General features: G+C 37.8%; 4 protein-coding genes and 1 non-coding gene across 16 annotated transcripts; 3 read left to right on the forward strand and 2 right to left on the reverse strand.

Annotated features, from left to right (window-relative positions):
* Positions 1-3,493: 3,493 nt before the first annotated feature.
* Positions 3,494-8,815, reverse strand: LOC149401809 (uncharacterized). The gene is made up of 4 exons (XM_089610895.1): positions 7,982-8,815; positions 5,597-7,891; positions 4,602-5,497; positions 3,494-4,466 (listed from the first exon to the last, which is right to left on the reverse strand). The coding sequence occupies exons 1-4, from the start codon at positions 8,813-8,815 to the stop codon at positions 3,494-3,496; spliced, it is 4,998 nt and encodes a 1,665-aa protein (XP_089467021.1).
* LOC149401810 (small nucleolar RNA R71) lies at positions 8,211-8,314 on the forward strand. The gene has a single exon (XR_016296863.1). It is a non-coding gene; the product is annotated as a small nucleolar RNA R71 (small nucleolar RNA).
* Positions 8,816-16,067: 7,252 nt separating the features above from the next.
* LOC149401811 (MADS-box protein SOC1-like) lies at positions 16,068-26,938 on the forward strand. Of its 5 annotated transcripts, none has more exons than XM_089612114.1 (8): positions 16,068-16,123; positions 16,826-17,016; positions 18,337-18,427; positions 23,410-23,471; positions 23,606-23,705; positions 25,543-25,584; positions 25,937-25,979; positions 26,603-26,938. In XM_089612114.1, the coding sequence occupies exons 1-8, from the start codon at positions 16,121-16,123 to the stop codon at positions 26,611-26,613; spliced, it is 543 nt and encodes a 180-aa protein (XP_089468240.1). In that variant the 5' UTR covers positions 16,068-16,120; the 3' UTR covers positions 26,614-26,938. The 5 variants fall into 5 exon arrangements, with proteins under 5 accessions (XP_089468240.1, XP_089468237.1, XP_089468241.1 ...); XM_089612111.1 differs by having other exon boundaries at positions 26,643-26,938; XM_089612112.1 differs by lacking the exon at positions 16,068-16,123 and adding an exon at positions 16,446-16,586 and having other exon boundaries at positions 26,643-26,938.
* A 598-nt stretch (positions 26,939-27,536) lies between these two features.
* On the reverse strand, positions 27,537-54,929 carry LOC149401812 (uncharacterized). Its single transcript, XM_089610896.1, has 10 exons — positions 54,645-54,929; positions 54,482-54,574; positions 54,310-54,411; positions 54,037-54,235; positions 52,043-52,098; positions 51,856-51,969; positions 51,611-51,665; positions 28,079-28,130; positions 27,873-27,979; positions 27,537-27,703 (listed from the first exon to the last, which is right to left on the reverse strand). The coding sequence occupies exons 1-10, from the start codon at positions 54,927-54,929 to the stop codon at positions 27,537-27,539; spliced, it is 1,230 nt and encodes a 409-aa protein (XP_089467022.1).
* A 6,488-nt stretch (positions 54,930-61,417) lies between these two features.
* Positions 61,418-69,594, forward strand: LOC149401813 (MADS-box protein SOC1-like). Of its 8 annotated transcripts, none has more exons than XM_089611749.1 (9): positions 61,418-61,522; positions 61,964-62,062; positions 62,844-63,033; positions 67,930-68,017; positions 68,116-68,177; positions 68,295-68,394; positions 68,849-68,890; positions 69,111-69,152; positions 69,238-69,594. In XM_089611749.1, the coding sequence occupies exons 3-9, from the start codon at positions 62,849-62,851 to the stop codon at positions 69,343-69,345; spliced, it is 627 nt and encodes a 208-aa protein (XP_089467875.1). In that variant the 5' UTR covers positions 61,418-61,522; positions 61,964-62,062; positions 62,844-62,848; the 3' UTR covers positions 69,346-69,594. The 8 variants fall into 8 exon arrangements, with proteins under 8 accessions (XP_089467875.1, XP_089467879.1, XP_089467877.1 ...); XM_089611751.1 differs by lacking the exon at positions 61,418-61,522 and adding an exon at positions 61,745-61,765; XM_089611748.1 differs by lacking the exon at positions 61,418-61,522 and adding an exon at positions 61,765-61,852.
* The last annotated feature ends 2,495 nt before the right edge of the window (positions 69,595-72,089 follow it).

Here is a 72,089-nt window from a genome sequence, read left to right on the forward strand (position 1 = left end):
GGGTGGGAAAACAGATTTTTAGTGGTTTTGACATTATCCTTAGCGACTCCATTCTCACCAAAACTCCCCCCTTTGTCTTCACTCACTCACTTTTCCCAATGTTCTTGGCTTTGAAAATGCCTATCTAGAACATCATACCTCTTTAGCATTTCTTCCCCAAGTTCCACCCAAACTTTGACTCGACCACAACCACACTCTTCCAGATACCATAGACCACCACGCCGTAACTACCAATACTCACATAGGCACGTTGTTTTATTATTATTATTTTTTTTTCTTCTCTTTTTTTTTTTTTTTTTTTTTTTTTTTTTTTTCTTTTCGAGACATAGCCTAATAAATCACCGGCGTGGTGTCTAGAACGGCAACCTAACAAACACAAGGAGTGGGGTCGTAGCATATATCACACAAGGATCACAGAAAATTCACTCAAAGATATCACTCAGGAGTCGCTAAAGTTAATGTGGGTTCTTTGTGGGATTTCAAACTTATTGGCTCGGTTTTTTTTTTTCTGACTAAGTATCGAGAGAGGATAAGATGTTCGGCTTTTTGTGAGTGGGTTCTACTTGATACTTGTTTCCGGGTCGGCTTTTTGGCTCGAAGGGTTATTCCTAATGCCTATATCACTCTCACCAGATCAGCATGCGCTCAATTTCGCCTCGACTAGGGGTCCGAAAAGGTTCTTAGTGTGTTCGGTGGTCATTTCTTAGGACTAGTTAGGCGACTACTCAAGTTCAGCAAAGCATTGAGACAAACATTATTCGGGTTTAGGCCATACACAGACTCAATCAAATTCTTTTTCACTTGGTAATTCACAGATCTATTCTAATGCCTAAAGCTCAAGACTATCCATATCCTCGGCAAACATTTAACGAGTCAATCAAAGCAGTCAAAACACCAATTTCTACCAATTATCCTAAAAAAAAAAATGAAAACCAAAAATTTATCTACTAGTATACAGAGAAAAGCACCCCCGCAAAACAAACAAACCCCCCCAAACTCAAAACCTACATTGTCCTCAATGTATCGATGCAAAAACAGGGGTGGAGGGACGTACCTTTGCGGGGGTGGTCGAGCGCCCCTACTCGTCGCGGCCATGGTCATCGTCCCCGTCGGGGTCGCGGGGGGCGTAGAGGTTGGGCTCCCACGGAGGATATGCCGGGTATGGTGCCATGAGGTGCTGTGGGTATGCCGGGTAGATCGGGGCGTCATGGTGTGCTCCGGCTTGAGAGACGGAGAAGCTTTGCTGCGACGTCCACGTGTTGTAGACGTTTTGGTGGAACTCGTCTATGTCGCGCTGCCGTTGGCCGAAGTCGGTGAGGAAGCTCCCCATGGCATTATAGCGCTGGCCCAGTGTGTCGATGCTCCGGTCGATTCGACCCAAGTGGTGGTCGAACCGGTTCATCATGGCTAACACCTCGTTATAGCCGGAGGTGGGTGCGTCGTTGAAACCGGTGGCAGGCGCGTCGTTGGTCTCAACCGGGGGTGGAACGTCGTCGGGGGCGTCTAAGATGGGGGCTCCCGGGATACCTTGGTACTGCTCAGGAATGTCGATGAACCCGCGCCCGTCCGGATGTGCGGCCCCGTGCTTCCACTGCTTTAGGCTCATGATCTTTCGGTCGTCGATAGGGTCCCCCAATTTTTCTCGCGTCTCGGAGGCCGGGATTCGCAGTCCCTCGTTGAGGTAGAGCTGTGTGATGAGCCCCCCATTGCCAAGCGTGACATCGGTGTCACGATTTGCACAGAAAACGAATCTCTCTTTCAAGATTTTCCCGATGTTGACGCCTCTCCCGGTGATGATGCACACCAATAAAGCCAGGCGTTGGAGATCCACTGTGTGCTCCCGCAAGTTAGGAAGGATCGTGGCGCAGATGAAGTGCTGCCACGCCTTCGCGTAACGGTTCAAGCTCGATATCGGGAGGTGGCTCGGAACGGCCTGGCCATGCACCACTTTCGTCTTGTAGGTGGCTCCGGGGTGGGCGAGAATGCGAATCCACTCCTCCCATTGAGGATACAGGCACATGTCGGCGTAGTCATCATTCTCGGGTTCTGGAATCCCGAGATAGTCGTTGAGCGCCGGTGCGGAGATGTTGACGACCACATTGCGCACCTTGACAAAGTTTCCCTCCGTGACGGAGAGATTGGCGTAGAACTCGCGCACCAACTTCGGTGATGCCGGCGTCTCGATGTTGCATAGGATCTCCCAGTGTAAACCCCGGATTTGTGCCAACATATTCCCGCACAGTTGATTTGGTGCAAGTACCCGCTCAGCGATGAGTCCCTTCTTTGATATGGCGTCCCAAACCTCGCCGGCACCCTCCAATAGCGTCGATGGCCGAGGCAACGACGCTCCCGATCGTCGGATACGTTTGGGGTTGACTCTCGATGTCGAAGCTCGTTGCATCTGCAAAACACGACGGAAAATGAGTCGATGATATTATGATGAACGCCTATTACCCATTTTTTACCCCCCAAACACATTCACAATTGGCCCCCATACGTATTGACCCGTAATCGTACGTAAATTTTTCAATTTTTTCACTTGTACGTTCATTCGGGCATTTCATCGAACACCTAGAGTGCAAACCAATTTTGTGATGAACACTTTAGTATATAAACCGTACCTATGGCCACATTCTCACCCTAACAGCACGAAATCATCATGTATTCCCTAACAACAAGAAATCATCACCGTATCACACAAAGATTCGAGTTAGAGGTTCATACCTTAGGTTGTGGGGATGGAGAGATGAAGAACACCAAGAAAAACGAAATAAACGCACACGAATTGAAGTAGTGAATTGAAGACAAGAGTTATGATGGATGAATTTCGTGTTTATATGATGATTAGGGGCGGATTTTTATGAAAATAGGGTTAGGGTTCGAAGGAATTGGGTTTGAGAGAAAGTTTTGAAAATAAAAACTGCCAAAATTCCCTTTTTAAAATAACTTACGCGGGTCCGCGCGCCGCGCGCATGGTTCTGCGCGCCGCGCGGACCTGGGGCTCGACATACGCGCGGAGCGCGCATATTACTCTGTGACTTTGGCGAAAAAAATTCTCGTTTCGCGCGCCGCGCGTACTGGATCTCGCGGCGCGCGCTTGCATGTATTGGGGTCGCGCCGCGCAAGCCCGCGGCGCGCGCCTTCGTGTTTTTCCCGCGCCGCGCGTATGATTCCTCGCGGCGCGCAGATCGTCATTCGGCCCTCGCGCGGAGTGCGCATAAGACTCTGTGATTGCCAAAGCCGAAAGTTTCCGTCTGCGTGCCGCGCAGTGTGTGTCCCGCGGCGGGCGCCTCCCCTTTTTTTTTTTGTTTTTTTTGTTTTTTTTGTTTTTTTTTTACTGGAAAACGAAACACACAAATAAAAATTTAAAACAAAACTGGGTTTAATCAAATAAGTGAAAAAAAAAAATGAAAATGCGACGAAAGGAAGTCGGGTTGCCTCCCGATTAGCGCTTTAGTTAACGTCAATAACATGACGGGGTACCGTGTTTTCTTCATGGAATTGCGGTGATGTGAGTGACCGCCTTTTCGCTTTCGAATACGCCTCCAAAATAGGGCTTAACCCTCTGTCCATTAACCTTGAATTTTTCGCCTCTTTGGTTCGTTAATTCAACCCAACCATGAGGGTAGACTTGATCGATCTCGAATGGCCCGGACCACCTCGACTTCAACTTTCCGGGAAAGAGCTTCAACCTGGAATTAAAGAGTAGTACCTTTTGGCCCGGCTTGAGGTCCTTCCTGACGATGTGCTTGTCATGCCATGCATTGGTCTTCTCCTTGTAGATTCTGGCATTCTCGTACGCTTCTCGTCGGAGTTCATCGAGGGCGTTCAGTTGAAGGAGTCTCTGTTGGCCCGAAGCTTTGTAGTCGAAGTTCAGCTTCTTCATCGCCCAGAGTGCCCTGTGCTCTAGCTCGACTGGCAAATGGCATGCTTTTCCGTAAATGAGGTGGTACGGGGACATACCAATTGGCGTCTTGTAGGCTGTGCGGTAAGCCCATAGTGCGTCGTCGAGCTTGGCGGCCCAGTCTTTTAGAGAACTTCCCACCGTCTTTTCCAGGATTTGCTTAATTTCCCGGTTAGAGACCTCCGCTTGTCCGTTGGCTTGAGGGTGGTACGCCAATGTTTTCCGGTGTGTGACGCTGTATTTGGCGAGGAGTGCGTCGAACTGCCGGTTACAAAAATGTGCTCCCCCGTCGCTGATGATGGCTCGTGGTGTGCCGAATCGGGTGAAAATAGTCTTTAAGAACTTTAAGACCACCTTCCCGTCGCTTGTCGGAGTAGCTTTGGCCTCGACCCACTTGGATACGTAATCCACCGCCAAGAGAATGTACTTGTTTCCGTAGGAAGACGGAAATGGGCCCATAAAATCTATTCCCCAAACGTCGAACGGTTCTATTTCCAAAATGTTAGTGAGTGGCATCTCATTTCGGTTAGAAATATTACCCGTTCGTTGGCACCGGTCACAAGCAATGATGAAGTCTCGGCTGTCTTTGAAGAGCGTTGGCCAATAGAAGCCGCTTTGAAGGACTTTCGCTGCCGTGCGGTTCGGACCGAAGTGACCTCCGCATTCGAGGCCATGGCAATGTCGCAGGACCGACTCCATCTCGTCCTCGGGAACACACCTCCTCACAATTAGGTCTGCACACTGCCGATAGAGGATCAGCTCCTCCCAGTAATATCTCCGGACCTCCGAAAGAAATTTCCGCTTCTGGTACGTCTTGAGGTCGGTAGGCACCACCTTGCCTACGAGGTAATTCACGATGTCGACATACCATGGGAGGACGGCCTGATGGACGGCCAATAGCTTTTCATCGGGGAAGTCATCGTTGATGAGTGCCGTCTTGTCTGGAACGTGCTCGAGAGTCTCCAATCTCGATAAGTGGTCAGCTACGAGGTTCTCTGTGCCCTTCTTGTCTTTGACCTCGATGTCGAACTCTTGGAGGAGAAGGACCCAACGGATTAGGCGAGGTTTAGCGTCCTTCTTGTCCATGAGATATCGAATCGCGGCGTGGTCGGTGTAGACGATCACTTTATTGCCGATGACGTATGGCCGGAATTTGTCGAAGGCGAAGACCACGGCCAATAACTCTTTTTCCGTCGTTGTGTAGTTCAGTTGGGCAGCGTTAAGAGTTCGGCTTGCATAATAGATTGCACGGAAAGCCTTATCTTTACGTTGCCCAAGAACCGCACCCACCGCGTGATCGCTCGCGTCACTCATGATCTCGAATGGGATACTCCAATCCGGCGCGGTGATGATCGGCGCTGTGCTCAACTTGTGCTTGAGGGTTGTGAAGGCTTCTAGGCATTCGTTGGTGAAGGAGAATTTGACATCTTTCTCGAGCAACCCACACAACGGCTTCGTGATTTTGGAGAAGTCTTTGATGAAGCGCCTATAGAAGCCGGCATGCCCCAGGAAGCTTCTCACTCCCTTGACCGAAGTTGGCGGTGGTAGCTTCTCGATTGTGGAAATTTTCGCCCGGTCCACCTCTAACCCGTCCTTCGAAACTCTGTGGCCTAGCACGATGCCTTCTTGTACCATGAAATGGCACTTCTCCCAGTTAAGCACGAGGTTAGTTTCTTCACACCTGTTAAGCACCTGAGACAAATTCTCCAAACATTGATCAAATGTAGGGCCAAATACGGAAAAATCGTCCATAAAAACCTTAATTGTTTTCTCCACCATGTCGGAGAAGATGGCCATCATGCATCTTTGGAACGTGGCTGGTGCGTTACATAGCCCAAACAGCATTCGCTTGAAGGCGAAAGTGCCATAAGGGCATGTAAAGGTGGTCTTCTCCTGATCCTCTGGTGCGATCGTGATCTGGTTATAACCTGAATATCCATCGAGAAAACAATAATACCTGTGCCCTGCGAGACGGTCGAGCATCTGATCGATGAAGGGAAGTGGGAAGTGGTCTTTGCGCGTGGCGTTGTTGAGCTTGCGGTAGTCCATGCAGATTCTGTATCCGGTCACCGTCCGAGTGGAAATGAGCTCATTGTTGTCGTTTCTCACCACCGTCATTCCGCCTTTCTTCGGAACGCATTGCACCGGACTCACCCATGCGCTATCGGAGATTGGGTAAATGACCCCGACGTCGAGCCATTTCAGGATCTCTTTCCTGACGACCTCCTTCATTGCCGGATTGAGGCGTCTTTGGTGCTCCACCGAGGGACGATGCCCGTCCTCCAAGAGTATGCGATGAACGCAATAGGAGGGGCTGATCCCTTTGATGTCCGAGAGTGTCCACCCGATCGCTCCCTTGTGCTTGCGTAGCGCCACGAGCAACCTTTCTTCCTCTCCCTTGGTGAGGTGATTCGAAATGATCACCGGAAGGGTCGATTCTACGCCTAGGTATGCGTAGCGGAGGTATGCCGACAATTCTTTTAACTCGAGCTTCGGGGGCTGTTGAATGGACGGAGGCACTCGAGGTTGGCTCTCCCCCAAACTCTCGATCGAGTTGCGTCGATATGGCATGGCTGCGTTCATGTACTCCACGTGCTCTAAAGCTTCACATTCATCAAACTCGTTAGTGAAATCAATGGAGTTTAGCAAACTTACCTCGAGAGGGTCCTCGGATCGGTGAGAGAAGTCGGTGATGATGGAATTACATACGTCGATCCGGAAGACATCATCGCTAGCCCTCGGGTATTTTATGGCGTTGAACACGTTGAACACCACCTCTTCGTCTTGCACCCTCAATTTTAGCTCTCCTTTCTGAACGTCGATGAGAGCTCCTCCAGTGGCGAGGAATGGCCGCCCTAGGATGATTGGGACGTCGCGGTCTTCTTCCATGTCAAGCACAACGAAATCGGCGGGGAAGATGAACTTGTCGAATTTGACCAAGAGATCCTCGATCACTCCTCGCGGGTATACGATGGACCTGTCCGCCATTTGGAGCGTGATTCGGGTCGGTCTCACCTCTCCGATGCCGAGCTTCTTGAATATAGAGTACGGCATCAAGTTGATGCTCGCTCCCAGGTCGCATAGAGCTCGCTCGAAGAAGGTGTTCCCGATGGCACACGGGACAGTGAAACTCCCTGGATCCTTCATCTTCACCGGCAACTTCCTCTGAATGATGGCGGAGCACTCTTCGGTGAGAGTGATCGTGCTGCAATCCTCTATTTTCCTCTTTTTCGAGAGGATGTCCTTCAAGAACTTGGCGTACGTCGGCATCTGCTCAAGAGCGTCAGCAAACGGGATGTTTATCTGAAGTTGCTTGAATACCTCGAGGAACTTGCTGAATTGGTGGTCGAGTTTCCCTTCTTTCTGCCTCTGAGGAAACGGCAGCTTTGGCGTGCTTGTTGGAGCTGGAACGCTCGCCGGCGGTGGCGTGGCTTGGGGCAGCGGCATGGGGGACTCGTCTTTCTCCACATTCTCTTTCTTCTTGCCGGAGTTGTCAATCACTTGCCCGCTTCTGAGTGTGATGGCATTGACCTGTGACCTGGGGTTGATGTCGGTGTTGCTCGGGAGCGTTCCCTGAGGTCGTGAGTTCACCGCGGTCGACAGTTGCCCCATTTGCGTCTCAAGGTTTCGGATCTGCGCCGATTGGTTCGAGAGAGACGTCTTCGTTTCGTGCATAAACTCGGTGGTGGAGTTTATGAAGGCGGTCGTTGACGTGGCCAAGTTGGCGATGAGCTCCTCTAAGTTGGTCTCGCCCTTGTATGCCCGAAATGGAGGAGGCTGGTACGGCGGTGGTCGGGGCTGATTCTGTTGTGGACGAGGCTGAGCTTGAGGCGCGGGCTGCATAGGCATGTTGTTTTGGGGGCCTCTCCATCCCCCGTTCTGGTAGTTGTTCCTTGGGCCTTGATTGTAGTTGTTCTGGGGCGGCCTGTTGTTGATGAAGTTGGCCTGTTGGCCGTTGTCCCCATACACGCACTCGTCGCTATTGTGCTGCCCGTTGCACCAGAAACAGACTTCAGAGGTGTGCACGGCTTGAACGGAGGCCTTCTGTCCCTAAACTGACTTTGTAAGATCCGCCACCTGTGCTGCCAGTGCCTTCATCAGCTCCATCTCGGGAGTGACTGGCATATTCTTCACGATGCGCCGCTCGGACGGGCATTGATCGTTGTTGTAGGCCAGCTCCTCGAGAATGCTGTGAGCTTCCTCCTCTGTCTTCTGAAAGAACGACCCTCCAGCGGCCGTGTTGACTAGGGTGCGGGACGATGGTGAGAGACCGCCATAGAAAATCTGCACCATCATCCACCCTTGGATGCCATGATTAGGACACCTCCTCTCTAACTCCTTGAAGCGCCCCCATGCTTCAAACAAAGACTCCCCGTCGTATTGGGCAAACGAATGGATCTCGTTGCGTCTCTTGTGCATCTTCTCGAACGGGAAGAACTTTGAGATGAATTTGATGCGCAGGTCGGCCCACGAGGTGATGGAACCCGGTGCGAGGGAGTTTAGCCACATCTTGGCTCGGTCCCGTAGTGAAAACGGGAAGAGGCGGAGGCAGATGGCTTCGTCGGACACGTTGTGGAGCTTGAACGTGTTTGCAATCTCGACGAAGTTCGTCAGGTGGTCTTGCGGGTCTTCGGCAGGTGATCCAGCGAATTGATTCGCTTGGACCATGTGAATTATGCCGGTCTTGATCTCGAAATTCTGGTTACCCGCAAGAGCCGGGAGAGCGATTGCCGATTGCGCGGCGTCGGCTGGTGGTAACCCATATTGAAATAAGGTCTTTGGCCCTTCATTCGCCGCGTTGTTCGCTCTATCTTCCATTGCTCGTTCCTTTGTTTGCTTTCTGTTCGTCTTGCAAAACTTTTCGATTTCAAGATTTAATGGAACGAGGTTTGATGTTCCCTCACTCCGCATGCACCTTCAAAACAGAGAAAATGACACGCAAAGTTAGGAAACGCGTAACGAAATCAAATGGCAGATAAGATTGTTTTTCGACGCTATTGTAAAAAGTCCCCGGCAACGGCGCCAAAAACTTGTTGCGATAATTTTATAACTAGCACGCAAGTGGACGTATCGAACAAGTAATAGTGTTACGTAAGTAACGGATATCGATCCCACAGAGACTAGTTACTCTAGCGACGTACAATCTAAAGAAAATTGATTTCACTATATTAAGGTGGGAGGTGCAAGAATTAACTATAATAAAAATAACTGAAAACAACAGAAATTTAACACGAAACTTCAAATAAGAGAAAATGGGGGTCACGACTTCCCCGCGAAACCCCCTAACCCAATTTAATCCGGCTACATCGCAACCCCGCTAAAAATCTAGCCTCTAACGGAGTCCATAGTTAACAACATAGTGATCAAAACAATAATCAACATAATCATCAATAAGCAAAACTCTATGAAATTCATGATGGGAATAATGAAACTATCAATTAATTCAGAAATAAACGTAATAGAGAGTAAGGGAAAGAAAGTAAAAACTATTAAAAACGGGAGTTCACGGTTGCTCGTTCGTCGGATCGTCGACTCAACTTCGCTCCCAAACAAAAGCTCTCAAACAAAGGTGCAGCCAAAAGTAGAAAAAAACTAAAAACTAAACTAGCATGAGTTAATTAGGTTACAAAAGGTGTTTTTAGCCCTGAGTGTGTGTTTTTCGGAGTGATCTGAGCCTTCCAATTCGATCCAAGGGTCAAGAATCCTAAAAAATCGCTAATTTCCTATTCCAGGAATCCGCGGGCGCGCGGCGCGCGGTAGTCAATGCGCGGCGCGCGGCCTCAGCTTCAGGTTATGCGCGCTCCGCGCATAAGACTCTGTGCGATTTCGTTGTTTGAGTCTCAGTATGCGCGGCGCGCCACTCGAGGCCCGCGGCGCGCGGTCTCGGATCCTATCTTCACGCGGCGCGCGGTGGTGGGCGCGCGGCGCGCGTCTTCGCCAAATTTCTTGCCCTTCTCAATTTTGACTCCATCTTGACCATTTTCACTCCGAATCTCATCATCTTTTCACGAAATTGTTTGTAGATGCTCTAATGGTCCTCTGAACCTGAAATTACTCGAAAACCTACTAAAACCATTAAAATACTTGAGGACTCGTCGGTTTTCGGTTCGGGAAATAGGAGTTTTACGCGTGATAAACGCACCTATCAAATCCCCGGCAACGGCGCCAAAAACTTGTTGCGATAATTTTATAACTAGCACGCAAGTGGACGTATCGAACAAGTAATAGTGTTACGTAAGTAACGGATATCGATCCCACAGAGACTAGTTACTCTATTGACGTTAAACAATCTAAAGCAAATTGATTTCACTATATTAAGGTGGGAGGTGCAAGAATTAACTATAATAAAAATAACTGAAAACAACGGAAATTTAACACGAAACTTCAAATAAGAGAAAATGGGGGTCACGACTTCACCGGAAAATTAAGATTCGGGGGTTTTGGGTTCCAACAACTAGACCTACTCTACTCACGCTAATCTCATTCTCCCTAACATATTACTAGCCTCTCTCGAGTGATCTAGCAACCTACGCAATTGACGGATTATGTATCCTCTCGGCCTCTAATCCTATTAAAACAATCACGAGCAATAAATACGAGAAGTCAAACGATTACATTAAGCTTAAGCCGTCTAGCAACCTAAGAACAAAACGAAACATGGATTATGAGCATGAGTTTTCGCCCTCTCTCGAGTGACAGAAACTCCTAAAAACAATCCTAAAGGTGGCCAACCCAAAGAACGCATTAAGAACACATCCACACAAGCATGAATAATTGAGTACATCAAAGCATAATTTCACCCTAGCGAAACCCCCTAACCCAATTTAATCCGGCTACATCGCAACCCCGCTAAAAATCTAGCCTCTAACGGAGTCCATAGTTAACAACATAGTGATCAAAACAATAATCAACATAATCATCAATAAGCAAAACTCTATGAAATTCATGATGGGAATAATGAAACTATCAATTAATTCAGAAATAAACGTAATAGAGAGTAAGGGAAAGAAAGTAAAAACTATTAAAAACGGGAGTTCACGGTTGCTCGTTCGTCGGATCGTCGACTCAACTTCGCTCCCAAACAAAAGCTCTCAAACAAAGGTGCAGCCAAAAGTAGAAAAAACTAAAAACTAAACTAGTATGAGTTAATTAGGTTACAAAAGGTGTTTTTAGCCCTGAGTGTGTGTTTTTCGGAGTGATCTGAGCCTTCCAATTCGATCCAAGGGTCAAGAATCCTAAAAAATCGCTAATTTCCTATTCCAGGAATCCGCGGGCGCGCGGCGCGCGGTAGTCAATGCGCGGCGCGCGGCCTCAGCTTCAGGTTATGCGCGCTCCGCGCATAAGACTCTGTGCGATTTTGTTGTTTGAGTCTCAGTATGCGCGGCGCGCCACTCGAGGCCCGCGGCGCGCGGTCTCGGATCTTATCTTCACGCGGCGCGCGGTGGTGGGCGCGCGGCGCGCGTCTTCGCCAAATTTCTTGCCCTTATCAATTTTGACTCCATCTTGACCATTTTCACTCCGAATCTCATCATCTTTTCACGAAATTGTTTGTAGATGCTCTAATGCTCCTCTGAACCTGAAATTACTCGAAAACCTACTAAAACCATTAAAATACTTGAGGACTCGTCGGTTTTCGGTTCGGGAAATAGGTGTTTTACGCGTGATAAACGCACCTATCAGCGACAACATTACCTATACCCTCCAATAGCATAGAGGTGCCATTAGCGGTCATAATGAGAATATATGAATGGCGAGACAATAAAACAAAATATGAAAAGTGATGGGACATATGATGGGAGGTACCCAAATCAAGTATCCACAAGGATGATGATATACCTGAGACTAACGACATGGAAAAACTTTTTGAGGAAGAGGTGGACATGATATGAGGCTACGAGGCAAGGAAATGTTGAAACTGATCAAACATTTACGGATTCACACATGGGGAAACAACATCGTTGGTGAATTAAGGTGGGCGAGGTATCCACGGAGCTGTTGGACGGGGTGCCCACGGAGCCGTCGGGCGCTGCTGAGGCTGGGGTGGACTATTGCTGGTGTGGTCATTGTTGCTACTGCGCTTTGCCTCAGCTCAAAAAGATTGGACACTGAGCCTTCCAGTGTCCTTTCTTCTTACACAAGACACACTTATCTAGATGGACTATCATCGATGGATTGAGCGCACTACCATCAGACGACCGATATGCGACAGCAATGACATCAGGCGTTGCAGGTGGTGGAGTTTCCTTGTCAATCTTAGACTTGAGACAAACCTCTTCGGCGAGTAGTCGTTGACCACAAAATCAACAGAAGGTAGATAATTGCGGTGTAGTATCGCACCATGCAATCTCTCAAAGTCGTCGCGAAGCGCCATCATAAACTGAATCAATCGCTGCTCTTCATGCTGAGAGATGTAAGCCGCCACTGCCCTTAACTCAGCCGACATAGTCAATGCCAACTGATCCTGCAATGAGGACATGGAAGGATAAAATTCATGAATACTCATACCTTTCTGCCGAAGCGCACGAATATCCATTTCCAATTGATACTGCTTGGCATAGTTAGGCTGAGTATAGAGTCTCTCCAGATTTCCCCTGACCCCATTCTCAGTCTCGTACTTCGCCAAATGAGCACTGATCAAGTGGGTAAACATAATTGGTAATCAATGTGATAATCTTAGCATTATCATCCTCCAAGCATCCACCGAAGTCGCAAAATCAACGACCTTCTCATCAGAGGGTTTAGGCCGCATACTAGTTATGTAACTCCGCATAGACTTTTCATGCAGAAAAATTTCTCATAACATAACTCCAATATGAGTAATTTTTGCCATCCAATTGAACACCAATCGCCCGAAGAGAATCATCTCTACGACCCGCCATATTGAAAACACCAATCCAAACACTCCAAACATGAAATCCAAACAAACAGAGAGAAACCCCCAAATCGAAATCCAAAATCGCAATTACCAACGCATCCAAACAACACCAAATCGAAGGACAAAAATACCTAAACAATTACAACATCCACAAATCAAGAGAAAAGAGACGAAAATACCCAAATGTATAGATGAAAAACATAGCTTGACTCACTAAAAAATCATAGAGTTCGATCTGCGTGAAACGTGCTTGGTATATTAACTTTTTTGTGTAGAGATGGTGACTCTGATATCATGAAACTTTATGTATTAAGAGAAAAGAGAAATATAATACTCTGAATAAATAACCATAATACAAATAAATAAATAAAAGACTAAAATAATTTTACATAAATATAATAATCACAAATATACTAAACTACCATATAAAAAGGTTGCATTTCAACACGCGAGGCCAAATAAATAAGGCAAGTTTTCTCCTGGGGAGGTGATGCGGTGCATGATAAGCTAAGTTCGTCCTTTTTTTACATTAAATATTCGTATGTTTTTTTTACTTTTTGCCGAACTAAAAATCAAATGTATACGAGTTAAAATTGGCGTAGATAGTAAATAAAACTACTATTTTGGAGGTCAAAATATTACCAGATTGATTTAAGTGATACTTTATCTATGACACAATCGAAATATTTTAAGATAACTGCTTTTTATTATGATTTCGCTATAAATAGAACAATCTTGTCATCTCTACTTCTTGCATTGAATTTTTCTCCAATATTTATGGACCTGAAATGAGATCACGCGGAAGAGAATAGAAAAGGTGTGTCTGTACATTAATTTATCGGTTTGTGCTTCTAATTTAGAAGTTCTAAACATCTTCATAGATACATATAGATAATTAAGATATTATATCAAACATAATATATAACTAAGAAATTTTATTAAAGCATGATGATAATATATACATATATATATATATATATATATATATTCGCTGTATTTTGACTAAAAATATATCACTTAAATCGTCTAATTTAATAAATATATTATTATTTTTTCGTTGATATAGTAATAGTACCTCAAAAGAAATCCGTCTATAACGTGTTCCACAGGTCACAGACTATGGATGATGAATTAGCAGCCATGGAGGAGAACAAAACTTGGTCAATTGTTCCTCTTCCACATGGCAAGAAGTCTATTGGTTGCCGATGGGTATATACTAATAAGTTCAACTCAGATGGAACACTAGCTCGTCACAAGGCGCGTCTAGTAGCTAAAGGTTATAACCAGAGAGAAGGAGTTGATTTTATTGACACTTTCTCTCCGGTTGCAAAACTAGTTACTGTCAAAGCTCTTTTAGCCTTATCAGCTTCCCAAAATTGGTTTCTTGCTCAGTTAGACATAAATAATGCTTTTTTAAATGGTGAATTGTTTGAGGAAGTTTACATGGATCTACCTTTGGGTTATGATAAACAGGGGGAGCAAAAGGATGATGGACATAAGCGTGTTTGTAAGCTTCACAAGTCGATTTACGGGCTTAAGCAAGCCTCTTGACAATGGAATATTACTTTTACACAGGCTGTCCTTTCCTTTGGGTTTTCTCAGTCTAAATCTGACTACTCTCTTTTTACACGTGGTGTAGGGACTAAATTTGTTGCCATTCTTTTTTATGTTGATGACATTATATTGGCAGGTCCAAATTTAGATGAAATTGCCTTGGTCAAACAATTTCTTCATTCCAAGTTCAAACTGAGGGACTTAGGTCCTCAATTACTTCCTTGGTATTGAAGTAGCCAGGTCCACCTCAGACATTGTCATCAGTCAAAGACAATATGCCTTGCAGCTTTTGGAGGACTATGGTTTTCTTGACTCTAAACCTGTTGCAACCCCCATGAATCCCAGAGTTACTTTGAATTCTACAGATGGGATTTTATTGACTGATATTACTCATTATAGGAGTCTTATTGGGCGTTTGTTATATTTGACTATTTCTAGGCCTGACATTACATATTCAGTTAATACTTTGAGTCAATTCTTACAGGCTCCCCGTGACACACACTTGCAGGCAGCTCATCACCTGCTAAGGTATATCAAGGGGGCACCTGGACAAGGTCTTTTTTATGGAGCTGATTCTTCAACACAGATCAAGGGATTCTTTGATGCTGATTGGGGAACGTGCACGGATACTAGACGATCGATCACAGGATTTTGTATCTTCATTGGCGACTCACTTGTTGCTTGGCGGTCTGCTTGGCAGCTCATCACCTGCTAAGGTATATCAAGGGGGCACCTGGACAAGGTCTTTTTTATGGAGCTGATTCTTCAACACAGATCAAGGGATTCTTTGATGCTGATTGGGGAACGTGCACGGATACTAGACGATCGATCACAGGATTCTGTATCTTCATTGGCGACTCACTTGTTGCTTGGCGGTCCAAGAAGCAGAGTACAGTCTCACGTTCGTCAGCTGAGGCAGAATATCGAGCCATGGCATCAACCACCAGTGAACTTATCTGGTTGCAGCAACTGCTACGTGACTTCAAGGTCACTCAGAGTGCCCCAACGGTTCTATTCTGCGACAACCAAGCAGCGGTGTACATTGCATCGAACCCTGCTTTTCATGAACGGACGAAACATATAGAGATTGACCTCTATTTCGTCCGTGATCACGTGCAACGTGGAAACATCAAGCTGTTGCCAGTTCGCACACAAAACCAACTTGCTGATGCATTAACGAAGCCACTTCCTTCTCCGGCACTGCGACTCATCATGTCCAAGTGGTCACTCAAGGATCTCTTTCGTCCACCTTGAGGGGGAGTATTAGGATTCGCTGGGGTTTTAAAAGCACCAAACGCAGCTCGCTCAGCTCGCAGCTCTCCTCAACTCCTCAGCTCGCAGCTCTCTCAATAGTTTTTGTATTTGGTCTTGTTTGTTTTAGTCCTAAGTAATCGAGTATTATAAGATTATTAGGAATTGTTGTTTTCCTTTTGTGCCCTTTACTTAGCCTGTTAAGTAAGGTCTTTTTTGTCTTTTACCTTTGTCTTTTGTAATTTAAATTGGGTCTTCGTCCCCAATTCGAATTCAATGAAAGAAGTTCTTTTCTGATTCATCTCTCCGAGTTTTCTCTGTGCGATTAGATCGTGAAATAAGTGAAGGGTACGACAGGAAATCGAGTGCTAAACAAATCACAAGACATAAAAGTCTTTTTTTTTTTCAGTTTTTTATTTAAAAAAACTAATCAATAATCACTATTTAATAATAAAAAAAAACTTTAGTCTTCTTCTTGTTCCATCTCATTTTCTTCTTAAAGTCATTTTCTTTCAGCCTCGTCTTCTCCCCAGCGAATGGTAATAATTTTTTTTTCGGTCCCTTCTCTTTTTTAATCTCTCTGCTGATAAAAATATCGTTCCAAGCTAGTTCTTTCCATTTTTAGCATATTTACTAAGAATCCAGTCGTTTTGTTTCCCTTTTTTGTCTTTAGAGTCTAGACTGTATTTGCACTAAATCAATCATAATAATATAATAAAAATAAGTTTCCTTATCTCCTCGGCTGATAACCGTCAGTGTCAATATATATATATATATATATATATATTTTTTTTTTTCGAATCCACTTTATTATCCACATTTGTATTCTATATATAGACTGTAAGTTTACCTAGTCAAAGGTCTGTAGATCATTTAGCCTAATTTGTGACATTTTTGTTTTCCTCTCTCTCTCTCTCTCCCGCTCATCGTTATTATTTCTTTTTGTTTTTCTTTTTTCCTGCCGAATCACGAGCTCAATTTCTTCAGTTTCTAGACGAGGCTGTAAGTGAATTAATCAAGTCTATAGAGAAAGTCTTGAACATGACTCAGACGTGATTCTATTTCCTTTGTATTATTTTTAACTTTTGTGTAGTCTTAATTTTGTAATAGAAAAGTGTTATATGTGGATTATTATTTATACCCATAATATGAACTTGTTGTACCTTGAGTTTTTAGAAGATTGATTGCATAAGCTTTCTAATTAATCTATATATATATATATATTATATTAATATGTGAAGAAGATCTTAATGGTACGAGGAAAGACTGGGATGAAGAGGATCGAGAACGCGACGAGTCGTCAAGTGACCTTCTCAAAGAGGAGTAATGGTATTCTGAAGAAGGCCCATGAGCTCTCAGTCCTTTGCGATGCTGACGTGGCACTCATCATTTTCTCTTCCCGAGGGAAGGTCATCGAATTCGCAAACTCAAGGTAGAAAAAAAAATTGGGGTTTTATTTTTAGGTTCTGCTCTGTTTACATTAGGCAATAACTCATACATTTATTGTACCTAGTTCGATCGCCCTCATATTTTCTGGTTTTTTTTTTTTTTTTTGCTTTGGAACACAAAACTTCATTTCACATAATATGGATCATATCGATCTAATAAAAATGTCTATAGAGTTTCAGAATATTCAAAGTAAATAATGAGCCATTTATATAATAGAAATATAGTGCAAGTCTGAAGTGTGCATTGACTGTATTGTGCAGATACAAGGTAATAATATATCAATTTTCCACTTCTTTCCTTTCTTGGTTGCAGTACCAATTGTTGTATTGATTTGTGTCTATTGAATAAAACTATAACTTTATCCGTTAAATTGTACATACTGTTACAGCTAGTCATGATAAAATGAGCAGATAAGCTTCATACTTGCTAATTCTATAATATATTTGAATCATCGTATATATATAAAATAAAATATAGTCTTTGAAAACCCTACGCAGTAATGAATGTTTTTTTACATATATATACATACATATACATATATATATATATATATATCATGTGTAGACATGCGCTTAATAATTTTGATTGAACAGAGAGCAGGTGAGAAATAGTAGTACCACACAACTATACTCAATTATAAACTATGTAGTGTATATGGTGCTATGAATAATGTAGTGTGTGTAACTGTGTATATATATACTCTCACATGTATATAGAGGGAGAGAGAGAGAGAGAGAAAGAGAGAGAGAGAGAGAGAGAGGTAAATTGCGCAGTTATTCCTGTATGCGTTGTAGAGATTAAATTGTTGCAGTATATATCCAAATTGAAAGCCTATATATAGTTATTTTGTATGGTTAAGAGCTTAGTAAAATTTTAATATAATGAGTTACTCGTCTTATGTTAGTTCTAGTTCCTTATTTCTGTGGAACTTTTCAACAATTAGGAATTTACTCTTTAAGGCAATGTGTTAATATAATGTTTTATTTATTTGTACAATAGTGTATTATAGTTTGCACAAAAGAAGATGATCGGATAGAGAATAAATCATTTCCAAATCAATCAACCTCATAATTTTTTATATACTCGATTTCATGTATTCTTAAACTGCCATTACTCAAACTATAGAAAACCACCATTAATGACAAGCATAGTATTGTTTTTTTTTTTTTTTTTGCTCAGCTGGTAATAATTGTTAATCTGATTCTAGCTCTCCTTTTTTTTTCTTCTTTCCTGTGAATATATTAAGCGCCGAGTTAGTTTTAGTGCGTTCAATTAATGAATTCGTATATGGCTAAACTGATAGCGTGCAGGCAATATTAGAACGTTACAAGAAGCATATAAAAGACACTAGGCGATCCACCACCACCGACGACCTTGTCCACTCAAACCTTCAGGTCTCTCTCTCTCTCTCTCTCATGTGACTGCCATTTTACAGAACCAAATGATCTTTTACGTAATCTCATTATATTCCCCGTAATCTACTCATTGTTAATTGCTTTTGATATGAAATTTATGATACCAAAAAGACCACATAAAAGATGATGAGACTATCTATATTTAGGTTATAGATTATTGCTCTCAATGCTTATTAGCTTTAATATGAAATCTTGTGATGCTTGACAAAATCAAATTATATGACTAACATTCAGTTTTTAAGCGAATTATTTTGCTAGTTTACGAATAATGTATTTCGCGAAACAAACAAATTATCAGCACCTACAAACATGCAAACACGCAAAAGGAACATAAATATATCTATGCCTTGTAAATCATAGTGTTGATTTATCTAATCTAGAGAGATAATTGTATTGACGATCTTAGTTTGAAATTACACACATTAAAGCTATATATATTTGCTTCCGTACAAAATACGCAAACGTCGTTCAACAGTGAAGCGACAATAATAAAAACGACTATCTAATAAACGACAATATACTAAAACGACTATACGCTTAGTCGTAACAGCCCCCCTCAAGCAAAGGTGGATGATGATCGAGATGACAACACCTACATTGCAAAGGTTAGCTTGTCGCGTAAGAAACGAAGCCACGGTATGGATAGTGCCTTCGTAAACACGTCTGCAATCTGATCTTCAAAGGGCACAAACCGGATTTTGAGTTCTTTGGCCAAAACCTTGTCTTGAACAAAGTGCTCATCTATCTCAATGTGCTTTGTACGCGCATGGAAAACATGGTTTGACGCCAAAGATGTAGCCCCGCATTGTCGCACCATAGCACTAGTTGACTTGATTCTTTCAATCCCAATTCAGTCAGTAGACTTTGAATCCAAACAATTTCAGATGTAGTTTCTGCAATAGCTCAGACGTAGTGGTGGAGTGTGATGGGTCACACTAACAATAATGGGAAACTGGTGTGCTATCATAGGATTTGAAAAGGATGTAGTTGATGACTTTTGAAAAAGAGAAGAATATGGAAATTCGGACTCATTGAACACTACATCACGCACTATATAGATGACCTGATGAAGACAGACACTTAAACCCTTTATGATGACCACTAGGACCAACATAGACATACTTAGATCATTTGAATTGCTGCTTGTTTGAATTATATGGACATAGATAAGGAAAACAAGTGCAATTAAACACCTTGATTTTTGACAGATCATGTGACTTGGAATACAAGACTTGAGATGGTGATTGATTTTGAAGAACCGGAGTTGGAAGAACATTTATTAAAGAGACTGCAACGAAGAAAGAATCCCACCAAAAATGAGTTGGAAGCTCAGACTGTGCTAATAAAGTAAGACCTGTTTGTGTGATATGTTGGTGTTTTCTTTCTGAAATGTCATTTTGCTGATGAATATGTGGACATGAATGAATATGATGAATGCGAGACCTATACCTCCACCCCAGTCAGTGTGCAGAGTTTGAATTTTATGCGAGAAATGTCTGTCAACAAATGCATTAAACTTGATGAAAGTTTGGCAGGTTTCAGACTTTCACTTGAGTGAAATCCAATAAATACTTTGTTATCATTAGTAAACTGAGAAATGCTAAGAAGGTTTTTGGTAATTTGTGGGACAAGAAGAATTTTAGAGAGCTTAAGATGGCTATGAATGGCAGGTATATGAATCAATGAATCACCCTATATTAGAAATAGATCAGAGGGATCCATTACTTGCTGCAAGTTTACCATTGCCTTTGTAGCCTGTCTGAAGTGACAAATTTTCAAGCTATGTAGTCACATGATTTGTAGCTCCACTATCGAGAAACCAGGCTGAGTTAGCTGATGCACCAGGTATATTGGAAGAGCTTGAGGTATAGTTGACATGTGGTCTGAGAGACAATCACAGGTGTTTGACTTTGTGGATTCTGGTTCAGCTTGTGAGCAAAACTCATCTTCAAACTGCTACTGTTCAGCTTGAACATACCACTTCTGATCATCATATTGTGCTTGATTGGCTTGAAGTTGAGCTTGCGATTGTTGTGATGCTGGATCAACACCTAAGAAATGCATATAAAAGCGATAGAAGCATTTTGCCTACAATGTGACCAGATGTGCCACACAGTTGGCATAGCATTCTTCCACGATCTGAACCTCATCTACGTCCTCTATTTCCACCTCGATTTTCTTTGAAACCTACTCTGTTTCTTTTGAATCCTCCACGTGACTTGCCAGAATAGGCAGTGTCTGCAGACAGATTAGCTGTTAAGCCATAGTTCTCAGCAACTTGCACAGAATTTGCAGTATCAATGCGCATATCTTGAGATTGCAGCATGAACTGCACTTGTAGATCCTGATCTCCCTGCCTCGATGTAAGATGAATGATTACAGACTCATATTCAGTTCCTAATCCTCCAACTAGATACAAAATGATTTCATCGTCCAAAATTGTTTGACCAGGCGTGTTGAAGTTATCAGCTAGATTCTTCATTTTTAAGATATATTCCTCAATCGAGAGTGCCTTTCTTAGTAGTTTGGAAAAGGAACCTGTGTTGTAGATCTCTGGCTTTGCTCTGAGTGGAGTTGAGTCGCTCAATCGTGAATAGGGACCACACTTCCGACGAACTCCAACATCGACTGACGTGTCGAAGCGTTTCTTCAAAAATTGACGAGAACAACCAGCTCATTAAGAACTAATTATAACAAAGCCTATTTTGAAATTTCGGTTTGGTCTTTTGATCGGAGATCGATCCTCATTTCAACAAACGGAGCCAAAATTAGAGCGGTTCCGTCGAGGATGCTTTCGAATCCATGAGCTCGAACTGAAGATAAGACCTGAGAGCGCCAAAGCACATAATTGTTGTAATCGAGTCTGATAGAGAGGGGATTCAGGCGAGGAGTGAAGTTTGGAGCTGGTTGAAACATCGACAGATCAATACTAATCACTGTCGAAGATTGAGATTCCACCATCGAAACTTTGGTTCACTGAGCCTTGCGAAAAATGGTTATGCGAAGCAATTTCGCTTCTCGGAGCTCTCCCACATAGAAGCTATATATATTAGCTTCCATACAAAATACTCAAACTTCATTCAACAATGAAATGACAACAATATAAATGACTACCTAATAAACGTAATGAACGACAATATACTAAAATGGATATACGCTTAGTCGTAACAGATAGAGGTATTATTAACTCAACAGTACTCTCTGGGTCCGAGTTAGCATGCAAGGCTTGGCGGACTCGAACAACTTAGAATAAGAATTAGTTAATTATGATCAACTTGATGTAAATATATTTATGATCCGACTGTAATAACGATGGTCAAGTGATCATAAGAAGAGAATGCTATTTTTATTCTCTTAAACACTTTCATCTATCTTATCTCTAGTGCTGAATCTGAGTTAGTTGAGAGAACGACATGCCAAAAATTTCTTGCATAGAGAGGGACCATGTCATATTTTGTCGTCATTATCAGATATTCTTACGGTATCTCACTGATCATGGCAAGGAAAATTGAGTCAAGCATATTGCTTGCATCCATCTTGACGAAGAAACCCCTTCTTTCATGGTATGAAGATAAGCATGCATCAATAGTAGTCACCCCTAGGGTAACTTTTATCAGATTGATAAAATCGAAAACCCACGTTGTTTGAAGGAGATGAGGACGAGCAATGCACATTTCATTTGATAGGAAGAGTTGAAGTGAAATAAATTATTTTGAAGTCGTGGGATCCATTTCCTCATTCGAGAACCTCTTCCCTCCTTATACTCAAGTCTGAAGAGTAACTAGGACCGATTTAGTAACGTCTTCAACCCCTTGGTCTTTTTGACCAAGAGCATGTTCATCTTAAGTATGATCATTATGGGGTCCGATCTGGCATCAACATTAGCTTGATCAAGAGCATTCCGAACACCATGTGCGAATTTGAGTGATCTATCGAATCGCGAGTAAGGATATGATGGCAGCCAAGGAGTAGCTAATCTTCTTTGTTCCAATGTTCGAACGCAAGATTGACAATCTCGAAGATAGCTCTTTTGCATCTTTTGATTCGATGAACACGAAACCTTGCAAGGTGTGGTGCAGCCCAAACAGGAGACCCGACACAAGGAGTAGACGAGCAGGCTCTGACCTTCGTGGAGCGTTTTGACTAATGCAACTCACGCAGGGGACTTGACATACCATAACTTTGGCTCTGAGCGTCGGAATTTGGTTTATGAAATCAGATTCGTTGACAAGATCAATACTTGAGGCCCAAATTGTACTGTTCCTAGCTGCGACCATTTTCTTGTTTTTTTTCGATTTTTCTCAATTTGTTGTCGTTTTGTCGATTTTTCCTTTATTTGTTGTCGTTTTGTTTTAGGGTTTCAGGCCTAAGTCTTTAAAGATTTTGTATTTGGATGCGACACACTTTTAAGCCGAATGATCAAACCCTTTTATTCCCAATTTTGTTTCCACATTCAACATAGTTTCAAATATTGATGCCCTAAAATATAGTAATAGTGAGATGATTCAACATGTTCTTAGGAAGAACTCGATTAAGTGTTCGTGAGCGAATCAACAATCGTGATGTAGTCGAATTTATGGGATTCTGCTAAATCAAAGTGTGAAGCATAGCTTGGTCGCAGTTGATCATTCAGCTTTGAAATTGAAACAATTCTGATATCAAGATAAATAACTCGACACAATTTATATAGATGAAAGTGTTTGAGAGAGAGAAGACTTTCTATATTTCTTAATTATTACAATAAGATTATATTACATCTAGTTGATCGTATCGAGTTATTAAAGTCGCCAGCCTGGCATGCTGATTTGGACACGTACGATATTGCCGAGTCTGAAATATTTCTATCAGTGACGATTTATTTCGTGTTTTTATTCACCAAAACCAAATCCCAAATTTTATTTATAATTTTTTTTTTTTATCTGAGTCAATGTTTATTGGAAACCATTCTGGAATGATTACAGCAATTGAAGGAAGCTAAGGCTGCAATGAAGAGGAAGATAGAGCTACTAGAAATCACAAAACGGTTTGTTGTTGATTTTGTTCCCTTTTGATTCTCGTGAGAATATAATTAATAAATGTATATTCTTCAAAGAAATCAAGAGCTATTTTTTTGAAATCCGAATCACTAAGAAATCAAGATCATATATGGCTCATCAGGAAACTGTTTGGAGAGGGTCTGGAACAATGCGCGGAAGAAGAGCTGAGACAAGTCGAACAAGATTTGCAACGAAGCATTACCAAAATCCGAGCAAGAAAGGTTCTTTTTTTTTATTGATTTATTTTCTGTTTTGTATTAGTTAAATATCTTTATTACTTCTACGTTTTTTATCGGGTCGATAAATATTGGATGTTAGACTTTGTCAAGTGCATTTTCTGCCAGGATCTTAGTCAAACTTCGGTAGAAGAAATTAAAAAATTTCTGCAACTAAAAATCATTTGGTTTCGAAAGATAATTTTTAGTTGCTATAAGATTTAACCGTGTAACTAAAATAAATTACTTCCCATAATATTTCTTGACCAAATTTAGTTACGAAAAATACATTTACTTACGTCTTAAATGTCTACTAAAAGTTTTATAACCAAAATATAAGAAACTCGCTTCCGATATCTTTTTGCAAAAAGGACTTTTAGCTTCTGATGAAAATGGTTGCCAATAACCTTTTTTTTTTTCGTAAATTCATACAAATGCTGCCACAAAGAGTAGCCAAATTTTAGTTGCAAATATGTATATTAGCAATTAACATATTGTGTCTCAAAATAAAATGATACTTAGCAAATTTTAGCCAATTAATTCATTTCAATTATGGTTTTTGTTTCTTACTTTCATCTAATGTCCAATTTTTTATGGGTTTATATTTATAATAGTCATTTAAGTCGACGTTTTAAACTTTCTTTATTATATAATATTATTATTTACGAGCAATTCAGTTTCATTATTATGAATGATTTCCATTTATCTTTTTTACACATTTTTTAGAGCAGAAAATTACCAAATACTTTAAAAGCATTTTAAAAAAAAATTGACTTATAATTCCTTGTGCCATGTTAAAATAATTATTAAAATTTAATTAACAATAAAATTCGATAGAATATATAATAAAAATGAAGTTTTTAAAGAAATTAACAACAGCTTATATAAAAGAAAAAATATTTGTAGCGAAATATACTCACAAGTCAAAATAAAATATAAATTATTTTTTTTAGAAAAAATTAGATCAAAAGAAATTACAATAGCTTATATTTCTATGGAAGTATTCTCTCAAATCCAAGGATATTACATTGCTAATATTAAGTATATAACATTTCAAATAAATTAAGACATCGAGATATGGTTCTGTGTTTAAAATATAAATCTAATTGTTTTTGTTTGTTTATTTTAGGGGTGGCAATTCGGGTTACATGTCGTGTTCGTGCCGTGTTTTATTCGTTTTCATGTATTTTTTGACAGACCCAGACACGACCCATTTATTAATCGTGTCTAGGAGCAAAACCCAAACACGACCCACTATTTTTTTGTCAAACCCAGACCCAACCCACTAAGACCCATTTATTAATCGTGTCTCAATAGACCATGTAACCCACGAACCCACTTAGACCCACAGACCCATTTAGACCACTAAACCCATTTGAACACGCGAATCGGTTTAGGCCCTTAGACATGTTTACTTCAAAATATTGAAATAATCTAAATCAAATTAAATAACAAATTAGTCAGAATAAGTAATTAATAAAAATACTCCATATAATCAACTAATCCATCAACATAATATTTTTACTACAAAAGAGAACTTCAAACACAGTCCATTGGGTCATTATGGGTTTTTATCGTGTTTACCTATTAACAATCCATTTAATATTCGTGTCTAATTGGGTTCCAATGGGTTGTCGTGTTCGTGTCGTGTTCACCCGTTATTTAATCGTGTTAATCGTGTTCGACACGGATGAACTCAGATCCATTTTAGGTCGACCCAAATCCATTTACATCGTGTCGTAACCGTGTCGTGTCTTGTATACAGCCCCAAATTACCACCCCTAGTTTATTTAGATCAAAGTGATGCGTGGTTAACTAATTGTCTGTTTATTCGGTTTTTCAGAATCAAGCTTTCAAAGAGGAAATTGAAAAGCTTAGAGAACAGGTAAATAAAGTATCCTTAAACTGATCAGACTAGCTTGACTTGATTAATAAAGTAGAATGTTTAATTGATTTTAACATTATTTAATAAATAATTGGTGGATTATCTTCATTCATGGGCCAGAAATGGCCGGGGAGGCCAAAATATAACTCCCACCAAAACTTATATATACATACAATAAATTTTAATTATTAATTTTTTTTTTTTTTGCTGTAAAAGTAAAGCATCTGGTCATGGCGGTCCCCTGTCTCCATTGTCTTCAATGACAATATGAATAACTGTATAAGATAACACTGATCACAAAGTATAAAGCATAAAATGTAATACTTTCTTGAATTTGAACATTTTATTTCAGGAAAGAATCCTTATAGCTGAAAATACCAGGCTACGTGATAAAGGTAGGTTTTCTTCTACTCATGTTTTTTTTAGATACTTGAAGTCAAGCTCTATCGAGTGTTATAAACACAAACAACTTTTTTTACTCATTTTTGATTTGATGATGATAGTTTTCATTCTAAACGGAGTGCTAGTTTTAATATATGTTTACTAGTATGTCACATTTCTTTACTTTTTTTGCCGAAAGATTTATAGTGACTACTTTTCGTCAAAGTTATGTTTAGTTGCAACAGTTATTATTTTCATCACTAAAAGTCCCGGCCCGTGGAAAAATTTAGTTACAAAGGAAAAATATTCGCATAGTTATTTACTTACAAGTTATATCACAAAATTCATATTACTAAACTCAATTCAGTATGGATTGTGACTGTACTTTAAGTTGCATGTAAGACTTTCTTTCTAATTAATTAAGCTAGTTGGAAATTTGTTATAAATAAGGTTTGCTAAAGTTTTGGATAGTTTTGTCATACATTGAGTGCCCTGGCTTTATAGGCTAATAGATATACTATTAGGTAAAGTGATAATAAACGGAATACAAAGAAATAAACAATATATGACAAATTATGATGATTAGCTATATATGGACGACGAATAATGAGCAATTAGTTTCCAATTTTTTTGTTAGTATCATCATGAGAAGCCAATAGAAACTGTGAATGACGCAGAAAATAGTCGCCCCGGCTCCGATGTGGAGGCTCAACTCTTGGTTGGACCACATGATATTCAAGGCTTGTATCTTTTTCTTTGAAGATTTGATGTTTTGATGGTCTATATATTTTGTATTGCCATATTCCAAGTAAAGCTGCAGGGTTGGTACATACTTCTTATTCGTCTAGTTTTGTGAATCATGCGATCTTACTCTGCCGTGCTATACATATTTGTATAATTTAGATGAAAGGACTGTAATTAATATGATTATTCAAGTTCAGAAATTAAGCCCAAAGATGGACACTTGAGAGTATTTTTTTCCAAAAGTGTATCTGCTGCGCGCGGAAGAAAAAGTACACTGTTATTAAGTTGATATATCATAAATAACAATTTAGTAACTAGAAATAGGATGCGAGCGAAAAAACCGGGCATGTGATAAGCATGAAATTTGGTTTACGAGGTAATAGTATAAAAAATTACACACTAAATCTTAATGTATTCTTTTAGGGTAATGAACTGATCGCTAACACCTTGCCATCAGTGTATATGTATATATGTATATGTATATATATATATATATATATATGTATATATGTATATGTATATATATATGTATATCTGTATATATATATATGTATATGTGTATGTATATACATGTATAATATATATGTATATGTGTATATGTGTGTATATATTATATATGTATATATATGTATATGTTGCTATAAACTCTTGGTAAAACTTGTATTAGATGTTCATAGTTGAAATAATTTGATGAGAAACAACGAATTTACTAAAAACATTTTATAGAATAATGATTGAATATGAATAAACTCGAAACTTTGGCCAATTAAGAATATATGTTATTTGTTCAAAGAGTATTTTTTGTCATAATGCTAAAGAGAGTAAATTTAATCCAGAGAGAAAGTAGATGAAGATTGTATATTGAATCTAAACCCATGAATATACGTTACAGACTCTTCTGTACCACTCACAAACGTAAGGCTTGTAGCCAATAACAGACTCCAACAAAATGCTGACTCAGCAGCACAGTCAACAGCTTGTACAGTCAGCAACACTTCAACATATACATTAAAGATACACATAGAAATCCGCTCTTTTATGCTAGAAGCTCGTATACCTATTTTAAAGCTAATTTTTTTTTTTTTTGAATAACCAAGAATTCCATTAGATAGCAGTGATTACAATCACTAATGCAGACTTTGAAAGTCCCAATACAAAGATACACATGATCTCGGACTGAATCGAACTCATCGATATGAACATATGAAAGCGATCATGGGGTTTAAACGTGGCTTGAAATCCAACAATGGAAAACCAACAATGCACACAGCTAATCGAGCACAACATCAGCTCTTTGACAAAAACCTCTATGGTTGATAGACAAACCCGAACAACCAAGACCAAAAGACCTCGAAAGAGAGTCTCAAACCTGCATAAACTTATGTCTAACAGGAATTCCATTACAGAAAGCTGAACGATGGCTAATCCAACGTTAGAAATACAAGCCAACATAGCAAAAAGCATACCAAAAACACAAATACAAAGCAAAAAAATAAAATAAAAATCATTTCTCCATAGCAAGAAGAGCCTCGAGTTTATTGACAGAAGCCGAGGTGAGAACCACCCCCAACGAGGAACCCAATCACCCCTCCAAACATCCGGCGAACCTATAAATCCGCAGAGCAATCCAGCCCTGGGTCGTCGTTCCTCAAACCGTCGCCTCTGTTCGGAAGAATCTGCCTCGAGACCGGCGTCAAAGGGGCACGTTACGCCGAGCTTGGGAGAGACAACGCCAATGCCAGAATATCTAGCCGGCGGTCCCTCGCTGCCTTAAGGCTGGGTCGTCGGTCATCGTTATAACTTCTCCAACGCACCTTAGAACTCCTCAGCGATACAAAGATTTTTAGACTCATACTCTCCCCCCAAGACCGATGAGCTCCGGCGAAGAAGGACCGCCGTGGCTGCAAAGAGCCTTGGGGGGAAGAAAGAAAAACACCAGTGATGGCTAGGGTTTGAGTAGAGAGAAAACGAAGGAGAGAGAAAAGGTTTCGCTTTATTTTAAAGCTAATTAAAGTCATCTTAATTAATATTTACCCCTTTTCACGCAAATAATATCAAAAAATAATTGAAAGTATATTAAATTTAGCAGAAAATTAGAAAAATAGTCAATTTATACGTTTGACATTGTTAAATAGTCAGCATTTGATAAATAGTCACGTTCGGACGTGAATCTTAAATAAATAGTCACATTTGTTATATGAAAGTTGTTATTTATCTAAGATTTACGTCTGAAAGTGGTTATTTAACTAAAATTTACCAAACGTTGACTATTTAGAAATGTCAGACGTTTAAATTAGCTATTTTCCTAATGGACCTTAAAATTAGAGACATCATATATATATATATATATATATATATATATATATATATATATATTATGCGCATCTCAATTCTCAATCTCAAATGTTCCAAAAATATTGAGAGAACATTAAAAAAAATCAAACTAAAAAAATCTCAGACATTAAAAAAAATTATTTTTCTAGCATAACAACTTATTTTTTCTTCTTAATTACGATTGTTGGCCATATTGCTAAATAGGCGAAGAAATAAGATAAATTGCATAAATTAATTAAGTAAAAATAATTAGAAACTAATATACTATATATGGAGATAATTGTACAAAATAAATAAATAAACTGAATATCACCAACAAACCGATAAAGGAAGGGAAATGAAGAACACGCCGATGCTTGTTCGACAATTTTCTTAAAGCGTTATTGCTCGACTACCGGGTGCTGGAAAACTTGAGCAACCATCTCCCTAAATACAACAACATACGATATGAACAATGCAACATCTTGTTCAACTCCGAAAAACTTAAACACGTGCATAACACCACCACCACACTGAGAGTATTGAGGGGAAAAAAATAAAACTCAAGAATATAATTAATTCTTGTGTGTTTCTATTATGCCTTTCAGCAGTTGGCTTGACACCTTTTTCTTTTCATCGAATGAGAAAACATTCCGTCTTTTATAAGCACCAACCTAAACTGGTTTTGTACATAAAACTTATGCAACTTAATAGCACTTTAAACAGCCTTAAGGAGGAAAAATGTTCAGCCCTTTATGCTCATTTAGAAGCACCAAAGTAAAACAGTCTATTAAAGCCAATTACCATCCCATTTAGTGCACCAAACTATTTCAGAAAACAGTTTTAAAAACGGACAAAAAATATTTTTCAACGCACTGTGAGCATCAATTTCTCATTCATGTTAGCTCAAATATTGGAAAATAAATAACTGATCTGATACCTCTCGCAACGAAAAACAAAATCTTGTTCACACTTTTTAGTTTCGATGAGTGGATACCACTAGAATATTTATCACAAATTAGTCAGTACATTGATATTAAATTCTCTTTAATATAAACAAACACACATTTCAAGGAATGACTTTACAAAAGTTATCTATGTCTATCAACAAAATCAACAACAAACACATTAATATCAACTCTATATAGATTTATAACTATTAATATAAAACATATAAATTTTCACAAACACAAACAAAAATAGAATATAAAAATAGATAGCACACATTCAAAATAAAAGTTTAAATCTATTCGTAAAGGTTAATATCCATTAACGAAATAAAACATATAACTTGTTTATTTAGGTATCTAAAAGGGTAAACTTGAAATTTCAAGTCCTATGTAATACCAGATTTGAAAACCAAGCTATATTTTGGACTCTTTAGAAAAATTAAGTCTTTGAGTCCCTAAATTATCCAAATTACCCTTAAATTAAAATTCTCTGATTTTCATTATCTCTCTCTTCTCTCTCTCCACTACACACGTGACTTCTCTTAAAAAAATGCAAGGTGGTATTACATGGGGTTTGGAGACGCGTGAAGTGGAAAGAGAGAATAGAGAAATAAAAGAAAGAAGAGAATTTTAATTTAAAGGTAATTTGGACAATTCAAGAGCCCAAAGGCTTGGTTTCCTAAAGAATCTAAAATATGTCTTGGTTTTCGAATGTGATAGTACATGGGGCTTAGAAACTTAAGTTTCCCATCTATAACGTGTAGATGTATATTAACTTCTTAAAATGAGCTTAATAATTGTCAATTACATATGAAAATCCAAAGATAAACTCCAATTATGGATCAATCGAAAGGTCAGAAAAATTGATATGAAACGATCATTATCTGGATTGATAAAAAAAATATATCTCTGCTTAAGGAAATTCAAATAACATTCTAAATTCAAATTTATATTCCAATGAATCGCAGAACTCGACAACTAATTGTTCTGTGTGGCTCTCAGCCGATTAAAATAGACTATTATTCTAGCTAACAGATAAAGGGTTCCGATTAACCAAAAATTACACTTTTACACTCAACTTGGTATTATTTGTATTTTTTTTTAATATGTACACATTTCAATTTTAAATTTTTTTTGTCTACCTAACCTGTTTTAATTTTTTTAACTCTTATGATTTTTTTTTTCTTGAAGTTTCGAACATATATACACATAAATATATAACTTTTCCGTCCATAATTTGAGACCATAGCAATTCACTTAGTCACTCTATTTTGAACGTTAATTTGTAATAAGATTTAGCTTTAGGTAGATATTTTGTGTAGAGTGCGCAAACTAAAAGCAAACTACAAAATATTTCAATACGAGAGGTATCGAAGTATGAGGCACCAATCAAAGCGTAGCGAAGATCCTCGGAGTGAAAAAAAAAACGTTGTTTTCTATGTTAAAATATTAAATCTCGTACATTAAAAATTAAACCGCAATTTTGAAATTTGATATGTTATTATTGCCTTCCTCTTAACGTTCTTTTGCTAGTTTTTTATTTTTTATTTTATTTTTTTTATTGAAGTGTTTTTCTCTAAATAGAACGTTTATACTAAGTGGATAATTCAATGTTCTTTTTTTTTCATTTTTTCTTTAATGTTTGTAAAATAGATTACTCGAAACAAAACTTCTTCATGTATCATTTATAAGGATAATTTAGTACCGTGATTAATTATTTTGAGTTTTAAATTAGGTTTTGATATTTTTAGCAAAATAGTTAAAGGATGAATTTGTATGAATAACAGTTAAAGGATGAGTTTGTATAAATATGCCGACTAATACATAAGGTTAAGAAAACATTAAGCTCCATTAAAGATGTTTTCACGGTTTTGCTAAATATTTCATCTAATTATTTTTTCACAGCTGTATTTACATTAGACAAAACGCTAAATATTGCAAGTTTTTATTTTCAATAATCTTCATATAACTTCTCAAACCCAATTGTATATAAAACTTTTTCTCAAACCCAAACAATAATTGCACATATATTATTTTACTACACGACAAAAATGTCTATCAACAAACAACAATTGAGTATGAATATTTTTTAGCCTATATATAGGCCAATCCTGAACCTTATCATGTCAGGGCACTACAGGCGTGAAATAATACAAAGAGAAAAAAAATTTACAGTAACAATAGAATTGGAAATTTACATATCAAAGTGCATTTGAGTTATATAATTGATTGCCTTATTTGTGGCCATTTTTCGAAGCTGGGTCCGCTCTTTGAGAAGCTGAATTTTATTGACAGATTCTCATATATTAAAGAAATAAATGACATCCTGCTGAATTATGAATGGCAAGTGTCTCATTTCGGTCTAAGAATCTTTTTTTTTTCTTCTCTTTCGTTCGGTTTGAATATTATTCAATCTCTTTTAAATTAGTTAAATAGGACACCTAAAATCTAATAATTACTAGATAAACAATCTTTTGTAATTTTTTTGTAAATAATCACCTCAACTTATTTACGACACTAAAAAAGACAAAACTACTCAAAAACATTCCCACATATTTCGGGGGGTTTTTTTTATCTTTTTGAGTGCCGTAAATAAGTTAATGTGGTTATTTACAGAAAATTAACAAAATGTTGACTATTATACAAAACGCTATAAGTCAAATGGCTATATAACTAAATCTCTTTTCATTTTTCCGTCAATTATTTGGTCATTCAGTCAATTAATTGGCCACATTTTTCTCGCGTGTCCGCTGTGGGGGGCACTAGTATAATATCAACTTTTGCTCCACCGAAAATATTATTTAAATGAATTCTAATTTTAATTATAAAAAATGTATACAAAATATGAAACGTTATTGATAAATAATTATAAATAAAAAAGAAATTGAAATTTGTGTAATTCATATATAAACGAAGGCTAAAACAAAACATATAGAACTACGAAAAAAAATCAAGCTGACCAAGAGACGATGAAACCCTAAAAATCGATGGTGAAATCAAAGGGTAATTCCCTTGCGAAAAAGAGTTTTGCGAAGTCGAAATCGCTGGCTACATCACTTGGTAAAAAGAAACCTCTGTTGAAATCTTGTGAGATTAAAAAAATTTCGGCGTCGACATCTCATGAAGCAAATGGGATCCCTCTTTGAAGTAAGGGTTTTGGTAAGCAATAAAGAAAGAGATTTCGAAAGGGGTTTGGGGGCCACTGATAATTTGTTGAGTATATGTTGTATTTGGAGACCCTGAATTAAGACGAACACTTTACCTTAATGTGGTTTACTATTTGTTTGTTTCCTCCTTTGTTCTGGTGTTTTTTTTCCCTTGTCGGATATTGAATGACCATGGGTCCCTTTGTTTAGAGTTTACAAGTTATTGTTTGATTTATGTGTTGGTGGAAATTACGTGCTGAATAGTCATCTGTAATTTTTGTTTTTCCATTTTATAGATGATTTGCTTAACAGCTTCAAGCTCAACATTTTCCAAAGGAGTTCCATACCTTTTGCTAATGGTAGAGCAAAATACATTGTGTTGTCAATGGTGCCTACAAAAAGAATATTAGTATTTACTTATGTACATTTGATGTAATAAAGTTTCACGAAGACTATTGCTTGTAACTGCTGAATAATTAATAAAAGTTGAAAAGTTCATTATTTCTTCCTTGTCTGTTTGAAGCTTTGCGATAAACTATAATCTTTAGTCCTTAAACAAACCTAACAACAAATGAAGAGTCAAATATAGATTTGCCTGAACGAACTCTTCGTGGTTTGCTTAAAACAGTATATTCACAGTCTAAGGATCAAATGGCTATTGATCTCAGTATGATTGATAGGAGAATCTATGATGTCTGGTTATGAGACATTGAGAGTTGGAGACTCTATAATTCTTCCTAGGTATCTTCTGAAGGTACTGAATTGACCAGTGCACTTCTAGAGACAAAATAAGAACAAACCATTTAACCTCTTATGTCTCGGAGTCACTATGTATGGATTGCATCATGCTTACCTCAATCCTGAAACGAGACATGTCATTTCATAGCTTACGTACTCTCATTTGAGAAAGTCAGAGTTCTAGACTCACTATGTGATATAGACAAGACCTATTGGTGAAGTACTAATTTATGAAGATGTCATGAACAACTTTGTGAAGATCTCATAGATGTGGAATTCATGTACAAGATTGCTGAAATGCAATGTATATCACCTCATGCTTTGTTCCTTGAAATGTGAGTAAATGAACTGGCCAGTGTCCAAATTGAGTCGTGACTCTTTTGGATGAATCAATGTGACTTGTTAGCTCCTCGTCAATACATTGTTTCTAACTTATTCACAAGCGATAAAGGAGTTGAGGAAATAACAACTAGAATGGTAAAATGGTAATGTTGTAAATCCCATCTAGTTTTATGATATTCATGAAGGGTAAACATAGATAATATTCAATTGATCCACTCATTACAATAAATTAGAATTCTTGAGTAGAAAATATATTCATTTGAACCGAGAGATTTCAGTGTCAACTCTTTAGTGGAGTCAGTTGACATAAGCTAGAACTTGGAAAAGGTTTGTGAACTTTTGAGTCCAAGTATGCTAGCTCAAGCTTTGTTCATTTGGATCCATGAGGTCACTACCACAAGTCTTTAGAGTAGGATTAGTTAAACATGAACGCTAAGTCAAAACAAGAACTAGACAAGTCTTACGAAAATTGTCTAAATGATAATTTTGTCCTTTTGGACATAGGATGGTATGAATGTCAATAAATAAGTTTTTTGACATTGTCATATATATGATGACAATGAATTTAAACCACATGGACATGATTAAGGAATTGGGCCTTGAGGATTGAATTTCATTTCATGGAATTTTATGTGAAAATTCTTAATGTGCTTTTCTTATGTTGTCATGAACAAATAAGGAAGCATCTAGAAGCTTGTTCTAGAAGGCCAAACCGTCCAACCCAAGGAGAGAAAGAGAGTTTATTTTGTGCATTGATGTATGAAGATACTTGCCAAAAGAAAAAGAGGAAATAAATTTCCTCTAAGAGGGAAGTGCATACACAACCAAGAGAGAGCAAGCAAAAGAGGAAACAAATTTGCTTCTAGAAGCAATCAAGTTGGACGAGCAAGAGGGGTAAGGAAGAGGAAATAAGATTTTCTCATGAACATGTGATATTCAATAGAAAAGAGGAAACTACCTTTTCAAGGTAATCCTCCTCCTATAAATATCCCACCTCATTCACAATTCACAACACACAATTTTAGAGATTGGGAGCTTCTCTCTCTAACCTTGTAGCCGCCCACCCTCTCTCTCTCTCTCTCTCTCTCTCTCTCTCTCTCTCTCTATCTCTTCTTGTCCATTTTGTTTTGGCACCTAGGTCCTCATTAGACCTAGCGTTTTGTTTTAGCTCTTTGGCTCATAGACTAGCTCTTGAGTCATTGTGTTTAAAAGTGCCCACACACTAAATCCTAACCATACTCAATGACTCTAGTGGTAGAAACTTTTTTGGTTACTCGCAGGTTCAAAGAGACTAGTGGGAGAGGCGAGCTGAGTGGGGAGACGAGCGTTTCAACCTTCCTAAAGCTTCTCAACGTTCAAGTTCCATTCGAGGTTGGTACCGAGTAAAAACTAAAAGTAGTTTTAAAATTTTAAATTATATGTTCATGCACTTTGTCTAGGTTGTAAAAACATTGTACGAGTTTTTAAAGAAATTTTTTATATCGTCGCTTGCTAGAAGCGATAAATCTTTTCTTAACCCTAGATCTATTCCAACACGTTGTTGGTTCAATTGACATCTTGACAACGCAAACATACACGATGTGTATTATAGAATTAGACAGAATACTAATGAACGGCCTAGGTTAGTGGTGTGGTGCTATGTATTTTGTGAAGCCTCCTCGGTCCAGAAAACTGAGTATATTGATGTCGACGCGACGTTGTTGGAAGTGATATATGAGTTTCTTCAAGAATCATGGGAGGTTAACTTATGATGTGATCACCCTGTAACCATCCCTATGACGCATTCTCAAGACGAGATTAATGTTAACGATGAGATATGTGCCACACAACCTAAGACCCAACTGGATACAGAACATGAGACACAACCATCTCTAGAGCAAGATGGTGGTGATGAAGCTGAAAGCAACATGATTGGGAGGATCTTGTACAACAAGACTAAGACGAGTTGAATCAACGGCACGTTAATGCAACAAACGTACAAAAAAGAATTTCAATGTGTGCAATTTCAATGACACAAAATAGATTTCCATATATTCATTTCCTTTAACAACATAATACTATCATTCAAAGTGCACACAAATACACGAGAACCAAACAATACACGATTATCATGGAATCGAAAACAATGGCGATTACTTGAGCAACAACACACATACAAGCTCTACAATAATGTATAGTAATAAGATTTGTGTTATGAAGAAAAAACACTTTCAACCCAAAAAAATGAGAAAACAAGAGGATCAAAACAAAGCTACAGATTTAATTTTCTTAACTAGAAACTAATCTTGTAATGAGGACAATAGAAAAAAAATCTACCCGGGTTTACGATAGTCCAAGACGTGCGTTCGACATCTCTCAACCCACAGAAACAGGTCGGCGACCTTCGACAATGAAATTTAGGTGATCCATCTTCGCCCACGATTGCTGAAAATTTTGATTACCTTCAAATCGACGATGTTATTACTTTGAATTGGTTGTTTTGTATTTTGAAAAAATTGATGTTCTACATGTTGTTGGAACATCTCTTCTATGACATGTGATGATTATTAAAGTTCTCGTCAAACTCGATGAAGAGGATTTTCTTCCTTAGCTATTTTTTGTTTCATTTGCTTCCGCTTTTCTATTTCACCAATCAGACTTCAGTGATCAACTGCCTCTTGATTAAATGTACACTTCTTGAGTAGGGTTACACACTTAGGGTTTTAGTGAGAGGTCTCATAGAAAATATAATATCTCCCTGATGTGATTTTGTTTATATTGTTCATCATTGCAGTTGTTCTTAAAATAGACATAAATGGGTATTGAAGATCACATGTTGTTATATACATTGATTAACCACTTGGTCAGTGAGTTGAGTGAAAAGTGAGGGGAGCTCACACTTTGGGGGAGCCTGAATTAGAATTCACATGGGTAGTTTTTGTTGTCAATGGTGCCCACAAGAAGAGTAGTAGTGTCTATTTATGTACATTTGATGTATTATAGTCTCACGAAGACTCTTGCTTGTAAATGCCAAATCACTAATAAAAAGTTGAAACGTTCATTCAATCTTCTTTGTCTGTTTGAAGCTTTATGATAATCTATAGTCTTTAGTCCATAAACAAACCTAACAACATATGAAGAGACAAATGTAGATTTGCATGAACAAACTCTTCATGGTTTTTCTTAAAACAGTATATTCGCAATCTAAGGATCAAAGGACTATTGATATCAGTACGATTGTTAGGAGGAATCTATGATGTCTGGTTATGGGACATTGAGAGTTGGAGACTCTATAGTTCATCTAGGTATCTTCTAAAGGTACTGAATTGACCAGTGCACTTCTAGAGACAAAATAAGAACAAACCATTTAGCCTCTTATGTCTGAAGTCACTACGTATGAATTGCATCATGCTTACCTCAATCCTGAAATGAGACATGTCACTTCATAGCTTACGTATTCTCATTTGAGAAAGTCAGAGTTCTAGACTCACTATGTGATATAGACAAGACCTATTGGTGAAGTACTAAGTTATGAAGATGTCATGAACAACTTTGTGAAGATCTCATAGATATGGAATTCATGTACAAGATTGCTGAAATGCAATGTATATCACCTCATGCTTTGTTCCTTGGAATGTGAATAAATGAACTGGCCAGTGTCCAAATTGAGTCGTGACTCTTTTGGATGAATCAATGTGACTTGTTAGCTTATCGTCAATACATTGTTTCTAACTTATTCACAAGCGACAAAGGAGTTGAGGAAATAACAGCTAGAAGGGTAAAATGGTAATTTTGTAAATCCCGACTAGTTGATGATATTCATGAAGGGTAAACATAGATAATATTCAGTGGATCCACTCATCAGGATTAAGTTGAATTCTTGAGTAGAAAATAAATTCATTTGAACTGAGAGATTCTCAGTGTCATCTCTTTAGTGGAGTCAGTTGACATTAAGCTAAACTTGGAAAAAGGTTTGTGAACTTTTGAGTCCAAGTATGTTATCTCAAGCTTTGTTCATTTAGATCCATGAGGTCACTGTCACAAATCATATCGAGTAGGAATAGTTAAACTAGAAGCTAAGTCAAAACATGAACTAGACAAGTTTTACAAAAATTGTCTAAAGGGTATTTTTGTCTTTTTGGACATAGGACGAAATGAATGTCAATAAATTTTTTGACATTGTCATATGATGACAAAATTCCACTCGGCCATAATAAGATTTTTGGGCCTTGAGAATTATTTTCATTTCATAGAATTTTACTTGAAAATTCTTAATGGGTCTTTCTTATGTTGTCATGAACAAATGAAGAAAAATCTAGAAACCCCTTCTAGAAGGAGTTGCACGTCCAACATGGCAAGAGAGAGACCAATTTTGTGCATTAATGTATAAAGATACTTGCCAAAAGAAAAAGAGGAAACAAATTTCCCCTACAAGGAAATGAAGTGGGCGGCATACACAAGGCAAGGGAGAAGCAAAATAAAAGAGGAAACAAATCCAAGGCTTCTAGAAGCCTAGCTTGACCGTGTGAATTAAAGAGAGGGAGGGAAAATTTTGCTCATGAATATGTGATATTCTATAGAAGAGGAAACTACCTTGTTGAAGGTAATTCCTCTCCTATAAATAGGGCCCTCATTCTCATTGTTTTCTCATCCCAAAAAGTTTTAGAGATTGAGAGCTTCTCTCTCTAGAGTTGGCCGCCCCCTCTCCCTCTCTCTCTAGTTCTTTTCGTTTTTGTTTTGGCACCCAGATCCACATTTGACCTAGTATTTTAGCTCTTTAACTTTTAGACTTGTTCTTGAGTCGTCGTGTTTAAAAGTGTCCACACACTAATTCTTAGACTTGTTCTTGACTCTTTTGGATGAATCAATGTGACTTGTTAGCTCCTCGTCAATACATTTTTTTCTAACTTATTCACAACCGACAAAGGAGTTGTGGAAATAACAGCTAGAAGGGTAAAATGGTAATTTTGTAAATCCCGACTAGCTGATGATATTCATGAAGGGTAAACATAGTTAATATTAAGTGTCAACTCTTTAGTGGAGTCAGTTGACATTAAGCTAAACTTAAAAAAGGTTTGTGAACTTTTGAGTCCAAGTATGTTAGCTCAAGCTTTGTTCATTTGGATCCATGAGGTCACTGTCACAAATCATATCGAGTAGGATTAGTTAAACTAGAAGCTAAGTTAAAACAAGAACGAGACAAGTTTTACGAAAATTGTCTAAAGGGTAATTTTGTCATTTTGGACATAGGATGAAATGAATGTCAATAAATTTTTTTGACATTGTCATATGATGACAAATAAACCACTCGGTCACGATAAGATTTTGGGCCTTGAGGATTAATTTCATTTCATGGAATTTTATATGAAAATTCTTAATGGGCCTTTCTTATGTTGTCATGAATAAATGAAAAAACATCTAGAAGCTCCTTCTAGAGCATGTTGGCCGTCCAACCCAAGAGAGAAAAGGGAGATTATTTTGTGTATTGATGTATGAAGATACTTGCCAAAAGAAAAAGAGGAAATAAATTTCCTCTACATGGAAAGTAAGTGGGCGGCATACACAAGGCAAGAGAAGCAAAACAAAAGAGGAAACAAATCCAAGGCTTCTAGAAGCCTAGGTTGGCCGTGTGAATGAGAAATGAAGGAGAAATATTTGGCTCATGAATATGTGATATTTTATAGAAGAGGAAACTACCTTGTTGAAGGTAATCCCTCTCCCATAAATCGGGCCCTCATTCTCATTGTTTTCTCATTCCAAAGTTTTAGAGATTGAGAGCTTCTTTGTCTAGAACCTCTTGGCCGCCCTTTTCCCTCTCACTCTCTAGTTCGTTTCGGTCTACATTTGACCTAGTGTTTTAGCTCTTCGACTCTTAGACTAGTTCTTGAGTCGTCGTGTTTAAAAGTGCCCACACACTAATTCCTTCTAATCTCGAGTGATTCATGTGATAGAAACTTTCGTGGTTACTCGAGTTCTCGAAGAACGAAGAAAGATGAACTGCGTGGGGAAACGAACGTTTCAACCTTCCTAAGGCTTCTTAACGTTCAAGCTTAACAAATGTTAGTAAACGAGTAATGCTCTTTAATATTTTTAATTTAAATATAAACATGTGCTTGCTCTTTGTCTAGGTTAGTAAAACTGTTTTAGTTGTTTAAAAGAAATTTTTTAATTTACGCCGCTTGCTCAAAGCGTTAAATCTTTTCTTAACCCTAGCTCTATTCCAACAAATGGTATGAGCGCTATGGTCAAAGATAAGTATGTACATGTGATTAAAACTATGAGCTTGAAAATCGTTTTCGAAAGATTACTCGCTTTTGATGAGTTAGGATTGTTACCTTAGATTTTTTTTTAATTTATTGCTCTTGTCTTTAAATTAAAAATCATGTTGATTTTCTATGACTTTGGTATGTTATTAAAACACATTAGAATCAGATATAAATTTTTTTATTTTTTTATAATGAAAAATGTGTTTTTAAAGTTTGAGAAAATTTCGGGTAATAAAAAGGAAATAATAATTCTTGGAAACTACCAATAATATATCATTTGAACTACTATAAATAGGGGGTTCATGAGAAGAGAAAATTCAAGCTTTTGGAAGCCCAAAAATTCGTCCAACACAAGTGTTTTTCCCGAATTCTCTCTCTCTCTCTCTCTCTCTCTCTTGGAATTGCTCTATTCCATTCTTAGAAAATAAGAGTGAGATCTTGAAACAATATTTGTTTCTTGATCGTGTGAGATTAAAGAGTTTGGTCCCACGCTGTATTTCTTTATTCGTCCGAAGATTACGTTTCAGAAGACTACAGTGTCATCAAGAGGAGTACGAGGATCTGAAAGTTTGAAGAATGAGATCAAGGCGTTCAAAGACGAGGATCTGAAAGCTTGAAGAATGAGATCAAGGCGTTTGAAGATGGATTGTGAAAGCTAGAAGTTTCTGTTCGTGAGCCCAATCTGTAAGTTCTCTATGAACCTTGTTCTTCGTTCTTATTGGTTGCTTGACATGATTGAATACTTTCATTATTTAATTAATAAAGTAAATCTAGATCTTGTTAGATAACCATACTTTTAATTAGCTCTTGTTAGTGTAATTAATTTATTCTACAACTTATATGGTTATCAAGGTGAGCACATAATTATAACAAGTGGTATCAGAGCGATTGTTCGTATCTTATACCACTCGTTCTGTTGGAATCGATCTAGGGTTTAAGAAAATAATTAACGCTTCGGGAAGCGGCGGAATTTTAAAAAATTTCTTTTACAAGTAAAAACGGTTTTTACTAACCTAGACAAGTGCAAGTACATGTAATTAAAAACTAATATGAGCTAAGAAGTTTACTAACCTTTCTTGAAGCTTGATCTTTGAGAAGCTCTTAGAAAGTTGCAACGCTCGTCTCCCCTCGCCGCACGTCTCTCTTCCTTTCCTCGGCACCTCGAGCAACCACGAAAGTTTCTATCACTAAATCACTCGAAATAAAGGAATTAGTGAGTGGGCACTTTTAAACACTACGACTTAAGAACGAGTCTTGAAGTCGCAGAGCTAAACACTAGGTCGAGTGAGGACCTAGGTGCCAAAACAAGAAAAATAAAAAATAAACTAGAAAGAGAGAGAGAGAGGAGTTCGGCCAAGTTCTAGAGAGAGAGTCTCTCAAATCTCTTAAACTTGGATGAATTAAATGTGAGGAAATGAGGCTCCTATTTATAGGAGAGGTCTCACCTTCAATAAGGTAGTTTCCTCTTCTATAGAATATCACATATTCATGAGCAAAATAACCCTTATTTCCCACTTGAGAAACTCGGCCAAACAAGGCTTCTAGAAGCCTTGATTTGTTTCCTATTTTGTTCATGGCTTGCCTTTTTCTCAACTTGGCCGATTCCCTTATGCATCCTTATGCAAATTTGTTTCCTCTTTTTCTTTTGGCAAGTATCTAAATACATTTATGCACAAAATAAACTCTCATATTTCTCTATAGGGTAGGCGCCCAACATGTCTCTAGAAGGAGCTTCTAGAAGCTTCTTCATTTATTCATGAGAACATGAAAAAAGCCCATTAAGAATTTTCAATAAAATTCTTATGAAACGAAATTAATTCACAAGGCCCAATGATCAAGTCATGGCCGAGTGACATTAAGTCATCAAATGAACTTGTCAAAAAATTTATTGACATTCATTTCATCCTTTGTCTCAAAAGACAAAAATACCCTTTTAACTATTTTCGTTCTTGTTTTGACTTAGCTTCCAGTTTAACTATTCCTATCGATGTGATTCGTGACAGTGACCTCATGGACCCAAATGAACAAAGCTTGAGCTAAACACTTGGACTCAAAAGTTCACAAACCTTTTCCAAGTTTAGCTTAATGCCAACTGACTCCACTAAAGAGCTCACACTGAAAATATCTCGGTTCAAATGAATTTATTTTCTACTCAAGAATTCGACCTAATTATGATGAGCGGATCCACTGAATATTATCTATGTTTACCCTTCATGAATGTCATCAGCTAGTCGGGATTTACTAAATTACCATTTTACCCTTCTAGTTGTTATTTCCTCAACTCCTTTGTCGCTTGTGAATAAGTTAGAAACAATGTATTGACGAGGAGCTAACAAGTCACATTGTTTCATCCAAAAGAGTCAGGACTCAATTTGGACATTGGCCAGTTCATTTATTCACACTCCAAGGAACAAAGCATGAGGTGACATACATTGCATTTCAGCAATCTTGTACATGAATTCCATATCTATGAGAACTTCACAAAGTTACTCATGACATTCTCACAACTTAGTACTTCACCAATAGGCCTTGTTCGGAATCACATAGTGAGTCCAAATCTGACTTTCTCAAATGAGAATACTAAGCTGTGAAATGGCATGTCTCAATTCAGGATTAAGGTAAGCATGATGCAATTCATACATAGTGACTTCGAGACATAAGAGGTTAAATGGTTTGTTCTTATCTTGTCTCTAGAAGTGCACTGGTCAATTCAGTACCTTCGGAAGATACCTAGAAGAACTATAGAGTCTCCAACTCTCAATGCCTCATAACCAGACATCATAGATTCTTCTAACAATCGTACTGAGGTCAATAGTCCTTTGACCCTAAGATTACGAATATATCGTTTTAAGCAAACTACGAAGAGTTTGTTCATGCAAATCTACATTTGTCTCTTCGTAAGTTGTTAAGTTTGTTTATGGACTAAAAGGCTAGGGTTTTATCATAAAGCTTCAAACAAAGAAAGAATGAATGAACGTTTCAACTTTATTATTAAAGAATAAGCAATTACAAGCAAGAGTCTTCATAAGACTATATGACATCAAATGTACATAAATAGACACTACTACTCTTCTTGTGGGCACCATTGACAACAAACTCCCACTTGACTCAAAGAAGATGTGAGTAGTCCTACATGCCTAATCCCTCTCGAAGTTGGTCGAAGACCATGTTCGCTAGGGCCTTGGTGAATGGATCTGCCAGAGATCTACTTCACCTCCACGTCTCCGCGCTGCGCGATCTCTCAAATCAAATGGTATTTCCTCTCAATATGCTTAGAGCGCTTGTGGCTTCGAGCTTCCTTTGAGTTAGCGACAGCCCCACTATTATCACAATAAAGGGTCATGGGCTTGTCGACGTTTGGAACAACTTCCAAATACTTAAGGAATTTTCTAAGCCATACAGCCTTTTTGGATGCTTCACAAGCAGCCACATATTCTGCTTCCATTGTGGAGTCAACAATGCAAGATTGCTTAATACTCCTCCACACAACAGCTCCACCATTAAAGATGAACACAGATCCCGAAGTGGATTTCCTGGAATCCTTATCCGCTTGAAAATCGGAGTCGGTATATCCCGTCATAGTCAGGTCAGTACCTGAGTATGTAAGCATCAAGTTCCTAGTTCTTCGAAGATACTTAAGAACATGCTTAACAGCAATCCAGTGCTCGTGTTCAGGGTTGGATTGGAAACGGCTAACTACGCCAACGGCGAAACAGATGTCAGGTCTAGTGCAAAGCATAGCATACATGAGGCTTCCTACGGCAGAGGCGTAAGGAATTTTCCTCATGTCTTCAATCTCTTGTGCAGTCTTGGGAGACTGGTCCTTAGAGAGTGAAACTCCATGCCTAAAGGGTGTTTGGCCCTTCTTGGAGTCTTGCATCGAGAAGCGATCCATTACCTTATCAATATAAGATGCTTGAGAGAGCGACAGGGTCCGGTTTTTCCTATCTCGAAAGATTTGGATCCCCAGAATGTACGCGGCTTCTCCTAGATCCTTCATATCGAATTGTTTTGCCAGGCAGACCTTAACCTCAGATAACTTACCCACGTCATTACCAATGAGTAGTATATCATCGACATATAGTACCAGAAACACAACTTTACCTTCGTGTATTAACTTGTAAACACAAGGCTCATCTATTGACTGTTCAAAGCCAAAGCTCTTTACAGTTTCATCGAATCTAATATTCCATGACCTAGATGCTTGCTTTAATCAATAAATGGACTTAAGCAACTCACAAACCTTGGTCTCTTGACCTTCTTCCACGAAACCGTCTGGTTGAGCCATGTAAATGCGCTCGTCAAGATTGCCATTCAGAAAGACTGTCTTGACATCCATTTGCCAGATCTCATAATCGAGAGCTGCATCTATGGATAGGAGTATACGGATGGATTTAAGCATCGCGACTGGCGAGAAGGTTTCTTCATAGTCAATCCCTTCTTGTTGGGTATAACCCTTCACCACAAGTCGTGCTTTGAACGTCTCGACGTTCCCATCAGGACCCATTTTCTTCTTGTATATCCACTTACACCCTACGAGTTTAATCCCTTCAGGAAGGTCTACAAGTTTCCAGACATTGTTGACGTACATCGAGTGCATTTCAACTTTCATGGCGTCAAGCCAAAGGTTTGATTCAGAACAAGCCATCGCTTGGCTATAGGAAACAGGATCATCCATGTCAGAGACGGCTACAAGAGAGTCTCCATAAGACATGTACCTGTCAGGCTTTTGAGTAGCCCTCCCACTACGTCTAAGTACTACTTGACGAGATTCTGATGAGTTAAGTTGTGTTTCAGTTGGGGTAAGAACGGTTCTTACAGATGAGGTAGAACCTTCCTCACCCAACTTTTCTTCAAGCACAATTTTGCTTCTAGGTTTTGCATCCTTCATATAGTCCTCCTCAAGGAAACGAGCATTCGTGCTAACGAAAGTCTTATCGTCCTCGGGACTATAGAAAATGAAACCTTCAGTTTCCTTTGGATATCCCACAAACAGGCACAATTCTGACCTACTAGCCAACTTGCTAGTCTTTTGCCTTAGCACGTGTGCAGGGAAACCCCAAATTCGGATGTGGCTCAGATTTACTTTACGGCCAGTCCATCGTTCATAAGCAGTACCAGGAATCGTTTTGGACGGAACTTGGTTCAGAATATAAGCGGCTGTTTCGAGGGCATATCCCCAAAAGGAAAGATGGAGTGATGAGTAACTCATCATTGATCTAACCATCTCCATAAGAGTTCGGTTCCTTCTATCTGACACTCCGTTTTGTTGAGGTGTGCCAGGTGCGGTAAGCTGAGAAGCGATACCTTCTTCTTTAAGAAAGTCATCGAACTCTCCAGACATATACTCACCACCTCGATCAGATCGAAGGGTTTTGATCACTTTGCCAGTTTGCTTTTCCACTAAAGCCCTAAAGACCTTAAATACGTTAAAGGTCTCGGATTTGTGTTTGAGCAAATAGACAAAACCATATCGCGAGTAATCATCGGTGAAGGTAACGAAGTATTCGTATCCCCCACGTGCCTGTTGGCTGAGCGGAACACATACATCAGAATGTATTAGTTCCAGCAACTCAGTGGCTCTTCGACCCTTATCGGAGAAAGGTCGCTTAGTAATTTTTCCTTCTATGCAGGATTCACAAGTAGGTAGTGAACCTATTGCAGAGTCTTGGAGTGGACCGTCCCTCACAAGTCTCTTAATCCTATCTAGACTGATGTGACCAAGTCTCAAGTGCCAGAGGTATGTTGATTTTGTTAGATCGGAGGATTCAGAAAGTTTGATCCTCTTTGGCTCCCTAAATAGATCATTATCTATTTCGGTGTCTAAAAGAGAAGGTTTAGTGGGATAGATGTAGAAAAGAGCATTCTTCATACATGCATCAGTGACAAAAGAATTATCAGGAAACGAAATACGAATTCCATTCTTAATGAACTTTAAACAATAATCTTGCTCACGAAGACGAGCAACAGATATTAAGTTCTTCCCAAAGGTAGGAACAAAATAAACATTATTCAAGTTTAAAATGCAGTCTTCAAAAGACAGCGTCACGGATCCCACAGCCTTCGCGGACACCAGGCTCCCATCACCCCATTTGAAACAGAACTCGCCTTCCTCTAAGCTTTTGGTTTTCTTGAAACCTTTCAAGGAACAACAAATATGGTTAGTAGCAGCGGAGTCAAGAATCCACGTTGATACATTATCAGCTACTAAGCATGCTTCGGTAACTAGTACAATACTATGTTCCTTTGCTTTGAGATAGGCAAGACAGTTCTTTTTATCGGCTTTGTAAGGTCTGTTCTTAGTTCCAGAGGCGGAAGCTTTTTGCTCAGTAGCATGTGCCTCTCCTTGATTCCTCTTTCTCTTAGTGAGACCTACAGCAGTGTGAAGTCCCTTCATAAGCTTGGTAACAGTGTACTCTAGCTTGTTTATGAAGTAGTTCATCTTGGAGGTATCAACAGATGCGGGGAGAGTTTCTAAGATCATATCTATGATATTCTTCCCATCAATCTCAGATCCTAGGATTTCCATTTTATTCAGAAAACTAATGATCAGTATCATGAAGTCTCCAACAGGAGTCCTAGCCTGCATATGACAGTTCATAAACTGTCGGACTGCTTGTAGCCTTGTTTGACGCCTTTGCCCTCCAAACATCTCAAGGAGATTGTAGAGCATGTCAGCGGCAGTCTCAATGTCACGATGTTGCTCTTTCAGCATATTGTTCATAGATGCCAAGATATAGCACCTCACAATCTCATCGGATCGAAGCCTGGCCGCTAAGGCGTCATTGTCCTCTTGAGTTGAATCATCATTCGTCAGAGGAGGACACGGGGTGGTGAGTACCCATTTGTGCTTGTTAACGGTAGGTATTATGTCGAGGTTACGTTTCGAATCTACGTAGTTTTCGTTTTCGAGTTTGATCGAGGAAAGAAAGATAGAGAGATGGTTGAGAAACATATTGCCTATATAAGTTGAAACAAGTTTATGATTAGACTTTGGTTTAGGATTTAAGTTTTATTAAGACTTTTATAAAATCCAAAGGTGTTATAAACCAAACGATAATTTACTCCCTCAAGAGAAGGCCGCAAAAAATCTCCTTTTATAAGTAAATGACACATCATTAATGCTAAGCCAAGATGTCAATACATCTATTTTGACTAGCCACCTTGTAAATTGGTTTGATCACTCACATCCTTTCGCAGGGCCTCGAGGGAGGATTACTAGGGATTGAGCCTAAGTGTGCAACCAACCACTTAGTCCAAAAGATCAACTTTGAAAAACAATCCCCCAAGGGGAGGCCTTGCCATCATCGTCTCACTCTCGGACGTAGATCATTGAGCAATGATCAGAGCAAAGCGCCCTTGAGTACTCTCATTTAAGAGAGGGCCACGAGGGTGACTCTTAGTCCGGCGACACTTGCACTTTTCATTAGTGTTGGGGATCGTGTGTTACAAACAACAAGTATAACCCTCCCACTTAGTTTTTGGAGTTGGTTCATCGACTCTTATAAGTTCAGAGACAGATTTCCTAGTTAGAGAGCGACAGAGCGGACAACTAGAAGAGAATCCTAGATCGACATGTTCAGAGTAGTATTAGTGCATAAAGGCACAAGGTACATACTCGATCTTTTCCTATTTTCTATTTCGGGAAAGTGCATGAGGGAAGTGTGAACTTCAACTCACTCGAACACTTGAAAGTTTGAGATTACACATCTTTTTATTATTCGGCTTGTCTACAAGTAGACCTCCCACTCAAATTTTCAAGAGCATATAGATTTTGAACATATGTGATATAGATATAGTTTTGAAAACATTTTGAAAATTTATTTGATTTGGATGACAAAATATTTTCAAGTTTGAAAGTGAAAACGGTTTTTCAAAATTCAAACTAGTTTTGTAAAAACTCAATTTCAATTAAACTTTCAAAAATCAAAACATTTTAATCTTACACATCATGTTTATAATCATATGAAAAACATTTTTGTTCAAGAAAATTTTGTCATTAGAGTTCTATAACTCATGGTAGTGGGGTTTGAAAATCCGGATTTCTAAAAACTGGAGTTTCGGCACAGCCGCGCAACTCGGAGTAAAATCCCCATATCTGGCGGCTCCGATGTCCTTTTCAGCCGAAACCGGTGGCATTGGACAGAGGACAGAAAGAGCTTTAATTTGATTCAAGAATCATTAAATTTCGATTTCTGAGCAGAGAGTTATGACACTTTTAATGCGGGTTTACTCCAGCTCGAAGAAAAAGAAATAATTAAAGTTTGGTCCTTTTTAGGTGCGAAAAGGAATCGAGTGTAACGGAACGTTTTATGAAGGTTGTTAAAGCTTTTATTTGTATTTTATTAGCAAGGTAATAACAAGGCATAAAAGAAATAACAACAAGCATAAAACGATTCAAGTAAATAAAAGAAACTAGCAAGACAATATAACTAGTCACAAAAATTTACTCGAAATTTCTCAAACCTTTAAAACACGTTTTTGAATATAAAAAATTAAAAACTTTTAGAACTGATTCTAATGTGTTTTAAAAACATCCCAAACTCATAGAAAATCAACATGATTTTTAATTTAAAGGCATGAGCAATAAATTAAAAAAAATCTAAGATAACAATTCTAACTTGTCACAAAATTAGTAAACTTTCGAAAACGATTTTCAAGCTCATAATTTTAAAAACATGTACATGCTAATCTTTGACCATAGCTCTGATACCATTTGTTGGAATCGATCTAGGGTTTAAGAAAATAATTAACGCTTCGGGAAGCGGCGGAATTTTAAAAAATTTCTTTTACAAGTAAAAATGGTTTTTACTAACTTAGACAAGTGCAAGTACATGTAATTAAAAACTAATATGAGCTAAGAAGTTTACTAACCTTTCTTGAAGCTTGATCTTTGAGAAGCTCTTAGAAAGTTGCAACGCTCGTCTCCCCTCGCAGCACGTCTCTCTTCCTTTCCTCGGCACCTCGAGCAACCACGAAAGTTTCTATCACTAAATCACTCGAAATAAAGGAATTAGTGAGTGGGTACTTTTAAACACTACGACTTAAGAACGAGTCTTGAAGTCGCAGAGCTAAACACTAGGTCGAGTGAGGACCTAGGTGCCAAAACAAGAAAAATCGAAAAGAAACTAGAAAGAGAGAGAGAGAGGAGTTCGGCCAAGTTCTAGAGAGAGAGTCTCTCAAATCTCTTAAACTTGGATGAATTAAATGTGAGGAAATGAGGCTCCTATTTATAGGAGAGGTCTCACCTTCAATAAGGTAGTTTCCTCTTCTATAGAATATCACATATTCATGAGCAAAATAACCCTTATTTCCCACTTGAGAAACTCGGCCAAACAAGGCTTCTAGAAGCCTTGATTTGTTTCCTATTTTGTTCATGGCTTGCCTTTTTCTCAACTTGGCCGATTCCCTTATGCATCCTTATGCAAATTTGTTTCCTCTTTTTCTTTTGGCAAGTATCTAAATACATTTATGCACAAAATAAACTCTCCTATTTCTCTATAGGGTAGGCGCCCAACATGTCTCTAGAAGGAGCTTCTAGAAGCTTCTTCATTTATTCATGAGAACATGAAAAATGCCCATTAAGAATTTTCAATAAAATTCTTATGAAACGAAATTAATTCACAAGGCCCAATGATCAAATCATGGCCGAGTGACATTAAGTCATCAAATGAACTTGTCAAAAAATTTATTGACATTCATTTCATCCTTTGTCTCAAAAGACAAAAATACCCTTTTAACTATTTTCGTTCTTGTTTTGACTTAGCTTCCAGTTTAACTATTCCTATCGATGTGATTCGTGACAGTGACCTCATGGACCCAAATGAACAAAGCTTGAGCTAAACACTTGGACTCAAAAGTTCACAAACCTTTTCCAAGTTTAGCTTAATGCCAACTGACTCCACTAAAGAGCTCACACTGAAAATCTCTCGGTTCAAATGAATTTATTTTCTACTCAAGAATTCGACCTAATTATGATGAGCGGATCCACTGAATATTATCTATGTTTACCCTTCATGAATGTCATCAGCTAGTCGGGATTTACTAAATTACCATTTTACCCTTCTAGCTGTTATTTCTTCAACTCATTTGTCGCTTGTGAATAAGTTAGAAACAATGTATTGACGAGGAGCTAACAAGTTACATTGTTTCATCCAAAAGAGTCAGGACTCAATTTGGACACTGGCCAGTTCATTTATTCACACTCCAAGGAACAAAGCATGAGGTGACATACATTGCATTTCAGCAATCTTGTACATGAATTCCATATCTATGAGAACTTCACAAAGTTACTCATGACATTCTCACAACTTAGTACTTCACCAATAGGCCTTGTTCGGAATCACATAGTGAGTCCGAACTCTGACTTTCTCAAATGAGAATACTAAGCTGTGAAATGGCATGTCTCATTTCAGGATTAAGGTAAGCATGATGCAATTCATACATAGTGACTTCGAGACATAAGAGGTTAAATGGTTTGTTCTTATCTTGTCTCTAGAAGTGCACTGGTCAATTCAGTACCTTCGGAAGATACCTAGAAGAACTATAGAGTCTCAAACTCTCAATGCCTCATAACCAGACATCATAGATTCTTCTAACAATCGTACTGAGGTCAATAGTCCTTTGACCCTAAGATTACGAATATATCGTTTTAAGCAAACTACGAAGAGTTTGTTCATGCAAATCTACATTTGTCTCTTCGTAAGTTGTTAAGTTTGTTTATGGACTAAAAGGCTAGGGTTTTATCATAAAGCTTCAAACAAAGAAAGAATGAATGAACGTTTCAACTTTATTATTAAAGAATAAGCAATTACAAGCAAGAGTCTTCGTAATACTATATGACATCAAATGTACATAAATAGACACTACTACTCTTCTTCACCATTGACAACACGTTTGTCACCAACAAGTGGTATTGGAGCGATTGTTCGTATCCGATACTGCTCATGTTTCTTCACAAGTTGTATCAGAACGATTGTCGTGTCTGATACCTACTTACTTTTCCCAACAAGTGGTATTAGAGCGATGATTCGTGTCTGATGTCCTACGTGTTTCACCGACGAGTTGTGTCGCAACAATCTTTTGTGTCCGATACCCCCCCTCGTTTCCCTACAAGTGGTATCGGAGCGACTCGTCGTCTCTGATACCACCCCTGTATTTACAATACCTTGTGCTGTCACGACCATCACTTGACTCCCACCTCCGAGCATTTCTTCGAGAGGCTACGCTCCCCCACACCAATTCCCATGCGATTCCAACCATTCTCCACAATTTCACCGCACCCAGGATTATCGGCCCAAGCTTCGAAGAAGCGAAAAGGTCTCCCACCCCGAGAGTCGTGAAGAAAACAATCGAGCATAATGGGACAGTGATCAAAACGACGACGAGGCAACACTCTCACCCCCGCATTACCATAGCAACGGAGTCAATCACCACTAACCACCGCTCGGTCAAGCCGTTGATGAATTTTCTACCCCACTCCACAACCGTTACTCCAAGTAAAGTGCCCACCTTGGGCACCGTGATCTATGCCACCCGAACTCCTCAAGAAATTACGGAGAATCCCACAATTCCGCTATTTGACATCACCGGCCCCCACCTTTTCATTCGCGTATAGAAAAAGATTAAGGTCACCAATAACCACCGACGGTGGACCTGATTGAGGGACCAACGATAGTAAAGGATCTCAAAACTTTTGTCTCTCCGAAAGATGCGGGGGCCCATGCACCCCGAACAAATCACAATATTCATTCCTCTCGTCACCTCGAATAATCGCCCTAATGACATTTTTATAGCCTTCCAAACATCTAACTTTACACCACGCCTCCACCACATACACAAAATGATGCAGGGGGAGGTGGTGGAAAGGATAAATAATCACGACCATTGATTCGCGCAAGAATACCGGTCAATGATTCTTCCAAAACCTGTTGATTCGTTAGACTACGAATACCAGATTAAGGGCATCTCAATTTCGTTGATTCACAAAGAATACAGAAACAAGGATTTTTTTAGAGAACTCTCTTTTTTTTCATTAAACAAAATCTATCTATTACAAAATAAGTGCTCAAGATTTATAGACAAGAGACTTTTCATAATCCAAAACTGAATATTAAAACATCAAATTAAATCTACTTAACACAATTATTAAACAAAAAATTGGCTACGTAAGCCACCTAAACTATATGAATTGTAAATTAGTCAACCTTTGGTAAATACTTTGTAAATAGCCAACTTGCATACGTGACAGCCTATTAACTACCTTTTTTACATGTTTGGCTGGATTAAATAAGTATTTTATTAATCTGTTAATAAGTTAACTTGATTATTTACAAGAAATTAACGAAATGTGGGTTATATCCCAATTCACTATAACCGTGTGGCTATATAACTTAATAACTCATTATTAAAACTAGAATTAAGTAAATTGAGAAGAACACAAAACGTCATTTTGAAAGCCTAAACATCATAATTCGACTTAAATCCTGAGACCCCACTTTGTGGGTCTTGTTTACTAGGTCGATTTCACTCAGAAAACACTAGTACAATTGATAGCATCAGGTGCGACAAAAGTCGCACCTGAAAGCATAAATGTCGCACCTGAAAGTATCATCAGGTGCGACTTTAGATGCGACAAAGTCGCATCTGAAAGTGCGCACCTGATGATATTAGGTGCGACTAGTCGCACCTGAAAGTCATTACTATCAGGTGCGACATTTTAGGTGCGACAAGTCGCACCAAACGTCGCACCTAAATATCCCTCAAAATAAGAAATTAAAGCGTGAATTATAGTATCAGATGCGACTAGTCGCATCTGATACTTTCGCGGGAAGAGTATCAGATGCGACTAGTCGCATCTGATAGTAATTCCCCGCGAAATATTTGGCGGGTGTTAGTACAATCCGATGCGACTAGTCGCATCCGATACTCTTCCCGCGAAAGTATCCGATGCGACTAGTCGCATCCGATTGTCTGTAGTTATTTTTTTTAAAATGCTGATTCTATTAGAATCAGCCATTTAAATATATAAAAATTAAAATTTAAAAAATTAATTAAATAATTTTTTTTGTTATATTAAATAAATAATTTGAATAATATTAATTAGAATAAGTATATAAATAATAATATTAAATTCATAAAATTTGATAATTTACATTCAATAAATTAAAAAAATTACAATTTATTCTTTTTGTTTCCCTTTTTCATTCGAAGTCTGCCAATTCTGGAATGCACGGCCTCCTCTTCCGCCAGATCTTGCTCGTGCGCCTTGGCGGCCTGATGCGCTGCCGCTCGAACGATGTCGCTGAAATTCTACCGAACCTGGCGTCTGATCAGCATTTGGCATGGAAGCGGATGGCGGCGTCTGAACATTCGGCATTGAAGCGGATGCCGGCGTCTGAACATTCGGCATTGAAGCTGATGGCGGCGTCGTGGCAGGGTGCATCATCGCGGGGGATGTCTGCATGGGAGACGGATGCTGCTGTGTGTAGGCAAAGAACTGTCGCTGAAACGCCTCCATCTGAGCTTGTTGTGCGGCCAACGCTGCTTGTAGCTCGCTAATCACTGGATCTGGAACGCGCATCGATGAAGAACCTGAGGACGAGCTGTCGTCCTGAGCCTGAGCCAAGAGATACGAGGATCTCGGGATCGAGGGACCTATCCCGACATACCAATCTCGACGTTGCCCGAGAACAGTATCCATCGCAAACTGCTCCGCCTGGTCTATGTCAAACATTTGGCCTGACTCCGCTGCTTGTCGCTGCATATCCTCGACTTGAGTCATAATTCGCGCCTTCAAACATATGTTAAAAAAATTATTAAGATTATCGAAACTTGATTATTAAGTAATTAACACAAGTAACTTACAAATGCTTGTTGCGCCCAAGCTGTCGTCCAATTGCCTTGATCGTCTTGATGTTTTTTCTCCCACGTGTTTAACGCCGAGGCCAAAGTCCCATCTTCCCTACTCTGCAGTTCTTATGAAAATATGAGTAATGTATTTATTGCAAAAAAAATTACAAAATTAGAATAAACTTACGTTCAAATGTCGATGAGCCAAAAAAGAAATCGACCCTTGTGTGGACTTCGTTTTCTTGTTCTTGGAATTGTCTCTGTTGCGAGTAGACTTTTTCTGCACATATTAAATTGCGTTATAATTCGATTTCATAGAAGATAACATAATTTTTAGAATTATACATTACCTTCCAATCGTCAGTTGCGAACTCCTCTATCACCTTCTCCCAATCGTCTTTTTGATATCCTTTTGGGATTTCTTTCTTGGCGACATTCATTTGCCCACAACATTTTCCTAAGAAAGTCCCTGATAATCTAGACTTTTGGTTGCGCCTCATACGCTTTGCATCGCGAATGATAGTCTGGTCAATCTGATGACGATAGCAATCCGCCGGAAGCAGCTCATCCGTCTCATCATCCTTGTACACGAAAGTGTACTCGGAATGAAGTGCGCTCAGAATATTGCCCAACATCTGGGGCGTCACTTCGTTCCAATCACGAAGTGTGACCGGGATATGGACTTTCACCAAAGCGCCGACGCGGTTGTTGAATACTCCTACCTTTTTTATTGTTTTTCTTACGTCCTGGTAGAAAGTTTGGTTGATTGGGTCGTACCTAACAACTTTCGCACCGGGTACCCCATGCGCTGCTTTTGCCGAAGTAGACCCGGTTGTTGGTCCCCTTGTTTTCTTAGGACCTTGGGAACCCGGTGTCTCTAGCGGAGACTCATCTCCACCTGCTCCTGAACGGTGTAGCGGAGACTCATCTCCACCTGCTCCACCTGCATCTGACATCCTGTAAGATGTGAACAATATTAGTAAATAAATATTAGTTTTCTGTTTAAAAAAAACGTGGACGGCACCACGGATTTTATTATTAACAAACCTCACATATGGCGGAGGAAAACCGTGGTTACATTATATAGTAAATAAACATACAAAAAAGATATTAATCATTCATCATCATCTATGCCTATAATGTTAATATCATCTTCTATATCGACATCAACATCTTCTCCCTCAAAAACGACATGTCTCTCATTTTCATCATCGTCTTCTTCATCATCGTCAACGACAGTCACTAACTCAGCTTCATCGATTTCGTGTCGATGATTCAAACGCTCGATGTTTGACAACTCTATAGTCAATGGGATCGAGGCTGAGTTGGAGGGGTCAACTTCAGGAATGTCCCAAATCCCTCGATGATTGCATTCCTGGACGATTTCCCAGTCGCCGCCTTTAATAAGATCTTCGATGTAAAAAACTTGTTTCACTTGAGTCGCGAGTACGTACGGCTCCTCTTTAAACCACTGTTTCGCAGTATAAGCACTCGTTTCTCCAGTAGTCTTATCGGTGTGCACTAGTCGGTTTGCATGATACTTGTCACCGTACCAAATGCATTTGAACAATACAACACTACAGTTATGCCTATAGTTCACGACGATGACGTCTTCCATTCGACCATAGTAAGTGAAATCATCCACAAGTACACATACACCGCTATTTTGAGTGACTCGTTGATTATCGCGACGACGAGTGATGAACTTCACGCCATTTACAAAGCAGCTCGGATATTGATAGGCGACTTGAAGGGAACCGATAGAAAGCGAATAGAGCTCGTCAGACACATCAGAACCACTAGCTTTCATATCAAAAATCTGATTACGAAAGAAAGCATTGATTAGCACTTGTGCGTTTATCAAAAAATTGCATTGATATTGTGTTATTACCTTCTTCTCAAACCAAATTTTGAACCTCTTTCTATGCTCCGCTTCAATATCGCGAACTCCGGATTCGCTCAAGAGATCCAAATGCTCGCTGTTATTAAAAACATTACTTCAATAGAAATATATAAAAAAGAATGAATTGAAACACATTCCCAACGATAACTTACGTCAAATATGGATCCACTTCAGGACAGTTGGTATAGATGTACCACTCCGCGTTCTCTTTCTGTTCATCGTCTAATACTATCGGTTTCATCATCCCATAAGGCACACACATCTCGGATCGAAAAACAGAGAGCTCTTGCACTTGAACTTCATCTACACTTTTTTTATCTTCAAGATACCTTGCAACGAACGTCAGAGCTTCTTCTACAACATAAGCTTCCGCAATAGAGCCTTCTGGTCTAGCTCTATTTTTGACAAAATGTTTTAATGTCCCAAGGTATCTCTCAAATGGGTACATCCACCGCATATGCACCGGGCCGCCATACAACGCTTCATCTGGTAGATGAATCGCCACGTGAATCATGATCGTGAAAAAAGCTGGTGGAAATATCATCTCAAGCTTACACAAGATCTCGATGATAGACTCTTGCGCATTTTCAAGATCTTCTACTCTCAAGGTTCTCGAACTTATCAGCTTGAAAAAGTTGCAAAGCTCGGAGATCGTCTGATGTATTTCTTTTGGCACAAAAGGACGAATACCAACAGCCAACAACCTCTGCAAGATCACGTGGCAATCATGCGACTTCAAACCTGTGAGTTTTCCATCAGCAGTCACATTTTTCTTCAAATTCCCAGCAACCCCATCTGGAAATTTGACAGATTGGAGGAACTCGGTAAATCGCTGCCTCTGAACAAGGGTTAAGGTGTAAGATGCTCGCGGTTTGTACCACGAATCCCCTTGTTTTTTCAAGTGGAGAGCGGTCTTGATGCCCAAGTCCATCAAATCAAACCTCGCCTTATCTGTGTCGTAGTTCTTCTTTTCTAAGCTGAGCAAGGTTCCGAGAAGATTCTCGCACACGTTCTTCTCTATGTGCATGAAGTCCATGTTATGCTTCAACTCCAAATCTGACCAGTACGGCAACTCGTAAAAGATGCTTTTCTTGGCCCAATTTAGTTCGCACTCGGCTCGCTTTCGTTTTCTGCCCACAGAGCCAGCATGTTTGCCAGTTGTCGTGCAAGAGACACTAGCCAACTGAGCGAGTATGTCTTGCGGAGTCAACTTCTCGGGTTTACTGCGTTTCTCGTGGCGATCCTTGTAGTGATCGGTGCTTTTTCTCAATCGGTGACGCATACGCAAGAATCGACGATGGTCGTAGTAGACGATCCTGTTTCTGACTTTCAAAGACGGCGTGTCAAGGTTGCACGTCGGGCAAGCGAGATACCCTTGGCCACTCCATCCCGATAAATAGGATCGAGCTGGAAAATCGTTAATCGTCCAAAGTAGCGCGGCACGCAATCGAAACACTTCATCGTTGGCGCCATCTCGAACGCGGAATCCGGTCTCCCACAGTTCTTTCAACTCTTCGACAATTGGCTGCAAAAACACGTCCATGTCCTTTCCTGGTGAGTGAGGCCCCGGGATCAAAAGCGTCAGCATCAAGTACTCTTTCTTCATGCATAACCAAGGCGGCAAGTTGTACGCAGTTAGTACCACAGGCCACATGCTGTACGATAAACTCATTTCTCCGAACGGATTGAATCCATCCGCAGCTAGTCCAAGCCGCACGTTTCGAGGCTCTGCAGCAAAGCCTGGGTATCTCTCGTCCAGGTTTTTCCACGTCGTACCATCCGCAGGATGTCGTAGAACACCTACTTCCCTGACGCGATCTCTTTCGTGCCACTGCATCAAAAGCGACGTGTGTCGAGACGCGTACAACCGCTTCAATCGATCTTTCAGGGGAAAATATCGCAAAATCTTTTGCGGTATCATTTTCCCAGTTGGCTTCCATCTGCTCTCGTTGCATACTGGGCACACGTCGACTTCCGCGAGTTCTTTTCGAAATAGGACACAATCGTTAATACACGCATCGATCATCTCGTATCCCATGCCAAAACGCTTCAGCTTCGCCTTTGCCTCGTAATGTTTCTCCGGAATTCGATTACCAGCTGGATGAGACTTCTTCAAGAGCTGCAAGAGTTCTGTAAACGACTTGTTCGTCCAATGGTTCGTGACTTTGAGGTGCATCAACGAAACCAAGAACGACAAAGAAGAAAACTCTTTGCATCCAGGGTACAATTCTGCTTCCAACTCGGCGAAGAGGTCTTCCACTTGCTCCTCTGCACGCACCTCGCTCTGGGTCGGCTCCGTAGCATCGTCGAAATCCTCGTGATCCCTGATATCCTCCACAGCACCGTGCAATCCTCCTATTCCTCTCTGATCTGTTCCTCCTATGGAATCTTCTTCATGAGGAAGGACGGCACGCTCGAGCTCGCCGTGATGATACCATTTTGTGTAGCCTGGGGTAAACCCCTTGTTCAGCAAATGGTTCCTGACAACCCCGATGTCGTGCCATCTCACGTTGTTACAAGGTTTGCAAGGACACCGATATTTGCCATTTTCGTTAGGGAATCTTCTTGCAGCGCGAATAAACTCGTTAACACCGGTTTTGTACTGCAATGTCACCCGATTATTCTCCGTGATCCAATCTCTACTTGGATTGGACATTTCGCTGAATGAGAGCGAGAAATGAAAGTTTGGAAGAGTTATTGATAAAGGACGACGGAGAACACAATGAAAGAGAGATTATGAATTCTATGTTAATTATTTTGAGCTCGGATTGAATAAGTTGGGAGTTTTTAAACTAATTCATTCGAAACTCTACCGAAATTTCGGCAGAGTTTCCCCTATTATACTGACAAACCAAAAAACCTGCAAAATTATTTAAAAACGTACACAAACCATCCAGAACTATCCAAAATATCACAAACTATCAAAACATGTCACAAACTATTTTTCTTATTTAAACTTACAATTTCATTTCATGTTAAAGAAACTAAAACTAATCACAAATTCATTAACTTAATTTTAACCTAAACTTCATTTTATATTAAACATGTCACAAAACATCAAAACATGTCACAAAACATTGTAATTAATTACAATTTCTTTACAATTACAATTAACATACTAATCAAAATTAAATTAAAGAACCTAAACATATTACTAACTATGTAATTAAAATTTACAATGATTAACTACAATTATATTAACTAACATTTACATTTACATACTAACACTTAACATTCTAAATAATTACATACTAACATATCTATTTAATTAACTAACATTTACATACTAATTTCTTATTTAAACTTACAATTTCATTTCATGTTAAAGAAACTAAAACTAATCACAAATTCATTAACTTAATTTTAACCTAAACTTCATTTTATATTAAACATGTCACAAAACATCAAAACATGTCACAAAACATTGTAATTAATTACAATTTCTTTACAATTACAATTAACATACTAATCAAAATTAAATTAAAGAACCTAAACATATTACTAACTATGTAATTAAAATTTACAATGATTAACTACAATTATATTAACTAACATTTACATTTACATTTACATACTAACACTTAACATTCTAAATAATTACTTACTAACATATCTATTTAATTAACTAACATTTACATACTAATTAACTAACTAACTAACATTTTATATCAACTAACCTAATTAACTAAACTAACAACACAAACAATTTTTTTTTTAAAAAAGGCTAGACTTACTTGGACAGCTCGGGACAACAGGGGACGGCTCGGTGAAACGGCGGAGGAGGGATCGAGGCAGCGACGGTTCGGTGCAGCGGGGAGAGAGACTCGTCGAGGATAGGGACTCGTCGAAACAGCAGGGACGCGCGAGGCAGCTCGGGACAGCAACTTGACGAGGCTGAGCACGGGACAACGCATCAGTTCAGTCAAAGGGAAAATAAGAGAGAGAGAGAGAGAGAGAGGCAGTGAGAGATAGCTTACCGGGATTGCAGTGACACCGAGGCTGAGCACGCGTCGAGGCAGCGGGGCTCTCGGGGCAGAGACGCCGAGGCTGTCGAGGTCGGAGAGAGTGAGAGGTGAGGCAGAGAGAGAGCCGGGGAGTGAGAGGTCGGAGAGAGTGAGACTGAGGCAAAGAGAGAGCCGGAGAGAGTGAGGCAGAGAGAGAGCCGGAGAGAGAGAGTGAGGCAGAGAGAGTGAGGCAGAGAGAGAGCCGGAGAGAGAGAGTGAGGCAGAGAGAGAGCCGGAGAGTGGTGGCGCACGCGGCTTGGCGGAGGAGCTGCTGGCCGCCGATCGAAGCTCGGCTTGACGGAGGAGCTGCTGCCGGCGGAGCGTGGCTGGTGTCGCAGATGAGGCAGAGAGAGAGAGACGCGGCGGAGGTGGTGGAAAGGGCGGAGCGCGGCGGAGGTCAGAGAGAGAGAGAGGGTTTTTTTTTTTAAGTGCAGGGCTTTTTTTTTTGAAGTTCAGAGAGTTTGAGCGGCTGGAGAAGAAGGACCGCGACCTGGGTTTTTAAACAAAACCCTAATAATCAGGTGCGACAGAATCGCACCTGATTATTATAATCAGGTGCGACTAGTCGCACCTGATAACTCATCAGGTGCGACTAGTCGCACCTGATTATAATAATAATAAAAAAAAATTTCATTCGCCACGTCAGATTAATGAAATAAAAGAGGGGGATTTGAGGCCCGCCTAAAATTTAAAACTATCTGATGCGACACAGTCGCACCTGAAAATTTCATCATATTTTCAGGTGCGACTAGTCGCATCGGATTGTCAAAATCAAAAGACAATTTGAGCGAATTTTTTCGGCTTCTGATTGACTATCAGATGCGACTAGTCGCATCTAAAAGTTATTTAGATGCGACTTTTAGATGCGACTAGTCGCATCTGATAGTCTTGCGCATCAGAAAATCAATTTTGTAGTAGTGAAACACTATTCTTTTGTCCATTTCGGTGATCCCAATATTCTTAATTCGCCCTCCATTAAAAAACCTCCCCACAAACCAACTGCCAGAATCTCAACCCCTCCCCAAAAGCCCAACTTGCTTCGTAGACTTTGCATACGGCCAAACCACATCAGTTCCAGACAAGGCACCTTATTTATCGAGTGGGGAGATTTCAATTAAAATTACTGGAAAAAATATATAAATCTAAAAATATAAAGTAGAAACCAAATTGCACTGGCTAAAAAAAAGGAATTTATAACGAGAGAGAGAGAGAGAGAGAGAGCCACTCAAATTTAACACAAGAATTTATCATGATAGAATGCCCCTTTGCGTTTTCAACCTCTGATTGGCTGGAGTGTACGACACTGTACGGACAAATTCAGGTATTTTCATCGTTTTGTACGGAATAATATATTTTTTCCTTAACAAAAACAATTTCCTTTCCCAAATACTTCAATTGACAATGGATTTAGGACAGAGCTTCAAACTCCTGCTTACTTTTATATTCATTTTTCAATTTTAAATTATTTTCAAATGATATAGTACACAAGGATTAACTATTGTATTATTAAAGTCGTTGGACAATCAATACATAATAAATAGTATTAAAGCACTTATACACCAAGGTATGATAGATATAATTTTTTTTTCATATAAGCTTCTGTCCTTGTTTTTGTTATTCTGGGTTTTACCAAAATAAGCAAAAGAATAAGGTTTTCTTTCTTTACTAAGCTTAGGCCTTTTTATTTATTATATTTTTTTGCCGTAGAGCAACTATAATAATATCAAGGACTAAACGGAATTTATTTAATACCTTTTTCAAGGTGGGGTTTAAGGAAATTGTCCAATGAGAGAAGAGGATGGGAAGGAAACAAGTGTCTGCGATATACTATAACCACTCGAGAGAAGACGAAAAAGAAAAGGTTGGGTTTATATTTTTTTTTATTTATAGGAAACCCTCACACACACACACACAAAAAAAATAAAAAAAAAAAAAAAAAAAAAATAAATAAATAAAAATTTCTTCCTGATCATCTCTTTTTTTCTTCCATTCACCTTCTTCTTCTCCAATCTGTTTTGTTTTTTCTGTTTTTTTTCTGTTGGGTAAAACTTTAAGGGTTATTTTCAGAGTAGATCTTTCCATTTACAGCATATCTAAAAAAACGGTTATCACTGAATAAGGTGTAGTAAAAACTTGTTTTGTTATGTTTTGATAATAGTCAATCAGATAGAAAGAAAAAAAAAACCCCAAAAAGCTTTGATATTTTACCCTATCACACCCAAAACAAAATATTTATAAAGTAAAAATCATTCCCATCTTCCTGTGCTCCAAATTCTCTCAGAAAGCTAGGTAAATATTTGCTTCACATTTTTTTTTTTTTGGAAACTTTTCATTTTTTTCTGGGTGAAACTGAAAGGCGATCTGAGTTTTTTTTCAATTTTGATTTTGCTCGAACACAAGTGCGTATACATATATATATATATATGCTTTATCAATCTATGTGACTATCCGATGAAAATGTACTTACCCTGCGAATTTCTTTTAGCAAACCAAAAGTAATCTGAAAGTTTTGAAGGAGAAGATCTAAATGAAAGATGGAGAGGTGGTGATAATAATGGAAAGGATGGTTTATTTGTAGGGTTTGAGGATTATTTTGATATTGTTTTGGGAGTAAATGTGTGTGTGTTGTTGTGATTGTGTAGATCGAATGGTGAGAGGAAAGACACAGTTGCGGCGGATCGAGAACGCGACGAGGCGGCAAGTGACGTTCTCGAAGAGGAGAAATGGGCTTCTGAAGAAGGCCTTTGAGCTCTCCGTGCTTTGCGATGCTGACGTGTCGCTCATCATCTTCTCTCCCCGAGGCAAGCTCAGTGAGTTTGCAAGTTCTGCCAGGTTATTCCTTGTTCTACTTTTCTTACTCCATTCTCTAGGGTTGCACTCAATTCATTCCTTCTAAAAACAAAACAAAAATATATATATAGATCTTGTGTCTCTCATCACTACTCTATATATATATTTTATTTTTCCACTAATTAGAATACCTTTGTGATGCTGTCAATTTTCTACTGATCAATATTACGAAAATATTTATATGTATATTTGTACTTCTGTTCCATCTTTGAACTTGGAATTAATCTTTATACTAGTTAATATATATAATCAAAATCTCCTGATCCTGAGTATATACATACATGTATAGTTAATTATAACTAAGTACCTGTAATGAACTTTTTGAAACCATTAAGCGTGAATAGTAATTTGAGGAAATGGCATAAGTGTGATTATCTTGTAGTTGAAGTACATCATACAAATGGTATCCAATGTAGTAATGTCTCTTGAAAATAATACAAGCAAGTTTTGTAAGAAGTATAGGCTTTTTATAATATGTAGAATGTGTACCGAAAAGCTTTTTAAGTTTATTTTTTCTTTAAGAAAATTGTTTTGTCAAAGGTAAAGATTTTGGTAAAGGGACTAGGAAGGACATATAGATTTCTATTATTTTTTATTGTTCCGTAGATTCATCACCGTCCTTCTGCTTTAAGGTTATTTTGGCGTGATATGAAAAAAAAAGATTAATTTCATAGCAGAATTATATTTTATATTTACGATAGAAAGTGAAATTTTATAAGTTATTTTGTATATTTAATTTCAAAATTATAGCTCTCTGTTAATAATCTCATTGCTATTCTTTTACAGCAAAGCAATCATATATAATTTCTTTTTAACCGTGTTATATTATGAGTATGATTGTATCATGTATATAGTTCTCCGCAGATATAGTTGATGTTATTAATAGTAAATAATTAGTAAACTTTATGAAGATAAATAAATCTAAACTCAAAAGAAGATGGAGAGAAAGAGAAGATAGACAGGAGAATGAGAGAAGGTTTTGAGAGGATAATTAAAAGTGCATGTATTGATAAGTATTAATGTACAAAATAATGTATATATAGAACATAAGTTAGATTTTTTCAGACAATTCTTTGTTTTTAAAAAATTAACCACAGTTGACCTTATACTAACTTTTTCTTTACTAACCAAAATAGTGTAGTTAAAATTATCTTGCTAAACCACGATTAATTTAAAATGCATTTATTACGAAGTACCTTTTCAGATTATCAATACTAGTAGTAACCTTCTCAATGATTATTTTCTAAAGGAAAATTCAGAAAAATCAATTATAAATTGAATCTCTTTTTTATGTGGTAAATATACAGAACGTGTAAGCCATTTAATGTGATCTTTTATCATTTCAGAACAGACTATTTACTGAAATTTTCAAGAATACTTTTGATACAGAATTCTATCCTTGGATTGGATACCTAAATCTCAGGATTTAAATGCATGAAAAGTTTGAAGAAAAATGGAAACAAATTCCTTAGATGAAATGATATCTCACTGGTATTGATTGTTTGAACCGGAAATAATAATAATAATAATAATAATAATAATAATAATAATAATAATAATAATAATAATAATAATAATAATAATAATAACAATAACAATAACAATAACAATAACAATAACAATAATAATAATAATGTATAGAATATCCGGAAAATTAGAAATATACGAATATAAGAGATATTGATGAGCTTGGCACTCACTTCTTCGAAGTTATTGCTCATATCATATAGTTCGCAAAATACATAAGCAAAAAGGCATTGGTTAAAATTTGCCCCTCACTATAGTAAGCTTTTTTTATACAAACAATAATTATCATCATTTCAAGTACTTTGTGTGTCATATCATATATGTACCCGAGCTTACTATCTTTGTATTCTTTCAAATTTAACCTTTATAGTTTTGAACCACTGAATGGCTAGTTGCTTCGTACATTTACCACTCAACGTTTTATACATCCATTGACCTAAAAGAAAACTTTTTTATTTATTAATTTTGTAAGTACAAATACTATTTCTTTTTTTACAAACTAAAGTGTATATACACATTCCCCATATTAAAAGCTGAAAGTTGTCATTGGAAGTCTAGTTGAATTGAGAAAATATCACAAACGAAAAAAAGGAAATATAAAGGAATTTAAAAGGCTTGAGTTTTGATGTTAGATGACATAACAAAATCATCATCAAACTCGTAAAGATTTTCTTATATTCGTCGCATCTTAAAGGCTCGTTTGGTAGTTCACTCAAAAAGTTTTTGTTTTCTATTTTCTAATTTTTGTAGTTATACTGAAAAATTATTTTGCAGTTGTTTTCAAAAAACTGTTTGGTACAGTTTTCATTTTTGTTTTTGAAGGAGGAGAGAAGAGAAGAAAATTTTTTCCAAAAATACTTTTATTTGTTTTTAGTTTTTTTTACTCTTTTACGAAACAACTTCAAAATTTTTTAAAAAAAATTTCCAAAAATTTTACCAAATTCAATTTTCAATTTTTGTTTCCAATTTTTTTATCTCAAAAACTCTTTTTGAGATAAAAACCAAACACAACCTTAGTTTTCTACGGTTCTTTTTGCATGTTGATATATATACAAAATATATACATTAAATCGAGTGTTGATGTATATATGTTATAATGAGATCAAGAGGTAAAAGCACGTTTTATCCAAAACCCAAAAGTATTAAATTTAGATCGGGTTTTTTTTTTTTTTTTTTTTTTTGCTGCAGCTGTTATTAAGTCCCAATTTATGTTAAAAGTGTAGCTAAAGATATTTACCTTGATCATTTCTAAGATATATACCATTTCCATATTAATTAAGAGACTGGTATCCTGGTCTCGAAATGAGTTTTTTTTTTCGTGATTTTTGAGTCTATTAATTTCAGTTTTTTTTTTAATACATTTGGCTTTAATAAAATCTATCACCTAAGAGATTTAAAATATTCTTCAACTTAAATAATTTGTTGAATTTATTTAAAAATATTATTTACATTAATTTGTGAATCAGTGTCTAATGCTATTTTGTTTTTTATCTTAATCGAAAGATAAATAATTTAGAGTCAGAGTAGTACTGTATTATTATTATTATTATTATTATTATTATTATTATTATTATTATTATTACTATTATTATTGGGAAATTAGAAACAAGTTATTAAGTTTTAATTTATATATCTATATGTGTGTGTAAAATTCATTAATGGTAACTAAAAATTTACTCGCAGTTATATAGAAAAATAAAATAAATTTATACAGCAGTAATAGTCGAAGGCGTGTAACCTAAGGATCTTAAACAAAATAAATTATTTAATAGCATTATAGAACGTAGATAATAATATTTTATTGGGAAAAATAACATATATATTTTGTGTTTTAGTAAGTTTAACTTTTGATTTTCAAAAATTTCGAGTTCGTATCATATGTTTAACTAAAATAACGAAATTATACCTTAAAATGGACAATAGTGCCATGAAGCCATGAATCTTCATTTTATTGAATTTCTATTGATTTTTTATTGACATTGACTATAATATTTAAATGTAAACACCAATTATATTTATTCATTCGCGCCACATATGTAATTCATTTAAAAACTAAAAAATAAACAACAATCTCTTAATCTTTAAGAACACAGAAAGAGATAAAGGAGTAAAAATCAACAGTTGATAGTAATCAAAATCACTTATTCAAACAGATAATCCAAGATTTAGAGTTGCAATTCGAACACAGAATAAAGTCATCTCTTGGGAGATATGAATTTTATTATTTAATTTCAATTTAAAGCTATTATTATTTTTAAATTGGGAATTTGAAAGTTAGGATACTAATTTAGATTTGATTTGATTTTTCTTATAAAAAATTTAATATCAATAAAATAGAGATCTGTGACACTGTTATCCGTTTCATGATATAATTTTGTCATATAGAAATGAAGAATTATGTGCGAGTGTTTGTGTGTGTACATAATATGTACAATGTGTATATATACAACATGTGTGTGTAAGTTACCCACTGATAAACTCGGAAAAAATTGATTTTATATATATACATATATATATGTATATGTATATATATATATGTATGTATATTAATATAAACACGCCGTCGTTAATATATATGTATCCAGGGTTCAATTCCAATCTTCATCATATTTTACTTTTGTTTAATTATTTGTTTTTCTTAATTGCTTCTTATTATTTTCTTTTTTATATTCCTATCACTAATAACTTATAATCAATTTTAAAATTTAATTTATATTTACTTCCTTCATGTCGTTCATTTTTTTAAAGCTTCATATTGTTTATTAAGTACATAAAAAAAAATACGAGATTTGCTATATATGTCATGAATTTAAGTATGATTATTTTATAAATTGAACGTATGAGTTTCAATCTTTCTAATAATAAATTTTAAATTTTTAACAGTTCTAAACTCAACACAAATTTTAAATATTTTAAAATACAATTAAATTCATTTTTTCTCTTCAATTTATAAAGATACTGTGCTCGCTTTCGATTCAATCTTTGATCTGTCACTGTGTGTAATTGTGTGTGTATATATATATATATTGTTGTAACTACCGGATAAGACTGACATAGTGTAGATCATGAATAAGGGTAATAATAATATCTGAAACTTTCTATTCCAATATCTGAGCTCAGGGAAAAAAATGTTTGATATTAATTGCACTAGCATATATATTATAAGTAACTGTTAATAGTATGTTGAGAGTTTTATAAACATAACTATAGATTGAAGATTTCCAAGTTGCAGTTTTGATAGTAATTGCACGAGCAAGGCTTTATTTTTCCTTGAGTTTTTACTTCGAAAGAAAGTGATCTGATGAATGATTTTCAAAAAATATATCATTCGTTGATGTAATGTTCAAATAATTTTAGCATGCAGGCCACGATAGATCGTTACCGAAGACATACTGCTAAAGAAAACCATAACAACACATCCATAGAACAAAGCATACAGGTTATTAATATTTTGTTGTCTTCAATATTATTTACGATAAAGTAGTCTTTTTAGAGCTTTTAAATTCAATGATAACAATATGGAACTGTAAATTGCAGCAAATGAAACAAGAAGTAGCTGCAATGATGAAGAAGATAGAGCTTCTTGAGATCTCTAAAAGGTTTGACATTTTTAGTATTATTATTATTATTATGATTATTCCATTTTTATAATTTCTTAGTTTGTCTAGCTGCAAATTAACCTTGTTTTCTTTTTAAAAACAAAATTATTCGCTTAGGAAACTCTTGGGGGAGAGAATGGAAACTTTATCCATCGAAGAACTGCAACAAGTTGAACTACAGTTGGAGCGAAGCGTGAACAAAATCCGAACAAGAAAGGTGATTTTGTTTTTCGATGTCATTTTTTGAAAACCAATTTTATATATATGCGCGGATAAAATTAACAATAAAATCTGGTTTTTAAGATTAAAAATAAAGTTATCCAATTTATTTCTATTAATCTTATGAAGGGAGTGAGTTCAAAAACAAAAGGTCAAACCTATAACAAACAGTTAGCGATTAAATATCAACTAAAACCACCTTTCATCTCATATCAGAAAATTGAAACTTACTTGCGTAGTTAGTTTAAAATCAGCAGAGTTTGTATGTCTTCTTTAAATCACATATGATCTGTTGTTAAATCTACTGTTTTGATATTGCTAACTATAACAATGTAATGTGCTATACTGTAAATGTGGTTGAATTAATTTTTAGTATAATTCACGGAAACACCACGTTTCTAGACATATGGGATGAAGACTAGAGTTGATATTTATTTTTGTATATTTTGCAGACACAAGCTTTCAAAGAAGAGGTTGAGCAACTCAAGGAAAAGGTAATTATCATCTATACTGATTTTTGAATTTGAAAAATGAAAGCCGATCAAAAGATATTTTGCATTCTAGTTCATATTTCTTATGAGAAGAAGCGTCTTTTTCAATGAAAAGTAATAATCATAGTTTATTACTTGAAAGGCAATCAAGTAGTTTAGACATTTAATTAAGTTTGACGAGTTTATCACATATCGTATTTGGTTGGTTGTAAAACTTTTTCAGGAAAGAGTTCTAGCAGCTGAAAATGCAAGGCTTTGTGAGAAGGTATTGAATATTGTAGATAGAGGCAGATATATTTAGTAAAAGAAATCATATATATGTTGACAGTTTATTGTGTGTGCAATATTAGTACGGAGATCTGACACAAAGAGATGATGGAATGAGTCCCAACTCTTCAGACGTCGAAACTGAACTCTCCATTGGTCCGCCCCAGACACGCCTCAAGCGCCATCCTTGAACGGAATTCAGATTCCAACAGTGCTTAATTAGAAATTAATCAGTATTATTCAAAATAAGATCTTTAGTTTACCCTTCTCTAGCTGTAGCTTGTGGTGATGAGAGTGACATGAAATCAATAATGTCTTTTGAATAAAATCTTATGCAACCGTTAACCAACTATGGATTGGTATTCACCATTTCTCACTTTATTTTTCACAACATATGATTTTGGCAATGCAAAATTCGGACCAAAAAAATCATTCTATATATATATATATTTAGCGGCTCAGTGAACATAGGGGATGGGCTCAAGAAGAGGTATATGAATGTAAGGCCCAATCCAATATAAAGCTGTATCTTTGTCATCTTTGTTGAGCTGTGAGCTCTTAATTCTTCACAGAATATAAATTCTTTTTATGAACAATCCCAGTATATACGGAGTTTATTAAATACCCATTTTTTTAACTGAAACGGCTAACAACCCTGAATTTTAATTAAATTGTTAACGATAAATAAATCAAATTTTAAATCATAAAACATAAAGATAAAGTTAAATTAAAATTGAACACATTATGAAAAATTAATAGCTGTTTAATTACACAATTTAAACACGGAAGACATCTATTTTCGTGATTAATTTTTTTAGCACGTGTGTATATATATATGAAAAGTGGACGAGACAAGTAATCTCTTGTAATCAGATATGTTCACTTAAAACAACTCAATATATATATATATATATATATATATATAGAGAGAGAGAGAGAGAGAGAGAGACTCAATATATATAAGAACGAAAAATGTATTAGTACTGATATTGATGAAGAGTGAATGCATAATTTAATACGAGATAAACTCCTACATAATAATTGAGACTGTTTGGAGAAAGAGCACAAATAATCAATAAAAATAACTAAAACTCCGGATAGTTAAGCAGTAACAAAGATGCCGAGATGCATCTGACGAGATTTCTCTCTCACCCTCCAATGAAGAGAACTAGTTTTATGGTTGGCCCTCGAAATATCCATTTCTAGAAGCATTTAGATCCGGTGACTCGAACACCATAACTTCAATGTGGTCATTTCTAGCCTTGAGGTCATCACGCCCTTGTATTTCCTCTGGTGTCGAATCGGTTTACCTTGAACGAGTTGATTGCATATTTGATAGGTGCGTGTCGTACGTAGAAAACTCCTATTATCCCAACTAAATCCGAGCTTGTTCTTGAGTAGTTTTGAGGTTTTTCGTGTGTTTTGAAGGTTTTCAGGTCAAAAGTTGGATTTCTATGATACTTTGGGCAAATTTGTACAAAATCGAGGCATTCGAGATCACATACGAGTCAAAAATGAAGCACGTGATAGAACCTCGCGCCGCGACCCCCATAGCGCGCGCCGCGAGGTTTGGAAAGCACCCCGAGCCATCTCCGAGCAGTTTGCGCGTTCCGCGAGGCTAAGGAATTGTTAACCTCGCGCCGCGACCCCTAGACCGCGCGCCGCGAGGTCGAAGAACTTTAGCGTCGAAAATCCCCGAGCGTCAATCGCGGAACGCGACCTCCCGAGAAGAACTACCTCGCGTCGCGACCCCTGTACCGCGCGCCGCGAGGTGCACGAATCTAAAAGAGGAAACGTGTTTTCTGGAGCAATCTGGGCCGTCGGATCAAGTTTTGTTACCCAGTCTACTCCGAAAATTAGAGGAAACACCCTAATTTCGACCTAAGCCTATAAATTCACTTCTCAACCTCTTGTTTAGGACTTTTGGCACTTTTTCATTGTTTTCACTTAGTGTTTGGGAGAGATAGAGAAAAAGAGGAGAACCGTTCTTCATCAATTCGCGCCATTCACAATTTTATTCTTCTCCTTTACTCTTGAACTCCCGTATTTTAATTTTCAATTTAGTTTTCAATTATGGTTTCTTTTTCTTCTTATTCTTTTATTTTATTTTGTTTTCTCGCTACGCCATGAACTAATTCCATTAAGGACTATGGCGTAGCGGGTTTAGGATTCGGTTATGGATATGATTAAATATATTGAAGTTCAATTTTCATTCTCTACTACTTTGCTTAATTCAAACCCGTTTTTAATGCTTGATCGAGATTAGCTACCTTGTTCATGATTTTATACTTCAACTTGATGCTTGAGAAAGATTAGGTTGTTAGTGTTTTGGTTTGAATTACTATGATGCATGCCCAGGCTAGAGATAGTTAGGTTGCCATAGAATCGTGTGAATACTCTTGAAATTAATGCATGTTTTTGTTAGGGATTGAGATCGAGAGAAGATTTTCCTAATTTTGACATAGGTTGTTAGATGCTCAAGAAAGATTTAGCAATATTGTTCTGTGAGTATGATTAGCAAAGTGTAGTGAGTTGATCATTGATTGTGCGTCAAATTCGTGTATCCAAACCATTGAATAAACCCGTGAAGCCTTGGTCCTTAGCCTCTCTTTCTGCTTACAACTTTTCTTTGAGTATTTTGTTAATTATTTGCGTTAGAACTTGTCAATAATTTATGACATCTTTCAATCTCATCTTTAGTTCAATTCGTGCTACACTACTAGAAATATGACATTTAGCGACGGAAGTATTAGCGACGACTAAATCGTTGCTAATTTTTCGTCGCTAATCAACCTTTTAGCGACGATAATTCCGTCGCTAATTATTTGGTGCCAAAACTTCTAAAGTTTGGCGGCAAAGATAATTAGCGACGATTTTATCGTCGCTAAATGTGTATATTCGTCGCTAAGTTCGCGGGAAACAATTAGCGACGATT

Source organism: Urtica dioica, chromosome 4 (genome assembly GCF_054948205.1).
Source record: "Urtica dioica subsp. dioica isolate 48M chromosome 4, U.dioica_male_clone48M_v1_H2, whole genome shotgun sequence".
Classification (NCBI taxonomy): Eukaryota; Viridiplantae; Streptophyta; class Magnoliopsida; order Rosales; family Urticaceae; genus Urtica; species Urtica dioica.

Bases quoted from the DNA above. Each gene is read 5' to 3' on its own strand.
- LOC149401813 (XM_089611749.1), top strand. From the start codon at position 62,849: ATGGTGAGAGGAAAGACACAGTTGCGGCGGATCGAGAACGCGACGAGG. The intron at 68,018-68,115 runs GTTATTAATATT...TGTAAATTGCAG, and splicing joins CCATAGAACAAAGCATACAG to CAAATGAAACAAGAAGTAGC. The intron at 69,153-69,237 runs GTATTGAATATT...GTGCAATATTAG, and splicing joins ATGCAAGGCTTTGTGAGAAG to TACGGAGATCTGACACAAAG.
- LOC149401811 (XM_089612111.1), top strand. The intron at 17,017-18,336 runs GTAGAAAAAAAA...CTAAACTGATAG, and splicing joins ATCGAATTCGCAAACTCAAG to CGTGCAGGCAATATTAGAAC. The intron at 25,585-25,936 runs GTAAATAAAGTA...ATTTTATTTCAG, and splicing joins TTGAAAAGCTTAGAGAACAG to GAAAGAATCCTTATAGCTGA.
- LOC149401812 (XM_089610896.1), bottom strand. From the start codon at position 54,929: ATGTTGGGCAATATTCTGAGCGCACTTCATTCCGAGTACACTTTCGTG. The intron at 51,970-52,042 runs GTGGGGGCCGGT...CGGGTGGCATAG, and splicing joins TTCTATACGCGAATGAAAAG to ATCACGGTGCCCAAGGTGGG. The intron at 28,131-51,610 runs GTATTGTAAATA...ACGTTGGATTAG, and splicing joins GATGGTCGTGACAGCACAAG to CCATCGTTCAGCTTTCTGTA.
- LOC149401809 (XM_089610895.1), bottom strand. From the start codon at position 8,815: ATGCGGAGTGAGGGAACATCAAACCTCGTTCCATTAAATCTTGAAATC. The intron at 7,892-7,981 runs GTGGCGGATCTT...TGCAACGGGCAG, and splicing joins TGAAGGCACTGGCAGCACAG to CACAATAGCGACGAGTGCGT. The intron at 5,498-5,596 runs GTGCTTAACAGG...AGAGTTTCGAAG, and splicing joins GTTTGGAGAATTTGTCTCAG to GACGGGTTAGAGGTGGACCG.